The following is a 56031-nucleotide window of genomic DNA, read 5'->3' as shown; positions in this document are numbered from 1 at the left end:
TGGGGCAATATTAAAAGATACAGCCATGTTAGTCTGTAGAATCAGTATATAGAAGGCACTTGTAGCCCAATGGTCCCCAAAGTGTGCTCTTTGTAGGCTTGCCATAATTGTCCACCAAAACCTGGGACAAAATGTAGGACATTTAAGAAAAATGGAGGACCTTAAATGTCCTACATTTTGGGCTGAATTTTGTCCTGCAGTTGTCCTACAGTTTGGTCTAGAATGTGTCCTACATTTTGTCCCTGGTAATAGTGGACAATTTTGGCAACCCTATTTTAAAAGGGATTTTGGACTTCAACTCCCAGAATTCCAGATTTAGCCAACATGGCTGAGGATTCTGGGAGCTGAAGTCCGAAATCTCTTAAAGGGCTCAGTTTGGGAACCATTCTATGTAGCCCCTTTGAGATTAACTGAAATAAATAATAATAATAATAATAATAATTAGTATTATTATTATTTATACTCTGCTCTAGACGTTGGCAGTATGTATTGTATATGTTGTTGATGTATATTTTATTGTTGTAATCCGCTCGATCCTTTTGAGAGAGGCGGGCTATAAATAAAAAATTGTTGTTATTATTATTATTATTATTATTAAGCTTTCTTAAAGTCTACTTCCTCAGAAGTAGACTGTAGCCTAGGAAAGCTCATGCTGCCCACTTCTTTCTTTCAGTGGCTGCATCCACACTGCAGAAATAATCCAGTTTGACATCTCTTCAACTGCCATTTCTCAATGCTATGGAAATCCTGGGGTTTATAACTTTAGGATGCATTTAGCCTTCTCTGTCAGAGAGCTCTGGTGCCACAAGAAACTACAGTTCCCAGAATTCCAAAGCATTGAGCCATAAATAAATAATAATAATAATAATGCCAGTTAAATTGGTTTCAAACTGGATTATTTCTGCAGTGTGGCAGCAGCCAGTCTCAAGAATGGGGCAGCAATGTTGTACTTGTGCTTAACACACACTCTTGGGGACTAGCATACTGTATTGCAGTGGTTCCCCAAACTGTGTCCCTGCTTTAAGGGGATTTTGGACTCCAACTCCCAGAATCCCAGACTATTGGCCAACGATAGCTGAGGCTTCTGGGAGCTGAAGTCAAAATCTCTTCAAGGGCACACAGTTTGGGGACCGCTGTGAGTGTATTGGTTCCCCCTCAAGAATTCCAAGCTGGGGATTGGTCAGTCCTGCCTGTCTGTCTAGAGGCAGCCTCCAATAGGCGCCCAGATCTTTTTAATGACCCCGCCCCTCTCTTTAGTTCTCCAACGGTCTGCGCCCCTTGAGGGTTTAATGCGCAAGGGAGAGCGCGCGCGGAGTCTGTTCTGCGCCTGCGCGGCTGGGCTCGAGCTCTGATTGGCGGGCGAGAGAGGCACGTGGTTGCAAGCCTTCTTTCGGGGCGTCTCGCAGCGTGCCTTGGTTCAGTCTCGCTTTTGGAGAGGAAGAGGGTGGGTCGAGGCTGGAGTAGCTGTTGGGGAAGGGCTTACTCCAGGGATGTTGGGTCCTTCCACCCCTTTTGCTCTCTTTTCAGGCCTTATCTATTGCTTTGGGAAAGGTTGGCCCATAAAGCTGCATCCACACTGGAGGAATAACCCGGTTTGGCACCGCTTTAACTCTTTGGGGCTTAAGGCTGTGGAATCCTGGGAGTTGGAGTTTGTTGTGGGGGCCCCCAAGTTCAAACTCCATTAGCAACTGAAAAAGCTTACTAATTAGCTTACTTGCTAATTAGCTTACTTACTGTTCACTGCTACGATCTTTGGAATAGCGGTATATAAATAAAACAAGTTAATTAATTAAGATACAATCATCCCTCCATGTTTGCGTCTTTGGCTTTTCCAGGTTTGATTATTCATGTATTTAATTAATATGTTCGCTCTAGCAATATCTAGGTTCTATAGCAGGACTCTATGGCCGGTGTCTGCTAGAATTTGCACTGACGGTCTTAGGAATAATACTTCTCTAGGCATTTGTCGAAATTGGCGGTTTCTGCAGATGTTGACCATAGAGTTGCACTGTAGGACCTACACATTCCTAGAGAGAACGCTACTAGGCATTTGTAGGCCCTTCGGCACAGATATTGACCATAGAATTGTGCTGGAGGACCCAGAGGTTCCTGGAGAGGCATGTTTTCTCTAATGAAATTCAAAAAATGTATTTTAATGTGTGTTTTTTCCTCCTTCCTGGGGGTCCTGCTCCCCCCCCCCCAACCCCAGCAGATGTGGAGAGCTCACTGTACTTCTTTTGAGATCTAGGTTGCCTCTGCCTTTGCAAGGCTACCAGCCCCTTGTTAGGCAAGAAGCCTTCCATGCTGTTGCACTGGGAAATCTGGAATGATCTGATGCATGAGACCTATCGCTCCTTCTCCGAAGGTGATGAATTTGCAGCAGTGTCACGATAAGAAATACGTGTGACAAACTTCTTTTCAGTTACCTTCTCTTTCATTAGCCCAACCACCTGTGGGATAGTGAAGGAGTAAGTTACAGCAAGGTAATCGTGTTTTATTGTTCCTGAATCTTAATACTACCAGTCTACCTTCATAGTGGTGCTTAGATGCATATTTGCACACATTCCAGCCAAAGGTAAATAGCTGCTTTCATTTGGGAAGTTATGAATACCTGGTTTTCTATGAAAGAGATCTTTAGCTTTAGCTTAGGACCCGTACAGCAGCTTCGGGTCATTTTGGAGGTATGCTGTTTAAATGACACGCACATCTTAAGAGGCCAGAAGCTGTGCCAAAGCTGCGCCCCAGTCTTTAGGATTGGAGAATGGCTTTGACGTGGCTTCTAGCCTCTTAGGATGCATGCATCATTTAAACAGCATACCTCCAAAGTGACCCGAAGCAGCTTTATTTTGGCCTGTCTGTACGGGCTCTTAGTTTATGCCAACAATATTTATAGTATTGCTTTTAGGAATCTTTGATGCTGCAGTTTATCTGCAGCATATGAGAAAGGAAACCATTTCTATTTATTTGCATTCTTTACTTAATCTGTTTAAGAGATGTTGCGTCTCTGAACTTGGAAGTTTTTGGTTTAGAAGTTTGTTCTTCCTTCTGAGGACACTGTAGCTCCCATCAAGTACAAATAGTTCCTTGTCTACAGCTCAGATTATCTGGTAACTTTGGACCTTATTATGACCCAAACAATATTTTCTCTATCTTTTTATGTTCTCCAGTGTAAACATGTCAGATCAAGAACAGCTGATGGACTCCTTGAAGAAGCAAGTGAGGTCACTGTTGATGCCGGCCAAGGAAGGCCTCACCCCTTTCCAGTTGGAAGAAGACTATAAGTCTCTGATTGGAAAATGGCTTCCTTTTCGGGCCCTTGGTTACCATTCTCTTATGGAACTTCTGAAGGATATGCCTGATGTTGTTAAAATATGCCCTAAAGGAAATGGCAATGTTCTCCTCAAAGGTAGGTGTGAGAGAATGTCTGAAGAGTTATTTTTAGCAAACACACAGTAACTTTAGGCTGGGAGTTACAACAAAGAATTCAATGTGGGCAGAAGGTTGTCTATTATAAATATGGCCTGTGGTTTGATGCAACGTGTCACAGGCTCTCTGAGTGAAATATATCCATAATTGCCACTGCAGTGTGATTTGTTAGTACTCCCATTGCTTAAACGTGAACCAATTTTTAGATCTGGAATATTGAAATCTGTAAGCAAAGGACATTTAATGTAATACTTTGTAGCTTTTAAATTAGATCTCACTTTACTACCTGGAGTATAAAAACTAGGATACTTTCATAATAAAACAAATGTGAGATTTGTACACATGTTATGTAAAATCTGACTTAATGTGGATATAGTACATTTTTCTGTCATACATGAAACTAGAGACATTTGTGCTTTACAGAGCGCCCAAAAAGGGCGCTCTGCTGGCGCCAGTGTTTGCTGCACGAAGGAGCCGTAGCGGACAAACCGCACGGCTCCCCCGCGCAGCAAAAAGAACCCGCAAAAAGCAGGTTCTTCTTGCGGCATAGTTGTGACGCCACAAGATGCCAATGGCGCACTTGCGGCATCACAACCGTGCCGTGACGTGCGGACGCTAATGTGTATAGGGCGCTGCCATTTTTACGTCCCCAGTACGTACTGGGGTGAGGCCTGATTGGACGCTGTGTCCTCGGCCAACCCCTAGTACTTACTGGGGCCGGAGCAAATTCCCGTCTGTAATGGGCCATTATGTCTGTATAACATTAGCAGCCAGCCTTCCATCAAAAAGCAAGCCAAGCTATGTGTCGAATAGTATTGTGGGTATTTTGTTTTACATATGCTACTTATGTATTTAAAGCATATATATCCTGCTTCTCACCCATGAAAGACTTTCAGAGAAGCTAACAGACCTGCCATAAGATGTTCTTTGATCTCATTTCAGACGTAAAGCAAATGGAAGGGTGTTGGGAGTTCCTCTTTACATATTACAGTACCTCTTGTATTGAAATGGAAGGGGAGGTGCTTGCAGTCTGGATTGTTAGGTACAGTCTGCTTCAAGAAGGAAATCTCTGTGTTGCTATTATTAGCTTTATCTTTTCAATGGTGTTATTAAAGGGCTGACAAAAAGAAAGGGGTAACAGGAGGAAGTGAACACTGACAACATGGAATTCTTGTCATTATGGGCTTTTGTCTTTTAGCTATTGCAGATGAGTGCACCAAGGAGATTGCAAGCTTGGTTGCCAAACAGAAGAGTAGACCTAAGCCACACAGTTCGAGACAGAGGTTGAATTTATCTTTTCTTTCCACACGTCGTGCTGGACTATCTTGGCACTCTCAGGCTTCTCCAAATTTGCCTCGGAGGGGGCGGCTTCCTCCCATTCTGCCAGCTATTGTAAAAAGTGAACTGAAGGAGTTGCTGAGGACTTCCCCTGTCCTGCTGTCAGATTTTGACAAAGCTTTTTTCCAGCGCTTTGGACGGACATTTCAATTTGTTCGTTATGGGTTCTTCTCCATGTCAGAGGTGCTGAATGCAGCTTCAGATATCATCACAATTGTTCAAACAAGGACAGGGTCCCTATTGACACTAAAAGATAGTTCACCCAAGAAACAGACAGAAAAGCTTCCCAACGGTAAAATAAAATATTCTTAAATGAAGGCTGGGTGCCGGGGAGGGGACTCATGGTTGTGTAGCATCATTAAGTTTCATTTGCCTTACTTCCAAAGTCTATGTACCTGATCAGAGGTGTTTGTTCCTTCCCATCAGTTAAAAGCTTAAACTCTAGCTTCCCAAACTATAGGTCAGCACCTCTTGGTAGTGGCATTCCACTACAGGGCAGGAGGTATCTTGAAGAATCATATATTTCCTTATGAAGAACAGTAGTTGGTGGTGGTGGATTAAATTCTTCCCTGGGAGCATGATTTGCCTCCCCCCCCCCCAGACAATAAAAAGATGTTCAGCCAGGTGTAGTTACAGAAAGGAACATCTTAGCTCCAGTTTGAGTGGTGGTTTAAGCAGTTGAATGGGTCCTGTTGCCAAGCAAGAGTTAATGTGAGGGAGAAGGGTCTATTGTATTAAAATAATTTGTTCTGTTACAGAAGATCTTGTGCATACTGTTGGTTGCACACCTTGTTGCAGTGTACAGTGTACATACTCTTTCAGCTAGATGATAGATATAAGCAGATCCCAGCAGCTGGAGTAAAGAGATGGTGCAATTTTCCAGGTTTAAAATTTGACAACCTTGAGCCATAATTGTATATGCACCTGTCTTTGCATAAACCCTGTTGAAGTAACTAGGGCATATGTTGGAGTAGGCATGCATATGATTGTACTAGAAGTCTGTTAAAGGTAGTGTTGTTGCTAAGTTATGTTCATATGATCAGATGCTTTATAGCACTTATTAGAATTCTTTATTTCCCTCATGAAACTCAGAAAAACATGCTAATGTTCATATTTAGAAAGACTCTGACATAAGCTAGCGTTTTCTTTCTGAGGTGTGATTTTTTTTCTCACTTGGAAACAAAATGCTGTTTCTTGTTCTAAGCCTCATGCAGTTTGACAGAATTCTCTAGAGATAAATTGAGAGGCTCTGGCATTATGCTCAACTGTTGGCCTGTATCAAGTATTTGCTTAACAGGAGAAAGTGTATGATAATGAATATGAGACTTCCAGTGTTACCTGATTAGGGAAATAGAAAATCATGGCTGCTGAAGTTATAGCTGAAATCTTTTTTTTTGGCTTCATTATGGTGAAGCAGTAATTCAACCAGATCAGAGCAAGCAGATTTTGCCTACTACTGTGGAATCACCTGTAGTGAATATAACTTCTCTGGCACCTGGCCTATCTATGAATGACCAAAGTGAGACTCCAAAGGAGGAATCTGCTATTTCTGTACCAGAATTGAAAGTGGAACCCCCACTAGTGAAATCTGGAGAGAGAATAAAACAAGTAAGTTGTAAAAGTATTGCACTACGAGTGGCTATACTATGGGAAATTTCAGGGATATTATATGTTAATGAATTTGAGAAAGCTTAAGGAGACATTTCATGGTTTCAATTCCTTACTCTTGGTTTATATGGAATGGTGCTATATGAGGATTTAAATTCTATGGGTGTGGTGAGGGAAAAGGGTGGCGGGAGCCTTTAGTCAAAGTACGGTCGGCCCTTCTTATACACAGATTTTTTTATACACGGATTCAAGCATCCATGGTTTCAAAATGTTAAAAAAAAGTATAAATTTCAAATATCAAACCTTGATTTTCCATTTTTTTATAAGGGACACCATTTTGCTAAGTCACTATATTTAATGGGACTTGAGCATACACGGATTTTGTTATACATGGGGGATCTTGGAACCAAACCCCACCGTATACCAAGGGTCCACTGTATTGGTGCTCAAGAAAGACAAGGGGAAGCAGCAACTTTTAGGATCAAGGTGGGGATGATGCAAATTTGGATGTTCCCAAATTTGTTTTATTGTGAAGCTTCCAGTGTAAATTTAATATTTTCCTAAAATTCTTGAAAGGCAAGGTTTACAAAAATGAAGCCTAGTTTACATACACTGACAAAGGACCCCGGTCAGTTGTGTCTCTGTTGTCCATTCTGTTGTCCAGCAACAAAATCTTTGTTTACCGTATATACTCGACTATAAGTCGATGACATATATAAGTCGAAGTCAGGTTTGGGGGTCAAAATTATGGATTTTTATATCACCCATGGATAAGTCGAGGGTAAAACTTAGGAGCATTTAATGAAGGATGTAAAAGATGAAGTAAAGGAAAACAATGCCAAAGAACTTCCAGAATTTCAGCAGGCATAACTATTTGTTTTCATACTAAAGGCTGGGAGAAGAGGGAGAAAATGAGAGAGAAGAGGAGGGTCAATGCTTCCAGGACAGATTAAACTCTTGCTTTTCACCATATATACACACACACACATATACATACATACATTGACCCATGGATAAGTCGACTCAGGTTTTTTTAAATCAATTTTTAACCTAAATTTCTAGACTTACACATGAGTATATACAGTAGATAGGTTTTTGGTTTTGAAGGTTGTTTGCTGCTGTGGTAAGTTTTAGTTGATGGTTCTCATTCCTTTATTTTTTGTTTGTTTAACGGATATATTTTAACTAATGCTTTTTATTCATGTGTGTTTGTTTTCGTTAATGTTATACAGTGTTTTATCATCAATGATTTGAGCTCTGTTTTCATTTGAAAGATGGGTTATAGATTTAAAACATATTTCTTCTCACTCTTTGGATTTCTGTGTATTCCTCCCCTCCTCCTAAGCTACAAAAAGACATGAAAACAGTACTTGCCAATAAAGGACCTGGAGGAGTAGTCAGCTCAGAACTCAAGGAAAAAATAAAAACGGTAAGTCTACTAATTGCTTAATTACATCTTTTAAGACAAGACTGGTTGTGAAAAAAATATATCAAAGGCCCTGTACAGACAGGCCCTTTGCAGTTCGCCCATGACGTGCTAGGGTTGCCTCGGGGCAGCGTGTGCACTCTCCCCGCAACCCTAGCACATGACGAGGGTGTCGCAGCTGTGCAGCACCACCCACACGGTGCGCACAGCTATGACGTCGCAGCTGTGCAGCATTCAAACAGCGCTGCGCAGCTGCGACATCATCGGCACGTCTTTGTAGGTTTGCAAGCAGCCGCTTTTTAATGCTCCTTTGTTGCTGCGCAGCAGTGTCACACTGGTTGTTGCAGTGCTGCTGCGGAGCAAAGAGGTGCCTCTTTCTGGTGGTCTGTACCCCGCCAAACCATGGTATGGTGCTAAAAGAATGAGCTTCAAAGAACCATTAAATTCATATTCTCCCTCCTCCTCATGTTGGTTTCCTTTCTCACCTGTCTCCCTGGTGTGTGTTAAGCAATGCCTTATCAGTCCATCTTCATTGGTAAACTATGGTTTATAATATAAGCTTTATATATTTACTCTGCTAATTAAGATCGAAACTAAGGAAGAATGTCTGAATTAATTTAGCTTCTAATGCTGACCTTCTCTGTGAATAATATTTAAGAAATCATGGAGCATCCAAACTGTATATATTGTAGCTCTGTACAAATTTATAATGAACATTTAAGTAAGCATAGCAAACAGTTTTTCCTTATATGTTTGTTCTAAATTTAGATTGTTGCACAGTACCCAGAAGGTTTGCTTGCTTCCAAGTTGTCTCATGAATTTGAGGTAAGTACAGTCTTCTTAGCTAATTACATGTTTACAATTTGCCTTTACTTCTTTACTGTTGTTTTTACCACCATACCACCTTGTACCACCATATCACAACAGGGTCGAGAATTTTCACCCTTCCTGAGCCCTTGACATAGTTGTCAGAGGTTATGCTATCGAATTCTGAAAATGTTCTCCTTCCGGCATCCTTCATACTACACCTCCCTGGGCCACACTGCTCCAGGAGATGGACATTCCCTTGCAAAAAGGGAGCATCAAACCTGTCTCTCCTTCGCAGTAGTGTCAGAGTTTCTTTTCCCATTATTTTATGGTAACCAAGAAGGATGCAGGTTTGCATCCTATCCTGGACCTGGGGAGGCATCTATCACTACATCCATGCAAGGTGCTTCAGGATGGTGACTCTCAGCTTTATCCTCCCTTTGATGTAAAGATGATTGGTATGCCACTCTCATCTTCAAGGATGCCTGCTTCCACATTTCAGTTCAGTTATCCCACTGATGGTTTCTCTACTTCACCATAGGGAAGTTAGCTTACCATGAGTTCTCCACTTTGATTTCAGCACCACTGCCTGTATCATGGCAGTGGTAGCAGCCTTCCTGCAGCAGCGGAGTGTCATCCTTTACCCATTTATAGACAAATGGTTAGTTGTTACCCTCACTAGGTGTCAGCTGTTGGACACAGGTGTCATCCTGAGCCTTCTTAAGTGACTGGGCTTTGTCTTGAACTAGGAGAAGTCTCAATTGGCTACCACTTAGAGCATAAAGTTCACTGGAGTGATACTGGATTCAAAGACCTAGTTGCTTTTCTTCCAGATGACCAGTTCTCAGAATTTTGTTGGTTGGTCCTCCATCACCTCTGCTGCAGGAAACGCAGGGCCAGACAGGTACAAACACTTTTGGGTTGCCTGACGTGCACCACATTTGTCATGTACTATACCAGACTTTGAATGAGACCTCTGAAAGCCTAATTCATTTCTCAGTTCAGTCTGTTTTGAGGCTCCCCTATGAAGTGACTCTCCATCTGAGGACTGTTCAGTGTTCTTTCAAGTAGTGCTTGAAGACGGCCAACATCAAGAGTGGGATGCCTTTCTCTTCTCAGTCTCATGTGCTCATCACAACCAATGTTTTGATAATGGGGTGAGGGACCCACCTTGATGACTTCTTGGTACTGGTTCTGTGGTCACTGGAAGAAAAGTCTTTTCACATCAGCACCTTTAAACTATTAGCAGTGGAGAAGGCATTTTGGTCCTTTGAAGTTCTTTTGAGGGGCAAAGTAGTGCAGATGCTGACTGATAACATCAAGGTCATGTACTACCTCAACAGGCAAGGGGGTACACAGTTCATGATGCGGGGCTAACATCAGAAGGATTATGTAACACTCTAGAACAGGGGTAGGCAACCTTTTTGAGCCAGGGGCCAGGTTGCTTTCCCTCAACAACTGGGGGGCCGAACTCAAAATGGCGCCTGGAGCGGCGCGGAAGCTGCGGCGGGGGCGGCAATCGGCGGCAGGACTGGGCTGGGGCCGGTCCCAAGGCCTCGCTGGGCTGGATCTGGCCCGAGGGCCGTAGATTGCCGACCCCTGCTCTAGAAGGTTCCAAAAATGCACTGCACAGGCACAGGATAACCCATTTGTGTGAGTTCACTTGAAGTATTGACAGTTACAGGTATGCAACCAGTTCATGTTGGACTCTCACAGAACATCCATGGTGAAAATATAAAAGACCACATGGAAAACATTGTGTCACTGATATTGAAGGAAATATGTTAACCATTCCTGTACAGTTCTTGTAAAGATCCTGGAGTTCTTGCAGACCAGGCTTGACATAGGCCCCAAACTCAACACCCTCAGGTCTGAGACTTCTGTTTTTCCTTCTGTGCTGTTATCCTTAGCTAAAGGCCACATTTCCTCCCATCGTCATATTAAAAGATTCCTCATAGGTGCTTCCTTTCCTTCCTCTCCAGTACTACATCGGTTTCCCACCTGGAACCTCCACCTAGTCCTCAAAGTACTTACAAACTCCCCCTCAGTTTAGACTTGTTTACCTTCAAGTCCACTTTCTTGGGGCTATTATCTCTACCAGGTGGATGTTGGAGCTCAGGGCTGAATCCATACACTGTTGAACCTTTGAAAGTGTCTCAGTTACTATGACCTTGGCCTATGTTCCTGCCCAAGGTCCATTCATGTCTTTCGCCAGTCAGAGTCCATCTCCTTGTATTTCTTCTGTCCTCACTCTTCCACCCATTCAAAAAGCTCTGGCACAAGCTCAGTGTTAAGTGACTTTTGAAAATATGTATTTGGTGGCTCTGCATTCTATGATAGGAAAGTTACTCAGGATTCTAATCTAATCTAATCTAATCTATCTTCATTCTAGGGAAGATCTAAAAAGACTGGTGGGAAGCTAAGGAGAAGGACATCCCTAAGAGTACAGCACAGTGGGGTCAGGATAGGTAGATAAAGAGGGAGGGTACTTTAGGTCACTCAAACTATCTAACTCTTATTACTACTGCCCACTCTGAGACATTCTTGTTGTTGTACTTCTAGCATTTCCTTCCTTTCCTCTGATGCTATTCTGCTTTATTTGTACTAATTTCCTTTCACTCTCTCTGCCCTACTATGCCTTGGCAATGATACAGAACTGGAGATAGAACCAGGAGAGGGGGAATTGAGTTCTTTTTCCTGTCAAATGACCATAATCTGCATAGTCTGGGTGGCATCAGGACATTATCCACTTCTGGATGTCTTCTTTTTCAGCAGAAAAGAATGAACTTGCACAGTAAGTACTCACTGTGCTAGTTTTATCCACAATTAGGCTAAATCTTTGTGTGAGACATGATAACAAAGGTATCTTACATTTTCATCAGTGTTAGTGGCCTGATTCTCTTCTCAGGCTGCCCACTCAAGACACTGAGGTGCCAGTAGTGACAAATTGCTGCTCTTGGTGACCCTGACCATCATCCTGTCTTTCCTTACTCTCTGTTCTTCATGCTGTAGCAGTTGTTGCTGTCTTGCGTCATATTTCCTCGCTTTGACTTACTCAACATTGCACCATTATTGTCCTTATTGTCTCGAGTACCTTTCCTTTAAAGATATGCTGGTTGCATCAAGATGCTAGAGTATCTTCACTGAGACTTGTCACTGTATGTAAAGACACACCAGCCTGAGTGAGCCCTTCATTACAGGGAGGATCTTCAGAGTAGGTAGGTAAGTGAGGCAAGGCAATGGGAGGGAGGAGAAAAGTAGTAGCAAGATAGCAGCAGGGACATTTTTCCTCCTCCTCCAGAAGTTAATGTGCTCAATCTTCCACTGTAATATTAATATAATAATGGAAAATTAAGCCAAGGAGAAAATGCTGCAGGTTTCTTTGACTTGTAATACTTTCTTTCCATCTAGGTGCATTTTAAAGAAGCATTGCCAGTAAGGGAGCTGGGTTTCTTAAACCTGATGGAGCTCATTGGTGCTCTTAGCGATACTCTCTATATTGAATGCAAAGAAGGGGAAAAAGACTGGCTCATCTTTGACACTGATTCACAGCGGTTAAAAGATGGTATGTGGGGGACACTACATGTGCAAGTTCTTCCAGGAAGAGCAAGTGCATTGAGCCAGACAACCAAGTGTTATCTCTGTATCATTTGTAATATAAGCATATATTTGAAGTGTGTTGAATGCTCCCTCTTCTGCCTTAGCAAACAGTATACTGTATTTGTGTGTTAGGCATTTCACATTTGGGAGTCAAGAGTCATACATTGTAGCAGATGCTTCTTGTTTTTATACAGAGAGTACATTGCTTGAACTTGTGGGCTGTGATTTCCAAAAAGTCCTTATTCTGATATCCTGGGGGAATCAGTGTTTATCAGTGAAGTTGAAGGCTTTCATGGCTGGCATCCATAGTTTTTTGTGCGTTTTTCGGGCTATGTGGCCATGTTCTAGAAGATGCCAGCCACAGATGCAGGTGAAACGTCAGGAATAAACTCTTCTAAAACATGGCCACATAGCCCAAAAAACCCACAAAAAATTTCGTAAAAATATTCCTGCACATTGCTAAATGTCACCACATAACAAAATTTGATAGAATGATGGATTGATATATTATGAACAGTTAAGTACTTACCAAGTCATCACCCTGGCAGCTTCCTTAGAAAGGCTGCCTTGAAAGAGCTTTCATCCACATGTATGTTATCTTGTCCGTCACGTCCAATGCACTTATGTGGAGTGAGATTAGGACAGAATTCCACTGGATCAATATAAATTATAATCAGACAATGAGAACACAGAATTGCCCTGAATTTCATGGGTAAAGAATGCCCTATGTGCTATAATAGGTAGTTTCTAATAAGTTGTAGTTGCAAGATGGGGAAATTGGTCCTCTAAATGCTGGGTTTCAACATCCCAACTAACTTTGTCAATGGTCAGGGTAACAAATATATCCCAGCTTTATCTGTAGAACCACAGCTCCCCCAGCTTTGCTGTCAACTCTCTGTAGTAAGAATACTATCATGAATAGAGTCTGACTTCACGGACAAGGTGGAGTGTTGACTCCAGGGAGCCTGCATATCTAATCACAGCTGGACAGTTGGCATAGTTGTATTTCTATGCTTTTGGATCTTTGCCTATGAAATCAGTACCTGGGTGAAATATACTTCAGATACTGGCAAGACTGAAATGAGGGGCAACCCTGTCTGTAATATGTTCTCTTGCTCCTCTTTGAGGAGAATAGGCCAATTTTGATCCATGTGCAGAATAATTTTGTACCTACAGTTTAGTAGCATTGATGCAATTATGTTAATTTAATGATTCTAGTGCTTAACATGTTGAATTTCCGGTCTCTAACACTGGCCTGGAGATTTTTATGTTCTGATGAAATAGTACTGAAAATCTGGAATGACTAAATCTTCCGTCTGACTGACTCTTCAAGACACTTGTCCTAAGTATGCAAGGTATTGGCTGCTTTCAAATGATGTTTTGATTGTGCAACTGACTTAACTAATTCCCAGAATGGGGAGGCGATGTGTGTTGTGTACGAGTGTGTGTACACCAGACAATGACATCTTCTGTTCTTTTGGTATGGTGAAAGAGGCACCCAGATTTGGCTTGAACAAGGGTCATGTGAGAAGAGGGACAGAAACATATATCTAAGGCCTTAGCTTCTTCCCAGTTCTTCCCCTTGCCTTCACCCAGGTTAGATTTCACCACTCTCAGGTTCCACCGCTCTCCATGCTGTTAGCCCATTTGAATCCTTCCACTTTTACCATACATTATAAACTGAACAGGTTTACCTCTACAGAAGCCACCTTTGTAGGTGTATTCCTTTGGTAGGTGCATTCCCTGGCAGGTTGTCCCTTTCTAGACTGGCCACCACTTTGCCTTAGGGTCAGATCGTGTGTGGTTTTATCACAGTCCTGGATATTTCCTTATTGCATGCAGAGAATGGCATGTTGGATACTTACTACAGTAGTCTATTTTTGCAGAAGAAGGATTTAGTATCTTTGACTAACTAGCTGGTTTTGTTGTGCTCCAAAGTTGTGGTGACTCCTTTTTTTTGTCCTGAGTCTGGCCAGTCCTTTGTTGACACTTCTTTTGCTCTTTCTTCCTCTGGCTCAGCTATAGCTAAAAATTGGGAGAGGAGCTAAAACTCTGGGTTTAAGCTTTTGTTCCTCCTCTCACCTGACCCTTGACTAACCTGGGTGGTAACAGGAGATAATCCAGTACTGGATGGCTTCTTCTTACACATACAATAACAGTCTTCCATAGAAAGCACTCAATATGCCATTTTCAGTCCCCCAATGGCTTTTTCATTATTTTTCCTTACCACAAAAATTCACCCTGCTGGAGGAGGACAAAGTACACAGCATGGGAAGTTGTCAGTTCATCATTGCATATTTACTTGCATGTGTTAATGCTCCATTAATTATTTTTGTGGGTTTTTGGGGCTATGAGGTCGTGTTCTTGAAGAGTTTGTTCCTGGCATTTCGTCAGCAGCTATGGCTGGCATCTTCAGAGAATGCTGGCATTGAAGAGAGTGGAATATATATACTGTTGGTTGAGAGGAAGTGATTTGCATGTTAATCTGTGTTTCTTCTCAACCACAGTATATATACCCCACTCGCTTCCATGCCAGCGTTCTCTGAAGATGCCAGCCACAGCTGCTGGCGAAATGCTAGGAACAAACTCTTCAAGAACATGACCTCATAGCCCCCAAACCCCACAAAAAACTATGGATACTGACCGTGAAAGCCTTCAGCTCCAATGATTTCTTCTCAGATGTTAAAGTCTGTAGTCCAAACTATACACTATGTTAGTCAAATAAAGTGTGCTTAACCTGATACCTCTAGTTTTTGAGAAAACAAACTCACAGGGTTCCAGTCTGGAACAGACTTTTAATCCAGATCAGGGCCTCGTACTAACTTTTGGCTGAAAATTGGTCCTTGCTTAACTGTTACTTTGCTGTTTACCCTTAAAGCTCTATGATAACTAGGTAGGGGACAATTTTCTGCAGAAAATCAGTTAAATAGTATTTTTGAAATATGTGACTCGGTTTGGCTTGGTTCTGTATCTCTTGTATAGTGTTACTGTGTGTAAATTCCCTTTCATATAAATGTATATTGTTTTTACAGATGATGAAGAAAATGATAAGACAGTCCAGTCTGATCCCTTAGTGCAGGAGAACATCTCTGATGAGCACAGGCTGCCTTGTTGGGGCTTTCCTATTGAGGATACTAAAAATCTGGAGACTAAGTTCAGTATAGTAACAAAGATGGTGACACCGGTAGGGTGGCATTACAATAATATTATGATAAGCACGATCCAACAGATAACTAACCATTCATGGTTTTTATTATGTTAGGTTTTTTTTAAGGTGGTGGTATACAGTTTTTAAATGATTATGCTTGTAAAGGAAAACCTCTGCAACCAACAGCCTAGCTTCTCCATTTCAGGGTTTTCTTTGAACAGTATGACTGTGCTGATCCTCCCATTTGCACAATAAAGACTGTGCCTCAGTTTCCCCTTCCATTGATATGAGCTCTAAGGATTCTCTGGTGACTTCTTACCTCTGCCCCATTGAGGACCAATTGCCACTGATCAAGTCAGCTTTTATACCAAAGCTGGGCTGGGACCCCTGATGGAGAACAATTCAATCAGTATGGACTGATGACTCCCATGTCAGTGCGTTACTAATAATAGGGTTTAAAAGAAGGCATCCAAGGTGCTGAGTCCTTTCACCAAAACAGAGTTAACACATTAAATAACCCATCTAAAGTTCAGACCAAAGGAGTGGATTCACCACTGCACTGGCATAAAAGCCACCAGCTACCACTAGGTTTAATCCAAGAAGTTTTTGTGGGTTTTTCAGCGTTTGGCGTCCTGCTTGTAAACTGTTATTTTAGCAGGTTCCCCTAAAGAGGTGTTAAAGAATTGTGACCATTCTGGTGTTCAGGAGTGGAAGCCATGTGGTTCTCCAAATACTGTTGGATTGCAGTTTCTGGGAGCTCTAGCCAATGTAATTCATTGGAGGAATGCTGTGAATTGCAATCCAACGACATCTGGAGTGATGATTGATTCCCACCTGTATAGTAGGCTGTCTCACAATGTATTTAAAGATGTTTGCACTGATTCATTCAGTCCTTTGTTCAGTCTGTACATTTTATTTCGTGCAGTGCTCCTTGTTCATGAAATTTACCATGAATATGTATGTGAAATTCTTCAGTGTTTGGGGACTCCATGAGTGATACCAGTGATACCAGTTTCATTAAATAGGGTGTGTGAGGGTTATTCTAAGTAAGGGAATTTTATAGCAAAAGAATATCACTTTGTGATGGACCAACCTGTTCTCCAGGCACAGACAGAAAGTATAATTTACAGAGTGAAGTTAATTCAGTCAAGCCAGGAAAAAAAAAATCAAAAACCTGATGCCATTGACATACATTTTCCTAATCTTACTCATACATGAGATGGGATTTGTAGTCCTTGATGTTTCTGGATAAGTGGGAGCCTGGACTCTGTTATCCGTCTCTACCAACCTCCTGGTTCCAGAGCTACTGGTTAGAAGCCTCTCAAGGTCTGCCACGGCAGAGGCAGAGACAAAAGCAGATGGGCCAAAGCCTCATGTTGTCTGTAGGCCTTTTAAAAAACCTCCTCTCAGAACCGTCTTGAAGGATTGCAATTCACCCCAATGGCTCATCTCATTGGACAGTTGCCATCTCATCCCCTGTGATGTAAATCCCCATTAAAATGTAACTGAATTTCCTCCCACATTTAACCCTTTGTTATTTGGGTAGGAGCGTCTGATAAATGGACTCCCATTTATCTCAGGAGGTTAACTTGATAAAATGTTTTTATTTACTATGTTCATAGTAGAGATATGTGTTCTAGTGATACAGAGGGGAGGGGTGGGCATATCCAAATATTCAAGAGCTTTGTGGCATGGTAAAACAGAAGCTCTGTTTTTTTTTTGCCACAGAAAATAAATAGATAATCTGTATGCAAGTTTAAAACCAAATACACAATGGAAAGAGAGGGGAAGGGTTTGCCACCGCTATATATCAGATGCCTGTAATACGTAAACAATCAAAATTATGAAAAATAGTGGTCCTATTTTCTTTTCCTGTACCTCCTGCCCTGTGCACTACTTTGGGAATTATTGGCACTTGGAGAATGACTGAAAACCATTCATCTTGAAATGCTGTTAGACCCTAACTAACTAACCATCCAAATTATGAAACCAGCATGGTGTACAGTAGTTGTTTGAGCATAGGATTACAGCTTTGGAGATCAGGATTTGAATTCCTGCTTGGCCTTGTAAACCTGCTGAGTGACCTTGGGCAAGTCATCTCAGCCTCATAGAAAGGCAAAGGCAAACCATTGAACAAATCTTTCCAAGAAAACTCTGATAGGGTCACTTTAGGATCGCCATAAGTTAGAAACAACAAGGCACACAACAACAGCAACAAGATATCACATCCATTGGTGGTTTTCTTATTCATTGTAACTTGCTTGTTATTGCTAGGATCTAACAAGGATCTGTGCATTACTTTGAGTAAGCATTGCACAAGTCTAAAAACTTATTTTCTTTTTCATTGTATGGCAAATGAGATAGAGAGAGAAAAAGAAAGATGCATTAATATTTCAGTGAAGACATGTAGTATTTCAGTGAAGGCATGTAAACCGCACAGGGAGTGCTAGTTCACTGATAAGTGGTATAGAAATGTACTTGCTATTTCTAATGGAGGAATTCTTTTCTGAGTTTTCTTTGATCTTTGGCTGAGAAAAATGCAGGATAGATGGAGTGAAAGGGAGATGGATGGTCTGTGTGTTGTATGACACTGTATAAATCTTTCATTGAGTGTCAGGGCAGCTGCATTCCGTGCTGTGTTTGTTTTATTAGGAGGGACAATTGCAGGATTGGAAAGAAAGGTGTATGTCTTCAGGCAACTAGGATTCAATAACCATGGTAGTATCTTGGATCTTACATAAATATGCAACTTCATTAATTTTCCCTTGTGGTTTGCAGTACCTGGGTATAGAGAAGTCTTGCATTATGCAGGAGCTCATGGAAAAAGAAATCCCACCTGATGCTGCCCAAGACAGAAGTCTTTATAGTCTTCCTGAGTTTGAAACCAGTGCTTTGGTGGGAGTATTTGTGGAATACATTGTGTCTCCTTCACAATTCTATGTCCGAATCTTCAGTGCAGAAACATCTGATAAACTAGAAGACATGATGATTGAGATGAGGTGAGGAACACTTAGCCATATTTGTTGCATTAGTGATCTGGAGGTGGTATGTATACTGGCTAATCTTGTAGGGAGAATGAGAATCTTATCTGTTTTTGTATGTTTGTATATTTGTGATATGTTCATATTTACTCAAAACCATAAATTACAAGAATGTCATAACTCATATATCCAATAATACAGATAGTGGACAAGAACTGGGTAATTAAACAACAACCGGGAGTCATGTTCGGGTTGGATGAAGCATAAATAAAATCAATAGTAGTAATGAGATTAACTCTTATGGAGATCAAATTTCTTGGTATTCTGCCCAAGGCCTCCAAAGCCTACATTCATTGACATAATCTTCTGATTTCAGCCATTTTTGTTTCTGTGCTAATCTGTGCTACTTGCTAATCCCATAAAACAAGAAATATCAAAGACAGAGGAAGGGATATTTTTACATATTAGGAGCAAAGATTGCCAAAGTTTGACAAGTAGAAAAATCTCCCTCTTTACAGAACACACATGTGGATTGTCTTCCAACAATGACTTCATACAGTACAAGTAAAGATGATCAATGTATTGACAAGATTTGGTTTCTGACATTAATGGTCATGTATGTATTAGCTGTTTCTTGCAGATTTAGATAATCCAGTTTCAGAAAGGCACACAAGTTGGTTTTCCAGCCGGCTTGCCCAAAGGTGGGGAGGAAACCCATCAGGTACCCCACGGAGGAAGGGATGCAGGGATGGCAAGGGAAACCCACCTTCACCCGTGGGTCACTTGCCCCCTGACTTGGTCCTTCTTTTCCAGGACATGCCCTCCATTTCAGCCTTATGTCCATTTCAGCCTTCTGTAACATGTTCCTCCTCTGCCCCCCCCCCCCACCCCCGCAGCACAAGTTTGTCAAAAGTCCAGGCTTCTGCTTACTGACGGATGATTGACATGCATTTAGATGGGGCGCAACTAGTGGGGACGACAACCGTGCCAAAAAAAAAGTGATAAGGGGGAAAAATGCTTTCATAGTGGGAACCAGGGACCTTTTGGAATCGATTTCCAACATGAAGCGAGGGCGAATCAGGAATCAATTTAAACTGCAAGTGGGAATAACCCCTTTGTCAGGGCAGTATTGTGCCAAGGAGCAGTCTCAAACTGTGAACTTGATCTTCCAGACATGTACAACTCCTTCCAGGTTATGCTGAATACCAATTCCTTACTTAGATCTTTTACTGACCAGCAGCTCTTCCCATCTTTTGGGGGGTGGAACACACTCCCTCGGAGTGTAGTGGAATCTCCCTCCTTGGAGGTCTTTAAACAGAGGCTGGATGGCTATCTGTCGGGGATGCTTTTACTTGGATTTCCTACATGGCAGGGGATTGGACTGGATGGCCCTTGCAATCTCTTCCAAGTCTATGATTCTAATGTTATTTTTAATGTGCAAGTGTACACATGTGACTGGAAAGGATTCTGTTAATCATGTGTAAAATTGTACTATTAGTGATACATTTGAATTCTGTCTTGCAGAAGATGTTATTCTTGTAAGAATGTAGCTGACCGTTACACCATACCTGAAACCTCAATCCAGCCTGGCCAGCTTTGTTGTATAGGGAATTCAAAAGGCAAATGGTGGTACCGTGTTATTATTCATCGAATAGTTGATGACCAAAAAGTGGAAGTATTTTACGCAGACTTTGGAAATATGGGTATAGTCCAGAAATCTGCCCTAAGGTTTCTCAAGTAAGTAAGTTTTGTGTTAGCTTCTCATTAATGTTACATAGCTAGTTGTTGTGGAACATGTGAACACATAGAAGAGTCTTTTATGGCCACCTGGTATTTATTTACAAATTATGGATTATTTTAAAATCTTATGGTAGAGTCAGGGTACCTCTTTTTTGAATGAGTTTTTAAATCCTTACTTAGCTGTAAAAGTGTATGCCATTAAGCTTTTACAAAGTACCATAATGTAGGGAGATCTTGTAGCACCTTTGAGACTAACTAAAGAAAGAAGTTGGCAACATGAGCTTTTGTAGACTTAATTCTACTTCCTCAGATGCATTTGGATGGGGAGGAAGTAGACTTAAGGGGGAGAGGAAGTAGATTGAGGAAGTAGACCTAAGTCTATGAAAGCTCATGCTGCCAATTTCTTTCTTTAGTTAGTCTTAAAGATGCTACAAGATCTCTCTACATACTGATACTACAGACTAATACACGGCAGTATTTTGAAAAGTACCATAACTTTAGTGCTTCCACCTTGGCTTGTCCTGATAGTTTGTGTCATCTGGCAATTTGAGAAAGAAGATTTAAGCATGCATTGGTACTAGATGTATGACAAAATAATCATAAGGGAGCCCTGGTGGCGCAGTGGTTAAATGCCTGTACTGCAGCCATTCACTCAAAACCACAAGGTTGCGAGTTCAAGACCAGCAAAAGGGCCCAAGCTCGACTTAGGATTGCATCCTTCCGAGGTCGCTAAAAGGAGTACCCAGACTGTTGGGGGCAAATTAGCTTACTTGCTAATTAGCTTACTTGCTGTTCACCGCTATGATCTTTGGAATAGCGGTATATAAATAAAACTTATTATTATTATTATATGAGTTTTTTGAGGTGATATTTCGTGATATGTTTTTTCTCATCATATGCTCTGTTTTCACCTGCTCTTGTAAACATGATTCCTCTCATTTTGTATTTGATTTAGGTAGAAAACAAATGGGAAATCACGATGTATATTCACATCTCAACTGAACATTTGTTTTATTAGGGACCAAGCCTCTTTATGGGGTATATCAATGCCAATGCTTAGTTTTCTCTCCAAGCTCAGAGGTCAGCTGATCTGGAAAGGGCTGTGTGTTTCCCAGGTGGAAAGCAGTTTCTTATCTCAAATTCTGAAGGAACTCCTCTCATCCCAGCCTCCAGTTTCATTTCTGGAATGAGGCATGAACCTTCTGGGCTCTCATCTTAGTGAAAAGAAAATGTTCCTTGGTAGGCGTCAAAGACAGAGCCAGTAGTTTGTCCTTCTATTGTACAGGAGTATATACTGGTTGTCTTGAAAGCAAGAAAAGAAGCCCTCCGCATCTCATAATTCACATACATTTGAGTAGCAAGGCCCCTTAAACAATAGGGGGAAGGGTACAAGTGCAAATGAGGACAACAGTAAAGCCATACACCAGTGAAGTAGCAAAAAAAATGTCTCTTGGCAGCAGAGCTGCAGTGCCCACTTATCAGAGATAATGATTTCCACTCTAGCCCTAGATGCAACAAGAGATCTGACTGAGAGAAGTGGGATTATCGCTCAGGCCCTGGAAATGGGCAGATTGATACAACATTAAGACACTAGCAGCTGTATAGTATGCTCAACAGATATATATTTCAAGATGGGAGCAGGGATTATGTTCAATTTTTAGTCCGGGGGAGCTATGACTAGGGAACATGTACTTCATTCTGGACAAGAAAAGTCTGAACAAACACATCAAGAAGGAGGTGTTTCTAATGGAAATGCTGAAGTTTAACAACCAAAGCCTCAGGAAAAAAGAATTATCCATAAACTGCAAAGTGGGGCTATCCTCATAATGTACCCCCCCCCCCCCAAACACACAAACAAGTGATTGTGCTTCCATTATTTTGCTGGATCCAGTTCTGAGCTTTTCCCTTTGGCTTAACTATTGCTCTTCGGGTATTCACTAAATGAAAGCCCCTATAGCTGTTCTCATATACCAGGGAAGTTTCAGTCCAGGCATAACTGTATGGAACTCCTTCCAGAACCATTACCTGCAAAACACTGGGTTTGCAGGGCAATCTGAAAATGAGCACCTTAATACCATCCCACAGCCACCATTTCCTCAGGTAAGTGTTCATAGCACCCATGTTGGCATTCTCCATTCATCAGACCAGATGACTTGCACGACACAATCTTTAATCCAGGATATGCCTACAAATATGTGGCAAAATATGCCTACAAATAAAAGCGTACAGTACAAGGATACAGGACAAAACCAGACCGAATCATCTCAATAGGCTCCATGGAAAAACCTATGAATATCACTGTAATTCAAGTATATGCACCAGCCACAGAGGCAGAAGAGGAAGAAATTGAAAGTTTCTAGGAGGGAGTGCAGGAAGAAATTGACAGCATACCAACACAGGATTTCAGGCTGATATTGGTGAATGGAATGCTAAAGTTGAAATCAAAGAAGAATAAAAAATAATACGCAGATTTGGATTAGGCAAAAGAAGCAAAGCAAGTCAGCGTTTGCTAGATTTTTGTGAGAGCAACAGCAAATACATTTTTATACCACATATCAGTGCACTTAAGCACTCCCTAAGCAGTTTACAAAGTGTAAGCTAATTTCCTCCAACTATCTGGGCCTCATTTTAGCAACCTCGGAGGGATGCAAGCCTGAGTCAAGCTTGAGCCCTTTTGCTGGTATTGAACTCGCAACCTTATGGTTTGTGAGTGAGTGGCTGCAGTACAGTACAGGCATTTAACCACTGTGCCAGCAGGGCTCAACAACCTATTAATTGAAAACACATTTTTCATACAAAAAGAAAGAAGATTATACACATGGACATAAAATAGATTATACAATTGGAAGTAAAATGTGGTGATGTTCTGTGCTGCTGGCCAAGATTAGACCAGGCACCAACTGGCACAGATAATAAATTACTTGTATCAAAAATAAGAGTAAACCTCAAGAAGAAAACAAAACCAGTCATCATACCAAAATATGATCTAAACAATATTCCATTAGAATTTATTGACAGTGTAAGGAACAGATTTATGCTACGAAGCATAATAGATAGAGAACCAGACAAACTACGGTCTGAAGCCAAGGACATATCCAGGAGGATAGTTGTGGTGTATGATGGGAGAGTTAATACCAAATATCCTTTAAGCTTATTTTTGGAGCATCAGATATATGGAAATGGATCAACATTTTTTTCCAATGTAGGACATCTGCGTTCAGTTCAAGGTTGCTGAACTGGAGGTTGGCAATAGGTATGAACCTGCTGATTATGTGTTTTGTATTACAGATACTGCTATGCAAAACTTCCTGCTCAAGCTGTCCCTTGTTCTTTAGCCTGGGTGAAATGCACTGAGGTAGGTATCTAACTCATTTTGTAGTTTTCATCCGAAATGTTTAGGAAATAAAAGCAAAATAAGAAATTAAGAAATAAAATCGCATATTCGTGTTTTGTTAAATATACCAGTATATACTCGATTATAAGGTGACCTCACGTGTAAGTTGAGGGCAAGTTTTGGGGCCAACATTATGGATTTTGATATGACTCATAGATAAGTCGAGGAAAAAACCTAGGGGCACGTAGCAAAGGGTGTAAATTGAAATTCTTTATTACAGTCAAAGACCAGACAAAGGGTGTAAAGGATAAAGTTTATTGTCTTCATACATAAATGTCCTATTCAGATTGTTCAAATCCCGATTCATCTCAGCGTCCTTTGAGAGAAAGCACCAAAGAGGTGCTACCGCTGCCATTTTCCTACCCAAGCATTCAAAAAACAAACAAACAAACAAAAACAGAAGAGCATGATGTTGGAAAGAGTAGATGGGATTAGTGCTTCTTTTGGTTGATCCCAGGATGGAGATCGGAAAGTTAAAATACAGTCCCTACCCATGGATAAGTTGATCCAGCTTTTTGGGGTCAATTTTTTGACTAAAATTTCTAGACTTACACATGAGTATATACAGTATGTATATGTACTACAGAGATACCCTAAAGACACTAAATCATGTGTGATTTTAAATGCTAAGCAAGGTCAGCCCTAGTTAGTACTTGAATGAGAAATTGCCAAGGAATACATGGTGCTATAGGCTAGATTTTAGAGGAATGGACTGGCAAAGCCACCACCAAATATTCCTTTGGTCAGAAAACCCTATGAAATTAATGAGGTCACCAGAAATTAACAGGTGGCTTTGAAGAGACACATGTGCTGTGTGAGTCAGTTCATTTGTTTTTATTAGTTGATAATTCAGTGTCAACAGACAGTGTCATAGTGAACTGATGATACTGAATTATCATTTGGATAAAAAGATTTGAAATGACCATGATACTCTTAAAACTTATTTAATTGAAAAATAAAAATAACCGGTATGCATAGATTGAGCATGTTCATACTCCAGATATACATCAAACATACAAAGCCATACAATCAATAGAACCAGTAACAAATTTAACGAATGTTCTTCCATCACTGTTTTAACCTAACATCCATCCCCTATTCATTACTTCCTTGGGCAAATCTATTTTCAGGTCTTTTAGTATTTTCAACATAATATTTTTATATCCTCTTAATATCCTACTATGATATCTCTACTTCTTCTTCTTGATATATACAAGATAAGGAAGCAGAGGTGAAATTTAAGAAGATACTGATATATACAGTATCTTCTTAAATTTCATCTCTGCTTCCTTATCTTATGTTGTTTGGAAAATACATTTTAACAACATATTAAGGTAAAGCAATAACAAATGTATTAATTTGCAACTTCTATATACCTTTCCCACTCAAAATAGTCTCAGTTGTCATTACTCTGTTTCCCAGTTTCTCTGATAAATACTTGAGAACTCTTTCCCAATCTTTTGCCATCTCCAAATTTGATCCATATTTTCGCTTCTTGGATAATAAGTCCCTTTCCATCATATTAAATAATTTGATCAGGGGTCGGCAACCTGCGGCCCGCGGGCCGAATCTGGCCCGCCAAGGCCTTCCTGCTGGCCCCTGCGCAGTCCTGCCGCCGATTGCCGCCGATTTCCCCCGTTTTCGCGCCGCTCCGGGCACCATTTTGTTTTTCAAAATGGCGGCCGAAGTCTCGCGTGACCTCAGGATGGCAAAGGTCACGCGAGACTTCGGCGCCCATCTAGTAGGCCCGGTGCAGCCCCTGGAGCACTCGAACAGGGCTCCTGGGGCTGCAACAGGCCTGCAGCAGGCTCCACCTCGCCCTCCGCCCTCCTCCTCCTCCTCCCTAAGAGCAGGGAAAGGAGGAGGAGGCAGAAGGAAGGAGTACAGAGCGAGGGAGAAAGGGAGCCAGAGCAGCAGCTGCAGCCACAGCAAGGCCAGAGGTTGGTTCATTGGGGGAGGGGGTTAGCTGGGTGTTCTTTCTGCAAAATGCTCTGGGTTGAAACTGTGTGCATGCTTGCTGCAGTTTATTTTCAATTGCATTTTAGTAATTTCCTTGCTTGTAACTTTATTAGTATTATTATTATTACTACTTGCCCAGAGTGTTCTTTGTGCAAAATCCCCTCTCAATGAGAAAGAGGAGGAGGATGAGGATGAGAAAGAGGTGGAGGAGGTGGAAAGGTGAGTCATTTCAGGTCTGCCTTGGGTTTTTTCCATTAATTTTTAAAAATATATAACACTTATTTTTGTTTTTTTTATTTCATTATTTTTATTATTGCTTTTTATTTCATTTCATTGTTTTTATTATTTATGAAGGTGAGACAGTGTGACTTTCCAAAGTGCTGTAACAAGGGTCTGCTGTAACAATGATAGTGGTGGTGGTGGTGGTGATGATGATGATGATGATGATGATGATGCTTCAGTGGAAGCTCCACCCCCCAGCATGTGGCTCGAAGCTCCACCCCCGGCTTCAGCCCCCCAGTTGTCTGAGAGACAGCAACCTGGCCCCCCGACTCAAAAAGGTTGCCTACCCCTGAATTTGATGTACCATTGCTCCATCTGTGAGATCTTCAATTAGTGCAGAACATGGCAGCCAGGTTGGTTTCTGGTAAAGCCAGAAGCAATCACGTAACACCTATTTTAAAATCGCTCCAAAAGCTGCTCATTAGTTTCCGGGCGCAGTACAAGGTGATGGCTTTGACCTTTAAAGCCCTAAATGGCTTGGGTCCAACCTATCTTCAGCACTGCCTCCTTCCATATAATCTACCCTGCACACTCGGGTGTTCTGGAGGAATTTATTGCAGCCTATGAAAACTAGGCTGTCTGCAACCAGCCAGAGAACCTTTTCGGCTATAGCAGATTCAGAGGGGTAACAGGTTCCGATTTTGATGACTGGTTATCTGTTTGGGAAAGGCCTGCTGGAGGAGAGCCATCACATTACTAGCCTGGGCAGCTTCAAAAAAGCTGTTAAGACAGATCTCTTCCGGCAGGCCTTTCCCGAATAGATAACCGGCCACCAAAATCGGAACCCGTTACCCCTCTGAATCTGTTGTACTCATTGTCTGATTTTTTTGTTTCAAAGTATGTTTTAAATTATGAATTGTTTAATCGTTGTTAATGGGCGGGGTGGGTGGGTGATGATACTGGATCTGGGATTGTACAGTTTTAATTTGTAAGCTGCCCCAGTTGCCTTAGATGGAGAGGCGGATATAAATAAAATTTTTATTATTTATTTTTACCTTTTCTAATTTCCAGTACAGTAGTGAGCATATAAAATAGTATATTTTCCTTTTCTTTTTTCAATTTCATTATCCAAATGATTTAACATGAGGGTTTCTGGTCTAAATTCAAGATTAATATCCAAAATTGTTTTGATTTTATAATGTATTTGTTTCAAATAATTCTTTGCTTTCCTGTAGGACCACCACATGTGGAGGAATGACCAATCTGACATTTCCAACATCTATTATTAACTATCTTACACATTTTGCATAATCTTTCTTTTGTTAGGCACCATTTGTAAATTATTTTCTAATAGTTTTCTCTTACATCTTGGTTTAGGAGTTTATCATACGGGGGAAATCTGTGCAAAACAGGATTTAAAACCTGGAAAAAACCTGCAAAAGCAGGTTGATTTTCACACACATCGTTGTTAAACTGGTGTTAACCCGAACGGAAAGTAGACAAAAGCCACTCCTTTTTACTTTCAGGATTTTCTGAAAGTCTGAAAGAGTGGCTTTTGTCTACTTTCCGTCTACTTTCCATTTGGATTAACACACTTTAACAATGACGCCGTGTGAAAATAAACCCGCTTTTGCAGTTTCCCCCCTGATTTAAACCCCTGTTTCTGCATGGGATTTCCCCCGTGTGATAAACTCCCTAAAGTATAATCCTTTCATTCATTCCATAATTTCTCCCATTGTTGAAGCTCTAAAGCTCTGCCACAATTTTGGGCCCATTTGATCATGGTTTCTTTGATTAAGTCATCTTCAGTATATGTTTCCAAAAGTTTTAAAAAAATAAAATCCTTGATAGTATTGCGGATTTATTTACCCAAATTTCTTTTAGGTCTGTTTAACTCTTAGCAAATCCTATCTGTTTGTTGTCTAGCATCCATCTTTCCCTATAGAGAAACCAACTACATGATTCTCCATTTGTATTTAGTTGTTCTCTGGTTTTTATTATGAACTTTTGGGTTTTATTTTCTAGCAAATCTTTATATTTTAGCCATATTTTGTTTCTCCAAGGGTCCATTGCATATATTGCCTCATGTGGTGAGAGCCATAATGGCAATTTTGGGCTTATTCTAGTTTTATATTTTTTCCAACTCTGGAATAGTGACACTTGAATAAAAATGGTTGTTAAAATCCTTATTTGCTTTTATTTTATCATAAAATACAAAGGGATGCTACCCAAATCTAAGTAGAATTCCCTCCAATTTCAACAAATTCCTATTTTTCAATGTTAACCATCCTTTAATCCATGACAAACAACTTGCCCATAATATATTTTCAAATTTGGTAATGCAAAACCACCCCTATTTTTTTTTTTTTTTGCATCTTGCAATATTTTAACTTTTATTCTAGGCTTTTTATTTGCCCATATGAAATTTGTTATATCTTTCTGCCATTCTTTAAAGATATTATCTCTTTAATTATGGGGGTTGCTTGAAATAATAATAATAATAATAATAATAATAATAGGATTTATTTATATCCCGCCCAATCACTGGGAATCCGGGCAGCTTACAACAGTAGGGAAATACAAAGCAATAGCAATAAACAATAACAACAAATAGTTTAAGTAAGACCTTCATTTTTCGCGTGGCTATTTTGCCTAACAATGACAGTTTTAAATCTTTCCAATTCTGTAGGTATTTTTTAATTTCAATCCATAATTTTTTGTAATTGTTGCTAAGTAAATCCAAATTTTTGTTGGCTAAGGTGACACCTAAATATTTCACTTTCATATTCAATTTGAACCCAGATTTTTCTTTTAACTTTAAAGTTTTCTTTTCAGACTTATTATTGTAATAATACATGTTTTATCTTTAATTAGGTACCCTTAACTTCTACTCCCTGTATTTTGTGGTCTTATTATTTGTTGTTAAGTAATATTTCCATAATTAATATAAAAATTAAAGAGAAAAGAGGGCATCCTTGTCTGGTACCTTTATTTATATTGAAAGATTTTTGTCTATTCTCCATTTATGATGATGTGTCTCTTTTGCCTGGAATAAGTAGCTTTTATCCAATCTGTAATATTTTTACCCATTTCCATTTTTAAAGAACTTCTAATATTAATACCCAATTGACATTATTGAAATTTTTTCGATATCCAAGAAAATCAATGTGAGTTTGTTATTGTTATAAAAATCGTAGTGTTTAATTAAATTTAATACATGCCTTACATTATCTTTTGGATGTCTGTTTAGTAAAAACCCGCATTGTTCTTCTGAAATTAATGTTATCGATACTTTTAAAAATCTGTTTGCTAAGATAAATGTAAATAACGTATAATCAAAGTTCAATAGTGAAATGGATCTGTAGCTGCTGAGTTGAAGGAGATCTCTGCCTTCTTTAGGAATCAAACCAATGCTTGCTTCTTCCCATAACAGTGGCATTCCATCTTTTCTAACTGAGTTCATGGTTTTCACTAATGGATGTATCAACTCTTCTTGGAACACTTTGTAGTATAAAGCGGCATAGCCATCAAGCCCAGGTGTCTTAGCATTTTTGAATCACTTCAGTAATATGTAATAGATTGGTTCAGCATTTTTGTTTATTCTTCCTTTAAGGGTGAAAGATTTGATTTCAACAAAAAAAAAAATTCTTTTTCTTTTTCTATAACCTTAGATTCAAAAGTAGTCTTGAAATAATAATAAAAAGCATTTTAATTTTTTTTGTTACAAACAGATATTTTCCCTTTTTTATATTTTTATATCAGTTTCCTTTTCTTTTCTTTTCTTAATATTTAGGCTAGCCACCTTCCTGCTTTATTGGCGTATTGAAAATGCTTTACGTTTGTTTTTTTCATCCTTTGGAGAGTTCTTCTGTTGTTTCTATGGAGTATTGCTTTTGCAAAACCTTTATTTCTTTTACAATTTCATCTTTGTTGTTATCCTCTTTCCCTTTTGATTCTTTTTCTTTTATTTCCTTTGTAATATTTTCCATTCTCTCTTCTTCTTTGAATTGCATATGCTCAACAATGGTTCCTTTTCATCCTGGAGAGAAGTGACCAGTGGGATCCCACAGGGGTCTTTTTTTGGGCCCAGTGCTATTCAATATCTTTATCAATGACTTGGATGACAGTATTGGGGGCATAGTTATCAAATTTGCAGATGACAGCAAGTTAAGGTGAGTAGCTAAGACCCCAGAGGACAGGATCAAAATTCAAAATGACCTGAAAAGTCTAAAAAGCTGGGCCAAAGCTAACAAAATGAAATTCAACATGGAGAAATGTAAGGTACTGCACTTAGGGCAGAAAAATGAAATGCACAGATATAGGATGGGGGACACCTGGCTGAATGAGACTACATGTGAAAGGGATCTGGGAGTCCAAGTAGACCACAAGCTGAACATGAATCAACAGTGTGATGTGGCAGCTAAAAAGGCCAATGCAATTTTAGGCTGCATCAATAGAAGAATAGTGTCTAGATCAAGGGAAGTAATAGTGCCACTCTATTCTGCTTTGGTCAGACCCCACCTGGAAAACTGTGTCCAGTTCTGGGCACTACAATTCAAAAAGGATGTTGAGAAACTGGAACGTGTCCAAAGGAGGGCGACTAAAATGGTGAAGGGCCTGGAAACCATGCCCTATGAGGAACGACTTAGGGAGCTAGGTATGTTTAGCCTGGAGAAGAGAAGGTTAAGAGGTGATATGATAGCCCTGTTTAAATATTTGAAGGAATGTCATATTGAGGAGGGACCAAACATGTTTTCTGCTGCTCCAGAGAACAGGACCCGGAACAATGGATGCAAGCTAAGTTAAAAGAACTTAGGTAGCTGGGAATGTTTAGCTTGGAGAAGAGAAGGTTAAGGGGTGATATGATAGCCCTGTTTAAATACTTGAAGGGATATCATATTGAGGAGGGAGCTAGCTTGTTTCCTGGTGCTCCAGAGACTAGGACTCAGAGCAATGGATGTAAGCTACAGGAAAAGAGATTCTACCTCAACATTAAAAGGAACTTTCTGACAGTAAGGGCTGTTTGACAGTGGAACAGACTCCCTTGGAGTGTAGTGGAGTCTCCTTCCTTGGAGGTCTTTAAACGGAGGCGGATGGCCATCTGTCGGGGATGCTTTGATTTAGATTTCCTGCATGGCAGGGGGTTGGACTGGATGGCCCTTGTGGTCTCTTCCAACTCTATGATTCTATGATTTGCCTAGAAGCACCTCTGTCTTGTCTGGATTAAGTTTCAGTTTGTTTGCCCTCATCCAGTCCATTACTGACAGCAGACATTTGTTAAGTACAAAGACAGCTTCCTTGGAATCAGATGGAAGAGAGAGATAGAGTTGGGTGTCACCTGCATACTGGTGACACTGCACCTCAAAGCTCTGGATGAACTGTCCCAGTGGTTTCATATAGATGTTAAATAACATGATGGACAAAACAGAACCTTGTGGGACCCCACAGGACAACAGCCAGGGAGCCAACACCACTTTCTGAGTTCACCCCTCCAAGAAAGACTGGGCCACTGTATAACAAAGGCCCCAAATCACATCCCAGCAAGAAGGCCCAGAAGGATGCCATGGTTGATAATATCAAAAGCCACTGAGATATCCAGCAGACCCAACAGGCAGACACACTCCCTGTCTAGTTCCCTGCGTAGATCATCCACCAAGGCAACCAAAGCTGTCTCCGTCCTATAGCCAGTCCTGAAACCAGATTGAAATGGATCTAGACAATCAGATTTATCCAGAAACCCCTGGAGTTGAGAGGCCACCGCTTGCTCCAGAAAATGCCTAAAAATGCTGATCCAGGGAAACCTTTCACTAGGCCTCACCACACTTTCCTTTAGGCAGGATGGAAACCTCCACTGTCACCATTTCCCTCATTCACTCAACCATTCTGCTGATCTTTCACATTTTTGTATATCTCTTCTGTATATTGTCTCCAAGGTTTTTTATTTCATCATGGTCATGTATTATGATTCTTTTCTGATTATAGAGAATCCTTACCCTTGGTTTAAATTTCTCTTTGATTTCTTGGGTCTTGTGGAAGAAGTCTCTTGCACTTCGTTTTTTGTTGTCGGCTTCTATTTCTCTTCATTGATTGTTGTAGAAATCATGTTATCCTTGTGCACTAATCATTGGACAGTAGTATTCATGGTTCTAACTGTGTTTCTGTCTCCCTTTTCTTTTGCTTCTCATCTTTGTTTAATTTCTTGAAGTGTTTCATCTGTCATCCGTTGTTTCTTCTCCTTCTTTTTGGCCACAGGTATTTTCTGCATTTCTCTTTTATTATGTCCCTGATTTCTGTCCATAGCTTATCTGGTTCCTTGTCTGCTAGGCTTATAGTGTGCGACTATTTCTCACATGTTCTTTAAATTCTGCTGGGATGTTCTTTATATCATATTTTGGCAAGGTGATTGATTTGGTGTATTCCTTCAATTTTATTCTAACTTTGGATAACTGGTAACGGGTGTTAACTGTGAGAGAATTCTGAGATTAGGAAGATGGCAGTATCAAAGCTTAAAATAAGGAGAAAACTTCAAACTTGGAAACAATCTGCCTGAAAGTAGCGTATGACACTTAGCTGTTGGAAAGGGAGGACAGAATGTATGCCCACTAGCTTTGTACCAGAATCCAGCATATGAAGTCCCTTAGTACTGCTGTCTGGATCTTCCCTTCTGCCTAAGGAAGTAGAAGCTGAGGTGCAGGTTAAATGGATTTTGTTTTTCTATTTTCTTTAGGATTTCATTTATCTTTTTTTTCCCATCCAGGATGACTGGACTGCCAATGCCATACTTGAGTTCCAAAAATTGTGCGGAGTGAAGCTGTTGGTGGGAGTGGTGGATGAATACATAGATGGTGTCCTTCATCTTTTCCTTTGTGACACCAGCTCCGATGAAGATATCTACTTGCACAATGTACTGAGATTAGAGGGCCATGTACTCATCTGCCGAGAGAACATTTCTTCCAAGGTGAAGGGAGGGGAATTGGAGGGGAGGTGATACTTAATGAATCTGCCTGCAGCACAGGAATTCTTAAACTGTCTTGTGACAAGCTGTTAGGGTGGTGGGTAAAAATTAGAGTTGAGGGTAAAAATTATCCCATGTGTCCTTATGGATAACCAGAGGCTCAGAGTTGACAGTATATAAAATTAAGGATTAAGATGAGGGACAAGGATATCAAAAAGTCCAGGTACCATGTTTGTGCCAAAAATACCCATGCTGGAAAATGGATTTGTTGCTTGTAGAACAAGTAAAAATGTGTGATGCTTTAAAAAGCAAATAGATTGTTAAAAAAAGACAATACTTTTCTAATTGGGTATTAAGATAACACTATACTTTTAGTTTCACAACTAAGTATTATATCTGTACCCATCTATTCCCGTGGTGGTGAACCTGTGGCATGCATGTCCTTTCTGGCACATGAAGCTGACTCTGAGGGCACGCAGCTGAGGACAAAACCCTGGCGCAGTAAAGAAGGAGACCTGAAAACGCAGCTCCTTTTTTGTGTGTGTGGAAGCAGTGTGCTCTGGGTAATGTAGTCAATGGTAGCGATCCTCACTCCCATTTTGCAATACATTCTGGGTAATGTACAGTTGGTCTTAAGCCCTTCCAGGGTGGCAGAGGTTCCAGGGAACACAGTACTCCCTTCCTTTGGCCCCTGCTGCCCTGGAAAGCCTTGGGAGAAGCGTCTCTCAAGCCCTTCGAGGGCGGCAGAGGTTCAGGGGAATGGAGTGCTCCATTCTTCTGGCCCTGCTGCCCTGGAAAGCCTTGGGAATTTTGTTAGAGGGGGATTTGCTATTGCTAGCCTGAAGCTGAGAGAGTGTGTCTTGGGTCCCCCCAGAAGTCTTGCCCCTAGAGGTCCCAACCCCTGGCACTGGGTGACTCCCAGTGTGGGAACGCCACTGAATTTGGGTACTTGGTCTCTAAAAGGTTTGCCATTATTGATCTATTCTATCTAGCTTTACATATCATAGGCCCAAAAGAGATGGGCAGATGGTGATGGCTTCCAGTCGTTCTGTGGGCATGGCGTTTACATGATGCACACACCCAGAGCACCCTGAAGCTGCCCCAGGGCCACGCCCCTTAAGGTGGCCCAAAACCAGCCCCAAAAAGGAGCGGATCTTTTCCGCTCCTATTTGGGGCCATGGTAGGTGTTTACCAGGGCTATTGGGCTTGGAGCGGCTTCTAGCCGCTTCTTCCTGCCTGTCTGCTTCACCCCTTATATGAGGATGAGAACAATTTTAAGGAGCAAGGCTATAGGTGCATGTACATCCTCTATAAATATTACTTCCCTTCTATTCAGCAATAATACTCTGTGTCTTTAAACATTTTAACATTTTTTTCCAGTTTTTATTTTCAATCTTCACTAATAATTCTTAGTTTCCTATTGCTGCCATTTATTAAATTTATTTATTTATTTATTTATTTATTTATTTTTGTTTGTTTTAAATTTAATTTTGTAATTTTAAGTGGTTTGTCAAGCCTGCCCAGTCCTTTTTGAATCTTTCTATAAGTTTGTTTCTGATCAGTTGTGTTAATTTGTCATCCTCCACATAGTCATACATCTTCCAAATCCATTCTGATGTCTCTGGTATTTCTTCATCTTTCCATTTTTGGTATAGATTATTCCAGCTGCTGTTACCATGTAAATCAATATTTCCCATGACTTTTTTCTAATTTGGCATCTAACATTCCTAGTAAACATATTTTGAAGCTTTTACGTATTTTAATTTACAGAATCTCTGTAATCAATTTGTGTATTTGAGACCAATATTATTTGGCCTTTTTACATAACCAACACATAAGGTATAAGGTACTTTTTTATTTTTGGCACTTCTAATATCTGTGGTTGATGTTTTTATACCGATAGTCTATCAGGTGTTAGGTACCATCTGAATTGCCTTTTGTAAAAAATTCCGTTTACATCCATGCACAAGGTATGCTTTCAGTCTCTTCTGCCAAGTGTCATTGTTGTTAGTTTGGTATATGTTGATGTTAAGTTCTTGTCTTGTTTTTAACTGTGAATAGAATGTTGTATGCAGTTTTTGAGTGTTATTAAATAAAAGTTTTATAAATACAAAAAAGATTACAATTCATTTGCATTATCCATCCATTTTCAGGGATAAATTAGTTTAAAATGAAGCTTTCACTTTTGTACAGTTTAAGCTGTATAGTACAAGTCTATACAGCTATTTTCTAAAACAATCCACAGCTCTCCAGTGTCCAGAAATTTATTTTAGACTTCATAGAAACCATGGCAAAGCAACCATGGTTTAGCATTATATCTGAACTGATGGATCTTTCTTTTGACCATTGCTTTCCCTTCAGGACAATACTGCGCCATAGTAATGTGTATGAAACTGAGTTCTAGGAATGAACAATCAGGTGGCTCTACATATTGTACATTTGGAAATTCAAACTGCATTGAGAAGTGTGCAAACTATTTATTTACCTTTGCCTTTTAATAGGGTTTCCAAAAGCTAAATCCTTCAAATCTATATATGAAACCCAGTCAAAAGCAGGAGGCTCATTTGAAAGAAGAAGCAGTTTCCTTGTTTCAGCAGGAATCCTCTGGTGGCCTCGCAGGCACAACAGATTCAGGGTTGTGCAAGAGTGAAGTAGTTATCCAGGTGGGAAATTCTTGAGTTTAGTAACCCGTCCCCTTCTATTTTCTTTTAACTTCTTAACCATTCTAAACTCTGTTGTGCCAAATATAGTACTGTTGAAATATCTCTTAAAATATCTAAAATATTAGTCAAGATCCCAAGAGCTTGCAGTGTATTTCTTCTTCTAAAACATAGCAAACTGCCCTTGACTCTGAGGAAGGGTTTTCCAGAGTAGTTTGTAAAGCAGCATGAAGGTTTGCTAATCAAGAATACAAGTCTAAAGCTGCCTTGGTGGACCATGAGATGTGGGTTTTTGTAGACTTGCATTGTGTTGTCATCCAGTTGTCATGCTCTTCATTCAGTTGAATATTTTGTTTTGCGCTTTATAGTAAAAACAAAGTCTGACAGAAAATGTGTTTTTTCTAGAGATTTGATACGAGGGAGAATTCGGCATCTGACCAGTTGGAGAAGGGTTCCAACGGCTTTATAGATTGTAATGGTTCAGGTGACGTCCAAGAAGCACGCCTCTTCAAATCCTGTTACGAGAATTCACGGCTAGAGCAAAATGAAACTAAGGTGCTGAAAGAGAGAGTTCCTTTTAAAAAAAGGTTACAAATCATAGATAAAAAAGCATTTAATAGTATGTGGAGAGAAAACTGTAACATCATTAATGCTTCCCAAAGAATTCTTATTAGACAGCTTTGGGGAACTTCTGTTGAAATTAGAATTTGAAAGGGCTGTATGTATTTCTTTGGGAAAGAGCTAATCAATGGAGAGCTTGTTATTTTTTTATATTTGCAGATGTGCTATTTTTAAAAGCCATTTACTGTGTAGCTCGGTCATTTAGGGCATATAGTATAAAAACTTTGTCTCACACTTCAGCCAAAAGATTCCAAGAACAGCTTATTATTTTAATTATTTATTTGTTCATTAGTTCACAGCCTGTCCCCAAGGCAGAGTGTGCCAGATAAAAAATCCATTAAAAAGAAAATCCATTTTCACTAAACTAGTTTTACAATATACAGTCAGTTCAAACAATACCAAAGGCCAACTCTGGTTTTGAGAACCAAAGTCCATAGAAGCCAGGCTTTCTTGGCTGTCTTCCAGAAACTAAAAAGATAGGGAGCCAGACTTGTTTTCCTTAAGAGGTAGCTCCACAATCGAGAAGCTGCTTAGAAAGAGTGAGCCTCTTGTTGTTTACTCAATAACCTGAGGTCCCAGTGTGATGGGAAATGCATCAGGGCCTCAGTTGAGGATCTTAAATTCTGGGCAAGGTTGTAGGAGTAGATAGTTCTCCAGATATTCTGGCACCAAACCATTTTTGGTTTTCTGTGTCTAAACTATCACCTTTAATTAATCAGTATATGGTTTCTACACTGCACACCATTCGGCAGTATTTTGCACTGATGGTAGCATTTTCATTTTTCAGAGAGACCCACATACAGCACACTACAGTAGTCTAATTAGGAGGAAACATCAGAAACATTAAAAAGTTGGAAAGCAGGGGAAATCTGCCCTGTGCCCCAAAAAAAGCTCTCCAGAGAGTTGATATTCTGTCCTGTAAAAGTGGTCCCCCTTAAGACAAACCAGAAGGAAATCCGGAGAAAAAAGAATAATGAAATTAAAATTAAAGCATAAAAGTTTGTGTAAAGATTATCACCAACAGTCCCAGCTTAAGACTCAGCTTTAGTTTAACTGGTGGCATGGATACTGCATTTGATGCAAGACCAGCAGGAGGAAAAGACATGGTCATTGTTGAAGAATACAGAATCTTTCAAGCTGAGTGTTATCTCTTGGCCTGTAGGAGCTGTAGACAAACTGTAATTTAAGATCTAGTTGGAATCTGGTGCTCATCCCTCCTAACTAAGGGGTTTCCTGGATCAATCAGAGTGCATTGCACATTTCCTTGGTATTTTAGATAGAGTTCTACCAGGTGACCTGCACTCCATTCTAGTTTCATTTGAACTTCTTGTCAAGTTTCTTCCATGTTTAACAAAAATGAGTTAAATAAGTTCTATTTCATCCTGGTAGGAGTTTACTGTGTGTGCGTGTGCCTTCAAGTTGTCTGTTGACCTATGATGAAGCCATGAATTTCATGGGGTTTTCTTAGGCAAGAAATACTAAGGGGTGGTTTTTCCAATTCCTTCCTAGCCTACAGCACCTGCTATTCCTTGGTGGTCTCCCATCCTGGAAGCTAAACAGCCCTAGTTAGGGCTGACCCTGTTTAGCTTCCAGGATCAGACTGGATCTGGTGCCTTTAGGCATTTTGCCCCAAAGTTTACTACAGTGCATTATAAAGTGTGTTCTGTGTTAAACAATATGAATACATGTAAATTACTTTCAGTAAATAGTATTTTGTGGGAGGTTGTCCAGTCTATGAATTCTGTAAAGCTAAACATGTTAAATAAAAGCTATTTTCCATCTTAAAATTGTCAGCACTATAATCATGCCCTGAATATATTTCTAGGATATAGCATCTGAGATGCCATACTTGGAACCAGTGTATTTATGCAAAGAAATTTGGGATGAGAGTTGGATACCTTCTGAATATTGTGGAGAAAAGAAAAATTGTGATACTGGTGCTGATTTGTGCTCAGATACTGCAAGATCTTATTGTCAAACACTAAGTAACGAAGAAAGCAAGAATGATACTCAGCACAGCCAAGATGTGACACATGAGGTAGTAGTTCAATGTTGAGAGGAGAATGATAAGTAAATGGTCATTAATGATGTTGCAACACTTTCTTATGTTATTGTGTCCCTTTGTTATTGTGTGCCTTCAAGTTATTTCCCACTTATGACAACCCTAAGGTGAATTTATCGCAGGGTTTTCTTGGCAAGATTTGTTCAGAGCAGGATTGCCTTTGCCTCCCTCTGAAGCTGTGAGAGTGTGACTTGATTAAGGTCACCCAGTGGGTTTCCATGGCTGAATGGGTATTTGAACCCCATTCTCCAAAGTCATAGTCCAGTGCTCAAACAACTTAGCCACACTGGCTGCTTACACCCCTTAGCTATGTTTATTGTTTCTTATCCTTATGGATGTGACTGGATGCAGTGCTTTTAAAGGTTCTAAAGATAATAGCATATATTTATTTATTTATTTTAAAATATATCCTGCTCTTTAAGGAATAAAGTGTAAATGGTTAACATGTTAAAAACAATAAAGAATCAGATTTAAAAAAATTAAGCAAGACCCAAAAAGCAGAATGACTTCAGCAGTGGTACAATTTTTTAAAAAAAACCACAAATCATCAAAGCACCAATGAAATTGACAGCAAAAATGTCTTGTGCAACAACTGTTGGTGTCAGATCCCTGTTGAAAGAGACAGGCCTTCACGTAGCACCTGTTAGCATATAGTATTATAGTTTGGCAGGCCTCCCTATAAGGGGAGCCTTTCATTATATCAGTGCCACTGCTAAAACGACTCTTCTAGTAACTTCTGTCCTTCATTCTTCTCGGCCATTGTTTCCACTGCTGTGCTGAGATCTGTTAGACAAAATGATACAGCAGTAAAGAGGAAAGATATGAAAATCTGAACTATTCCAATCCTCTTAAACTCAATCTTTTCTAATAGCATTTTCCTGCCAAATACATATACTTTACTCAACTTACCCGTTTCCTGCATACTATTTCTCTGTACACAAATTTGAATTTATTTATTTTTTTATGTTTTAGTTTTTGGTTTGGTTTTGGTTTTTTTGTTCATTTTCAAAAATGTGTTAAATCATTTCTAGAAGAAAGAGGAGACCTTGAGTGCTACTGAGACAATAACATGTCCTAATCTGGAACCTCTGAGCCAAATCATGGACTCATCTGGAGGAACTGAGGTAAGTTTATTTGTACTGTCTTAACTTGAAATAACTATGGCACTTAGTAAGAGAGGGTACATGCTTCATAACTCAGGATAGAGGTTGGTTGAAAGTTATAGCATGTTTTTCCCCTTCATGGAGATAATTGTACAGTCGGCCCTTCTTATACATGGATTTGTTATACACGGATTCAAGCATACACGGTTTGAAAATGTTTAAAAAAAATATAAATTTCAAATATCAAACCTTGATTTTCCATTTTTTATTTTGCTATGTCATATTTAATGGGACTTGAGCATATACCAATTTGTTATCCACGGGGGATCTTGGAACCAAACCCCAGTGTATAACAAGGGTCCACTGTGTATGCCTTCTTGCTTCTAAGTCTAAAACTATGCAGTCTGATGACGCTTGAAAAGAGGTCTTCAGGGATTAGAGTGATAATGTTTAAGCTATCTTGTTTTTGTCCCTCCCCTATTGATCCTGGTTTTCTATATAACCCTTGTTATTTTTCCGTCTTCAGTCTTTTTCCTTCACTGGTAGGGGTTATCCAGCAGTGATAGCTCACCCTACTGCCTTCAGAGGCAAGCTGTGGTTTTTGGTTTGGTCGCATTCACTGGGAGGACCCCTACCACTTCCAGTCCTGTTTGCGTGAAGGTAACACACAGGGCCTTGCAGAGCGCTAGTTCTGCACATGCAACTAAAGTCTTGTCAATGACTGTCTTGCCAAGTTTGTGATCCTGATTGTAGAAATTCCTGCTGTATGTCATAAGGAAGACGCGACTAAAATTTTGGTGCAAGCTAACTTCTGGCAGGAGATTATGCAGCACAGGGAAAAAAGGTTGCCTTTTAGTTGACAGCAGATCCAGATCTTCTGTGTGAAGAAAAAATCAAGCTCTGGCTATTAGAGAAGCTTTACTTCTGGATTTCTTCCTTGTAAAGGGGCACCAGTTGTATCCTAAACAAGGAGAGTCCTCCTTTCCACTGACCACAGGGCTATCTGTCTGGCACAGAAGGAATATAATCAGGCTCTTCCAAACTAATTATGGCAAGAATGGAGAGGAAACAAGTAGCAACCCTTCACATTCTGCTCAAATTCAAGTTTGTAGCAAGACAGAAATTTTGTAGTTGATTGTCTACAAGGGGTGTGTACTATGTCTTAAGGAAACTAGCTTACTATATTTGTAGTTTTTACTAAAACATTGATTCCATGTGGTTGAGCTAATTTACAGTTTATATAAATAAAACCTTATACCAAACTCGGAAGCTTCAAATGGTGCAGAACATGGCGGCCCGGCTGGTCACTGGTGCTCCCAGGACCAGCCACATAACACCGGTTTTAAGAGGTCTCCATTGGCTGCCCATTCGTTTCCGAGCTCAATATAAGGTGTTGGTAATTACCTATAAAGCCCTAAATGGCTTGGGCCCAGGATACCTAAAGGACCGCCTCTCCCCGTACATTCCGCCTCGCACCCTCAGAACGTCTGGGCAGCAGCTACTGAAGGTGCCTGGGGCTAGGTTAGCCTCCACTTCGCAGAGGACGTTTTCCACAGCTGCCCCAGCCCTTTGGAATGCGCTGCCCACAGAGCTCCGCTCGTCTACCACCCTGGCCCAATTTAGGAAGGACCTGAAAACCTTCCTATTCCAACAGGCATTCCCCGAATAGATATCCTGCGGGCCTCCCTCCTCTTTCGTGGCCAAGAGGTTGGGCCATGGGGCTTTTTACTGTTGGGTTTGAGTTTGTGTATTTGTGTATTTGGGTATTTTTATTGTATTTTTATTGGATTGTATTTTAAATTGTTTGTTTTTATTGTTGTAAGCCGCCCTGATCGAAGGAAGGGCGGCATATAAATAAAGAATTTATTATTATTATTATTATTATGACTTCCGGGCAAGATGGTGCTGTAGAAGGACACAAGTGAGGGGTGCTCCCAAAACTTTACCTTCATGGTGATGGAAAATGAGGGAACTGATTAAAGAATTTGAATCGTTTGATGTTTGGAGACACTTATAAAAAGAAGCTAAAGGCTATACTTTTTATTCTGCGGTACAAGATTCTTTTTTTAGGATTGACCTGATGTACGCAACAAAACCTCTTCTGCCCTGGATACTATCTATGGACATATTGCTAAAGTGGACTTCAGATCATAATCCTATCCAGATCAAACATAGGAAAAGATTCAGACTTTAGAGATTACAAGCAGATCTACTTAATAAAGAAGACAATTTAAAGATAATCAAAGAAGCATTAACATTATACTTTAAAGAAAACAACGGAAGGGGTGGCACACAAAACAATTTGGGACGCAGGCAAATCGGTCATAAGAGTAATACTAATTAAGCTACAGTCAGAACAAAGGAAAAAAGAGAGAGAAGAAGAAAAAAGATTGACACAAGAACTCCGAGTCAAGGAAGAGGAGTGTAAAAGATCCGGAGAAAAGAAATTAAAAATACAAGTAGAAAATATTCAATAACAATTAAAATTAAATGCAGCTAATGAGATTGCAAAGAAACTTTGAAAGATTAGACAACTTACACTTTTGAGTTAGGAACAAAGCAAGCAGACTATTGGCACACAAACTGAGAGAAGAACAAGATAAAAAACTAATTACAGAAATATTTAATAAAGGAGTTAAAATTACAAATCCAAACCACGTTCAAGAATTATTTTGAGAATTTATATAAAGAACAGGAAAACAATACAAAGGGAGAGAAGATAACTAGAACCTTAAACAACTCTGAGTGCCCTAAACTAAGTGATGAAGAATGAACTGGTCTCAACCAAAAATTTAGCACGGCCGAGATTTTGGAGGCTATAAAGAAAATGAAACAAAACAAAACTCTAGATCCAGAAGGGTTCCCAGTAATCTATTATAAGGAAATGGAGAAAGAACTTGTAAAGCCACTAAAAGACACTTTAAATGAGATCCTTGGCCACAGGATCCCGGATTCCTGAAAAGAGGCATACATCTCATTAATTCCCAAGGATAAAAAGGATATAAGAGACATCAAGAATTATTAATACAGACTATAAAATATTTACCAGCATAATTGTGGAAAGATTGAAAAAAATAATGAAGAACATCATTCATACAGATCAAAATGGCTTTCTGCCAGGCAGGAATTTGAGAGATAATATTTGAACAACTCTGGATATTATAGAATATTATGAACATAACAACGAAAGGAAACTCACCTTAATTCTTTTGGATGTGGAAAGGCGTTTGATAGGGTCAACTGGCAGTTCCTATTAGCAACCATTGAACGAATGAATATGGGGAACAATGGATTAAAGCGATCTACAGTGAGCAGAAAGCGCAATTAATCATTAACCAAGAAAGATCGGAACAATTCAGAATTGAAAAAGGAACTCGCCAGGGTTGCCTGCTTTCTCCTCTCCTTTTTATACTGACTTTAGAAGTACTAAATATAAAAATAAGAGAGGAGAAACTTATACAAGGAATACAAGTTAAAGATCATGTCTACAAATTAAAAGCTTATACTGATGACATAATTTTATATTTGGGTGATTCTTTAAATGGCATACATCATCTTCTAGCAATAATACAGGAATATGGAGAAGTAGCCAACTTTAAAATTAATCAAAATAAAACTGTAATCCTCTCCAATAATATGTCAAGGGATGAAGAAAAAGAACTCAGCTTAATATCCGGCTGTAGAGTAGGGGGAAAAAAGGAAGATATTTGGGTATACAACTATCTAAATGAAACTTGGACCTTTTCCAAAACAACTATGGAAAAACTTGGGCAGATATTAAAATCAACGTGGAAAGATGGTCTAAACTCCATCTCTCTCTTTCTCTCTCTCTCTCTCTCTGGGAAAATTGCAGCCATTAACATGAGCATTCTACCTAGGCTTATCTTTTTGTTTCAAAATCTGCATATTATAGATGATTTAAGTTGCTTTGATCGCTTGCAGTTCCTGTGGGAAGGAAAGAAACCTAGGATAAGGTAGAAAATTGTGACCGATGACAGAAAGAGAGGAGGAATGGCACTCCCCAATCTCAAGTTATATTTTTATTCAGCATTGTCTGCTTTGGATTGAAGATTGGGCAAGATTAGAAAATGAAAAGTTGCTTTGTTTAGAAAGCAGCAGACTTAGATTTGGATTTCGTGCCTTTTTATGGTATGGGAAAACTAAAGCTAATAAAGAATTTTCGTTTCATATTAGGAAAGCTCTGATAAACACTTGGTTAAAGATTAAAGGGAAAAAATTATATAAAATTACCGCTATGGATTTCTACACAGGAAGCGTTGTTCAGGAGATCCAGAAAAGACAAAAGCACATCATGGCTAACTTACAAGGATTTAATAAATAACAAAGAAAAGGAAGGTTTTGTCCCAAAATCACTGGAGCAGCTAAATGATGAGGGGAAAATCAGCAATTGGTTCAACTATTTACAATTGACAGAAAAATTGAAACAAGACAAAAAAAGAACCAGGACTAAACAGAGAAGCTGCAGTAATAGATACAATTTTATTTGGTGAGGGAAATGGCCATATCTGATGATCCCTGTGGTGCAAGCAACCCAAACAGCGGCCCTGTCTTGGCACTTAGTCCCAGGATATCCTTTATTTTTCAATTGGACTGGGCTGCTTGAAGACCGGTGAGTGTTTGTTCCTCCCTTGCCTCCCACCTGCCTCAGGTAGGATATAAGCAAGCCTGGCCTTTTTTTTCCTTGTTGGACTGGGCTGCTTGAAGACCAGTGAGTGTTTCTTTGTTCCTTTATTTTCCCCCAAATCTCCTGTTCTTGATTCACACTCCCTGTGAAGTTGAATGAGACTCTTGGAAAATTTCGAATCACACTGCCACCACCCAGTCAATTTATAGTAACCTTTCCTTAACACACACTGGGACTTGTTAAGGATTTATAGTTCCCTTCCCTTTCTGAACTAAGCAAGCGATAACCAAACTAAGGTACATGTACAGAAGTGTAGGAAAAGTAGATACTTTTAAAGAAAATATTTATTCTATTAACAGAAATAATATAAATCATACAAGGTCTTTTGACCTTGCAGGTAGAATACGTATAGTTATCAGATATTCATTTCAAGCAAGCCAACAGAAACAAAATTAATAAGGCCTAACTGTTCTAGCTGACACTTTCCTAAGTACTGATACAGAGATAGAATCTTCTGGCCTAGATGGGTTTGAGATGTAGTTACTAGCCTTGTCCTAGCACAAACTACCTTCCAAGTATGCTTTCTTGACACAGGCTCAACACTGCAGTTTTTCCCAATCGGCAAGACCCACATCAAGTGAAATACTCTCACTTCAGACTCCCCACTACAGAAGCTCCTCCAACTGATCTCAGAGGCCTTTTACATATTATATGGCACACTGTATAACCAAATACTACAAGGTGTTGAAGGAGAGAGACCTAGAGCAAGAAGAGATAACATGATTACATGGGCCCAGGATCTTAGGAAACCGATACAACTGATGGAATTGGAAAGAGCAATAAGGAAATCCAACAGCTTTACTCTCTGCCAAAATTATAGGGAGAACTTTTTCAAGATGCTTCACAGATGGTACATCATGCCACTTAAACTCAAAATCATTTACAAAACAGGCAGCTCAGACTGTACATTTCCACATATGTGGTGGAGATGTCACAAAGCAGAAACATATTGGAAAAGAATAAATGCTTTACTAATAGAGATCACTCATATAAAACTTTTGTTTAATCTTTATCTTTATTTATTAAACATGCTACCAGAGCTTGAACAGGGGAAAAATAAATCCAGCAGATGGATAATCTTATACATGATAACCATAGATAATCTTACACATGATAACCACTATGCTAAATATTGGAAGAGAGAACAAATTCCAACAGAAGAGGAATCGCTGAGCAATCTAAATGAAGCCATGCAGATGGATATCTTAACCACCCTAATGAAGGAACAAACTAAGGAAGAAGCTGAAAAAGACTGGCTATGTGTACAAGAATATAAGAAAACTAGACAGGGTAAAACATAAAATAAAGTCAACCTCTTAACTGTTGGATGTTCTCCTACATCTTGACAATGAAGGGAACTTCATTACTAACAACACTAGAGTCGCATGATTTATCTTTGTTCTCTTCTGTTTTGAGAGATGGTGGATAATCATTTAGAATAGATTTATAATATAAAATGTGAATATATAAATGCTTTACTGTTAAGCTGTAAACATGATGCTAATCATAGCTAACCCTAGCAGGCTAAACTCTAAATTAATCTTCATAATATTCTGTTTTTGCTCTTCTCTGTTGTGTGTTCCTCTGTTGTGTGTGTTCTCTTGCAGAATACAAGAGAGAATATCTACAACTCTTTTTTTGTTGTTCTTGAATTAAATCCAAGACGGAAAAAAAAATCTTATTTTTTAAAGGAGATGTAAACTAATAAGATAAACTTATTTACCTGGAGGTATTATAAGACTGAAACACAGAATCATAGAGTTGGAAGAGACCACAAGGGCTGACCAGTCCAACCCCCTGCCATGCAGGAGCTCTCAATCAAAGAATCCCCTCTAAGAAAGGAGACTCCACCACTCTCCATTGAGGTAGTGTGTTCCACTGTCAAACAGCCCTTACTGTCAGGAGGTTTCTCCTAATGTTGAGGTGGAATCTCTTTTCCTGCAGCTTGCATCCATTGTTCCGGGTCCTAGTCTCTGGAGCAGCAGAAAACAAGCTTGCTCCCTCCTCAATATGACATCCCTTCAAATATTTAAACAGGGCTATCATATCACCCCTTAACCTTCTTTTCTCCAGGCTAAACGTACCCAGCTCCCTAAGGCGTTCCTCATAGGGCATGGTTTCCAGACCCTTCACCATTTTAGTCGCCCTCCTTTGGACACGCTCCACTTTCTCAATGTCCTTTTTGCATTGTGGTGCCCAGAACTGGACACAGTATTCCAGGTGGGGCCTGACCAGAGCAGAATAGAGTGGCACTATTATTTCCCTTGATCTAGACACTATACTTCAATTGATGCAGCTAAAATCACATTGGCCTTGTTAGCTGCTGCATCGCACTGTTGACTCATGTTCAGTTTGTGGTCTACTTGGACTCCCAGATCCCTTTCACACATAGTCTCATTCAGCCAGGTGTTAACCCATCCTATATCTGTTCATTTCATTTTTCCTCCCTAAGTGCAGCACCTTGCATTTCTCCGTGTTGAAATTCATTTTGTTAACTTTGGTCCAGCTTTCTAGTTCAGGTCATTTTGAATTTTGAATTTTGATCCTGTCCTCTGGGGTATTAGCTACTCCTCCTAATTTGGTGTCATCTGGAAATTTGATAAGTATACCCCAATTCTATCATCTAAGTCATTGAAGATGTTGAATAGCACTGGGCTCAGGATGGACCCCTGTGGGACCCCACTGGTCACTTCTCTCCAGGATGAAAAGGCACCATTGTTGAGCCTTTGGGTTTGGCCAGTCAGCCAATTTCAAATCCATGTAACAGTTATATTGTCTAGCCCCCATTTCACTAGCTTCTTTGCAAGAATGTCATGGGGAACCCTGTCAAAAGCTTTACTGAAATCAAGATATGCAATATCCACAGCATTCCTTTCATCTATCAAGCTGGTAATTTTATCAAAAAGAGAGAGAGAGAAATAAAGAAAGATATGATTTTATTCCTATTAGGGATAATAACAGATACAAAGATAGAAAAGGAATATGGTAAAGTGATATTTTACCTGGTGACTGCAGCAAGAATGGTCTTTGCAAGAAAATGGAAGTGTAAAGAAACACCGGTAAAGGAGGAATGGTACAACAAGATATATGACATGATAATATCAGATAAATTAACATATTTACTCAGACTTGTTTCTCTGAAACCCGTGTTGACTTTTTGTAATTATGGCATTGCTTTCTAGATGTTCACAGACTCTCTGTTTAATGATCTGCTCTAGAATCTTTCCTGGTATATATGTCAGACTAACTGGACAATAACTGTTGGGATCCTCTTTCCCCCCTTTTTTGAAGATGGGGACAAGGTTTGCCCTACTCCAGTCTGCTGGGACTTCTCCTGTTCTCCAGGAGTTCTCAAAGGTTATTGCCAATGGCTCTGATATTATATTTGCCAGTTCTTATAATACCCTTGGATGTAGTTCATTTGGTCCTGGAGACTTATATTCGTTTAGATTAAACAGGTATTCCTGTACTATCTCTTTACTTATTCTTTGCTGAATTTCCCCTGTCCTGTTCTCTGCTTCATTTTCCTGAGGCTGAGTACCCTTTTCCTTTTCTAAGAACACTGAGGCAAAGAAGGTGTTGAGTAATTCTGCCTTTTTTCTCTCCTCTGTTAGCATTTTGCCATCTTCTCCACACAGTGGCCCTACCATTTCCTCCTCCTTCCTTTTGCTGCGGACATACCCAAAAAAGCCCGTTTTCTTGTTCTTAACCTCTCTAACAAGCCTGAGTTCATTCTGCGCTTTAGGTTTTCTGACTTTACCCCTACACATGCCTGCTATTTCTTTGAATTCCTCTTTGGTGATTTCCCCATTTTCCCATTTCTTATACATGTTTCATTTCAAACTTAGCTCAGTTGAACATTCCTTAGTCATCCATCCTGGTTTCTTGAAACATCTCCCATTTTTCTTCCTCAATGGAACTGTTTGAAATTGTGCCTTCAGTATCTCCCTTTTGAGAAACTCCCATCCATCTTGAACTCCCTTCTCTTTTAGTATTCCTGACCATGGGATCACCTCCAGTATTTCTCTTAAGTTTACTAAAATCAGCTTTCCTAAAGTCTAGAATGCATTTCTGACTATGCCTGGCTTCTCCTTTCTATCATATAGCAAAATCCAGGAGAACATGGTCATTTCCATCTAAGGATCCCACCACTTCCACCCCATTAACTAGGTCATCCCTGTTGGTTAGGATCACATCCAGAATAGCTGATCCCCTTGTTGCCTCTTCCACCTTTTGGACAATGGAATTGTCTCCAAGGCAAGTGAGGAATTTGCTAGACTTTGAGGATTTAACTGAGTTTGGATTCCAGCAAATATCAGGATAGTTGAATTGACCCACCACTACTACATCTCTCCTTTCTGAGTGTGTGGTCATCTGTTCTAGAAAGGCATCATCCAATTCCTCTAGCTGACTTGGGGGTCTGTAGTAGACTCCCACAGTAACATCCCTGTTGTTTCCCTCCCCTTTAATTTTTATCCAGATGCTCTCCACCTGGCTTCCAGGATTGATGTCCTGGATCTCTTCACTGGTGTAAATGTCCCTGACATATAAGGCTATTCCTCCTCCTTTCCTGTTTGGCCTATTTCTCTTAAAAAGATTATACCCCTGTATTTCTACATTCCAATAGTGAGATTCATCCCACCAGGTTTCAGTGAGGCCTATTATATCATATTTGCTTTGTTGTACTAGGAGTTTGAGTTCATCTTGCTTATTACCCATGCTCTGTGCATTAGTGTAGAGACATCTTAAACCATGGGTTCACCCTACTTGCTTCCTGAGCAAGTTTTTTTGCCTCCCACTTTTGGGTCCTTGCACTGTTTGTCTTGCTCCCTCTATGACAGATTGGCTATTTTCTCCAGCCCTTTTGCCTTTCAGAATACTGTCTCCCTCCCCCACATAACTCAGTTTAAAGCCCTCCTGATTAAATTTTTGAGACTTTCTGCAAAAACGTTTTTGCCAACTGGCGTGAGATGCAACCCATCCCTTGCCAGAAGTCCCTCCTCATGGAACCTCAAACCATGATCCAGAAATCCAAATCGTTCTTGGCGGCACCATCTGCGGAGCCAGTTATTCACCTCTTCTATTTTCCTCTCCCTTCCTGGACCATGCCCTTCGAAGCAAATCACTATAAGCTAGCTTTATATGGGGAGCTTACCCACCTGACCTCGTGTAAGAAATACTGTTCCAGTTTCTGATCACTTTATAATTGTATTGTATTGCTGTATGACAATAAGCTAGTTTTAACGTAATTATTTTTATTGTATTTTATTGATGTGTTCTTGTATGTATTTTATGGGTTGTAATCCCACCTCGATCCATTCAGGAGGGACGAGAAAATATAAATAAATAAATTATTATTATTATTTGTCTTGTTTTTGTCTTTGTTTTCTTGCTTGTTTTTCTGTCTGTTATCTTGTATGTATATTTTTGTACATTGTGGCGTTTTTGTATGTATTATTTAATAAATTTAAATGAAATAAATAAAGACTGTATCTGAATATTAACTATCTCTACTGTTTGGGATGAATTACTGGTAACTATTATTAACTATGATTGTGTCTCCTGCGTGTTTATAGTCCTCCTTATTCTGCTTCCTGTAATGGTTGTCCTGTAAAGCCACTTTTCTATTGCTTTTGTACTTTATATGGAAGTGTTTTTGTAGCTGAAAAATGAAAACATTGAGGAAGATGAGGTTGCTGCTCCAAAAACCATGAACATGCAATAAAACACCATAAAATATAAAATGGAATGGAATGCATTTGTAAGTATGCAGTGATCACATGCTAGGGAGCTGGGGTTATTGAGCTTTTCATAGAAAACTCAAAAGACAAGCAGTGGACACATTAAATAATGCAAATATCTGAAGCAGCATATAATACAGGAATATGGAATGTGAGAAGCATGAACCAAGGGAAACTAGAAATAGTAAAAAAATTGAAAAAAAGAAATGGAATACTTAAACATAGCAATACTAGAGCAGAGTGAGCTAAAATGGACAGGAATGGGTCACTTTGATTCAGATAACTACACAGTGTTTTACTCAGGAAATGAAAAGACACAAAGAAACAGGGTGGCCTTCATACTAAGGGGAGATGTGGCAAAAGCATTCAAAGGATAGAATGCAAAATCAGACTGAACCATGTCAATAAGGCTTCATGGAAAACCTATAAATATCATCATAATCCAAATGTATGCAACCCTTTAAAAAAAAAACCTAAAACACCATTTTCACATTCCACATTGTTTTATTGCATATTTCATTTGTTGTTATTTGTTTATAAATTGCCATCAGTTTACATAGTTCATTTCTATAGAATTCTGCATTTTGTAGTTTGTTGTTGCAACAGAGGTCCCTGACAGAGGCTACATAGCTCACAAAACTATCAATCCAAGATTTCTATAGGCCTGTGTCATGGCAGTTAAAGCAGTACCAAATTGCGTTATTTCTGTAATGCAAATTAAACCTATGTCTCTGAATTCTTGCCACTTGGAAGAGAACTTAGCAAAGGTTGGTTTTGGATCTTTCTCCCAACTCCTATGGGGGAGGAGGGGGGAGAAAGAAGCTACCAAACAGCTATGAGAAGAAGAGGGACTCCCTTCTACTCTAGAAAGCATATCTAGTGGTGGCCATATAGCAAAGTACAATAACATCCAAAATCCACAAAATAGCGATACCTTTTTTAACTACCTAAAAATGCATAAAATAGATGATGCAAGCTTTCAAAGCTCAACTGGCTCCTTCATTAGGCAAAGGTATTAAAAATCAAACAAGAGAAAGGTATCGCCGTTTTGTGAATTTTGGATTGAACTGTACTTTGCTGTAAGGCCAACACAGCTACTTGTGAATATGCTTTCTAGATCTGAGGATACTGCATTTTGGTCACACCATAGGAATGCTAAACAAGAGGGAACAAAGGACTGGGGGAAATTAACTATTTGAGGTCTTTACCTCCAACAAAGGTAAAACTTGATTTTTTTTTTTTAAATGAGACAGTATTTGATATGTTTTAAGCAGGATCTAAAAGGTTTTCAGGTGCGACCACACCGAGACTTCCTAAGAAATTCAATATTTTCTGGAAAAGGAGAGGGCAGATAGCTTCACACAGGAGAAAGAAAAAGAAAGGGGGTTTCTGCTAATGGACTTATTTGCAAATTTTATTTCCTGAACTTCACTTCCAGAGCCCATATGGAGAGAAAGAGGGAAGAGCAGCTCCAGTCCCATGCAAGCAACTAACAGGAAAGAGGGACTCTCAGAGCTTAAGGGTTCCTCCCTCCCTTTTTTTCTTCAAACTCACACACACACAATTCTATGGTGGGGGAAGCTAGAGGGAAGGGAAGCTCCAGTCCCAAGCAAGCAAAAAGTTCCACTATGCAGGCAGCATCACCACACACTTCCCAGGATACAACAAAGTCTAGCTTCTCCAAGCCTCTTTTTGCCTCCTTTCACTTCCTACCTCTGGGCTCTGGATTTGGCAATCTCACAGTACCACCCAGAGCCTCAAGGATGGGATGTTGATGAGTTTTCTCCTTGGGTTTCACTCCTGCGTTCAGGAATCTGGGATCTGCTGCTTGAACTGGGCAGGACGTTTTTCAGAGGCTTCAATCCAGCGTTTTTCCGGTTTTTCAGCAGCAATGGAACCCTGTGCTGAACATAAAGAAAACAAAAATAATGACCATTGGAGGACCTATACAATGAGAAACTCAAAATAGTTAAGAGGTTGGATCAAACATTGATTAGAATGGAGAGTGCAGTCAAGAAATAGGAAGACTAGGAATGGGTCCGGAAGCCATGAAACAGAAAAGATCCTAAAGAGTAACAGGGAACCCTGGTAGCACAGTGGTTAAATGCTGGTGCTGCAGCCATAAGGTTGTGCATTTCAATCCCATGGCTCCAAGGTTTACAGCCTTCCATCCTTTCGGAGATTGGTAAAATGAGTACCCATGTTATTGGGTACAATTGGCTTACAAATGGTAAGGTGCTTAGAGAATGCTGAGTTCACTGATAGGTGGTATAGAAATGTAATTGCTAAAGATATACAACTGAGCACCAAAGGTAGACTTTTCAAAGCCATTGTATTTCCCCATCACCATGTACCGATGGGAGATCTGGACAGTGAAGAAAGTGGATAACAAAATCAATTCATTTGAGATTTAGTTCTTGAGAAGAGTGCTAAGGGAACTCTGGACAGCCAAAAAGACAAACAAATGGGTCATTGGACAGATCAAGCCTGAAATCTCCCTGGAAGTCAAGTTGACCAAACTGATGTTCTCATACTTTGGCCACATCATGAAAAGGCATGACTCATTAGAAAAGTCAATAATGCTAGGAAAGGTGGAGGGAAGTAGAAAGAAGAAGACTGCAAGCTAGAAGGATGGATTCAGTTAGGGAGGTCAGAAGTATGAATTTGCAGGACCTAAGCAGAGCAGTGGAGGAAAGCGGGGCTTGGAAATGTCTCATTCATAGGGTGCCATGAGTTGGGATTGACTTGAGGGCAGTTAGCAGTAGCAACAACGTATGCTCAGTTGTATGTTCTTCAGTTTGCTTCACAAATTTCACTGTGTATATTATATATACTCATGCCATGTAAGTGTTAATCTTCATTTTTTCCCTTTTGGCCTGACAATCCTAATTGCATGGATTTCTTTATGGATTAAACCAGCTTTCTTTCTTGTTCAATTGGTTACAGGCAACAAGCTGCCTTGGAGCTGCACCTGATTCTTTGTCACAAACACTGGATGAATTTTACATCTCAATTGCCCATTCTGAGAAATTTGGAGAGCTTTGCCAAGTTGGTGTGGATGTGAACAGTTACACTTCTGAATCTCTTCCATCAACATCTGCCTTACATGGTACTTGTAGCGTTATGGCATAAGTGCATAAATCTAGTTACGTAAATCCTATTGGAATAGTGATCTGGAATTTAGTAACATTAAGTTCTGGAAATCTGAGTTATGATTGTACTGGATCTCCCTTAGTTAAGGGCAAAATACAGTGTTATCCTTTTTAAACAAGTCTAACTGCAAATCACACAAAATGAGATGCAACATGTATGACAGTAATGCCATCTTTATGTTGAGGTTGTGATGTTTCTAACCACATGAGATGTTTCTTCAAGTTTTTTGGCATATCAAAAATTATTGTAGGATATGTCCCTTCTCTAAGAAGCAAGGGTCTATAAGTGGTCCTGATTTAAAAGGGTGAACCAACAAGATGAGTGAGGTGTGGGAGGAAGTGTGAGAACCATACTACCCCGAGTATCTTGAATATTTTCTTACGCATAGCAACTCTTCATTGCTTTACATATAGAAGTATAGGTCCAATTTACACTTACTTGTAGACACATGCAAGCAGCTCCCTCATTGTTCAATTCCACACTGAAAAGTTTGATGAGACCCACAAGAACAAGTTATCTTTGTCCCCCTCTTCCATGAGCCTTGCTTGTCCCCTACTGATGGTTGTATTTAGTTGATGGGAAGGGGGAAATAGAATTTGTTCCTCGCATAATGTTTTAGCCTGCAGATGGTGTGAGAGAGGTGTACAATTCGTTCTTTAAAAGCATGAAACAGCAAAAATGTGACTTATCTATGGTTTGTCAAAACAGAGAACCACATCTTAATCATGTGAGTTATATAAGCCCTGCTGACATTTCCCTTGTTACTATACAGGAGAAACTTCTTCAGATGAGAAGATGGATGAAGCTTCCAGGACCCAAGTAGTTGCCTTGTGTAGCCCGAGCTGCTATCATGGTGACAGGGCCGTAGATCACAATGCCTTAGTGTTCACTGCTGAGCTTCAGGGATCTCCAACCTTCTGTGTCCCTTGCAGCCCTGCTGTAGCTCTGGGAGCCTCTGCCCGCTTAGCCTCAGCTGGTGGCTATTTCTCCTATAGCCGGAGGAAACTGAAGACATAAGGAGAACCAAAGATGATTTGCTTTTCTTTTGGAAGGCTTCATTGTTCAACTGCTTCATTGGACTGACTCAGTGGTTAAAAATCTTTTTTGAGGTTGTAGAAACTCTACCTCATAATAGTTTAGATTCTAGTTTCAGTTTGGTCTAAATGCTGCCTTTTTACCTCTTTTTTTCCATGTTTCTTTTATACTGTTATATAGTTTGGTTGACTCTTCTATTTTTAATATATTGGTTTCAAAACAAATTTGTGAGTTGTCTCATTGCCATGGAGAGTTGAGTGCACTATATGGTAATGTGCTGGATAGTCTGACAGTGTCATGGGGATTTCTTTCCTAGTATGAGTAAAGTCATGGGTTGAAGAGCAAAGAAGTTTTATTTAAAGAATCGCCCACTGCGGGCACCAAAATCAAAAGGATGGTGAACCCTGGGTAACAAACAAACAAAGCTTTTATACATTTGGAAACCTTACCTTTTCCACAAGAGGGCCCATACAGACAGGCCAAAATAAAGCTGCTTCGGGTCACTTTGGAGGTATGCTGTTTAAATGATGCATGCATCCTGAGAGGCTAGAAGCTGCGTGAAAGTTGCGCTCCAGTCCTTAGGAATGGAGTGTGGCTTTGGCACGGCTTCCGGCCTCTTAGGACGCATGCATACCTCCAATGTGACCCAAAGCAGCTTTATTTTGGCCTGTTTGGGCCTTATGTTCATCTGCATCATAAGCAGTTTTCTTTGTTCTTTCTCTGAGGTAATCATTTGCTGAGGGTGCAGGACAACAAAATGTTCATATGCTCCTGTTTGTGTTTATTATGGATGGGTCACTAAATTCATACTTTGTGGGTTCTTCTGTCACACTTGGCCAGTTACTTTTGGAGACAGAAGCTGGACAGCATAGACTCCTGGTCTGATACAACAGGACAAGTTCTTGTCTTCCAGCTTCTGACAACTAGATGGCACTCAAACACAGAACATTGGCCATGGGGAGGTTGTCTTCTTTGCACAATTTCCCTGGTAATTCCTGAAAGATACAGTAAAGTCCTGAAATCAGAGGGAACCACACTGATTCTGTACTTGATTCTGTACTCAGCATTCTGATATTCTAAGCACCAATAGACCAGGAGCTAAACCTGTGTTTTTACATAATGAATGTGAGATGTTGTGTTTTCTAGTTGTGGTTTACTCGTCCAGTTCTTTTTCTATGTAAACATTTTTCATGAAAGCTAAAAACGTTTTTGGGCTTGTGAAAGCAGTTCAGGTACATTACAAATGACTCAAATGTGTGTTTAAAGGTTACCGGAGAGTGTGCGGTTCCAGAAAGTGCGCGCATATATCATCCTCTTCATGTTGACCAGGAGTGGGCAACTGTTACAAGGGGGCTGCCTATTATTATTATTATTATGCTTTATTTATAGAGCACTATAAATTTACACAGTGCTGTACAATCTGTTAAAAACAGAATAGAAAAATTAACCTGCCTAAGGCATACATTCTACAAAATTATTTTAACATAATACATATTAATACATATTAACATTAAATAATAAAATATAGCAAGCAACAAATAAAAAATGAAGCTATGATAACAATCAAGGCTTCCAGGACACCTCGGAGGACCACACATACACACATTAAAATAAAATAATTTTTATTTGCTTCAATTGCCCCTCGGGTGTCCTTTAGGGAGCATTTTTATCATGTTTTTGAATCTCTCTAATACATTTTAGGCCCAGGAGAGGTCTTAAGAAAACCAGGATGATCCCAACATCACTCACTTTTTTTTTTTTAAATGCCTGGGAAGCAAAACATAGCAATTTTTTGATCCCTGGGGAACCAAGTCCACCCATGGGCTGTACTGTGGCCACCCCTATGTAGTCGATTCTTCTATCTGCAAGTTTAGGACTACCTATTGCTAGTGATGTAAATCCCCCCCCCTTACTGCTTCTTTTGAGGGATGGGAAATGTTACTACTCTTCTTACTCCTTTGTAAAAAAAATGAGATATTTCAATGACTTGCCCTCATTCGGGAAGTTTGAGAGTTCCTGACAGATTCCCAAATTATGGGAAGCCAAAAATCCCCCAGAGAACATTGGCTCAAGTTATGCTGCTAAGACTATTTGTGTAATGTGTTATATTAAGCCACTAGGGGGTACTTGTAATTTACACATCTTTTGCATATGTTGAGACTGAGGGACAGCTTTAACAGTGTCTAAGTATTATGTTTCTTTTTCAGTCACAAAGTTCTTACATTAGAGAGTTCAGGGTTTTTTAACAGCATAAAATAATCCGTACACATGGTTGGTGTTTTTGTTTGGTTTTTTACACGATATGTTTTGTAAAATTTCACTCAGATTTGTTGTATGTGTGTGTATA

General features: G+C 39.8%; 1 protein-coding gene across 1 annotated transcript; it reads left to right on the top strand.

Annotated features, from left to right (window-relative positions):
- Positions 1-1364: 1364 nt before the first annotated feature.
- Positions 1365-54794, top strand: TDRD5 (tudor domain containing 5). Its single transcript, XM_089515931.1, has 18 exons — positions 1365-1444; positions 3168-3406; positions 4625-5056; positions 6182-6372; positions 7718-7801; positions 8567-8623; positions 12017-12170; positions 15238-15389; positions 18132-18352; positions 19859-20071; positions 23363-23429; positions 32407-32607; positions 35106-35267; positions 35670-35819; positions 37711-37923; positions 38979-39071; positions 52443-52605; positions 53422-54794. Exons 2-18 carry the CDS (start codon positions 3175-3177, stop codon positions 53664-53666), a joined length of 3030 nt encoding a protein of 1009 aa, XP_089372057.1. The 5' UTR covers positions 1365-1444; positions 3168-3174; the 3' UTR covers positions 53667-54794.
- The last annotated feature ends 1237 nt before the right edge of the window (positions 54795-56031 follow it).

The sequence above is a fragment of the Sceloporus occidentalis genome, unplaced genomic scaffold (genome assembly GCF_023333645.1).
Source record: "Sceloporus occidentalis isolate IW3139 unplaced genomic scaffold, rSceOcc1.0.p SCAF_3, whole genome shotgun sequence".
Taxonomy (NCBI): Eukaryota; Metazoa; Chordata; class Lepidosauria; order Squamata; family Phrynosomatidae; genus Sceloporus; species Sceloporus occidentalis.
This window is presented reverse-complemented; position numbering and strand designations above follow the sequence as displayed.

Coding starts and splice junctions, on each gene's coding strand:
- TDRD5 (XM_089515931.1), top strand. CDS start 3,175: ATGTCAGATCAAGAACAGCTGATGGACTCCTTGAAGAAGCAAGTGAGG. Junction 15,390..18,131: donor TAACAAAGATGGTGACACCG/GTAGGGTGGCAT, acceptor TGTGGTTTGCAG/TACCTGGGTATAGAGAAGTC. Junction 23,430..32,406: donor CCTGGGTGAAATGCACTGAG/GTAGGTATCTAA, acceptor TTTCCCATCCAG/GATGACTGGACTGCCAATGC.